This window comes from Vicia villosa, unplaced genomic scaffold (genome assembly GCF_029867415.1).
Source record: "Vicia villosa cultivar HV-30 ecotype Madison, WI unplaced genomic scaffold, Vvil1.0 ctg.000561F_1_1, whole genome shotgun sequence".
Classification (NCBI taxonomy): Eukaryota; Viridiplantae; Streptophyta; class Magnoliopsida; order Fabales; family Fabaceae; genus Vicia; species Vicia villosa.
In genome coordinates this window covers 303,951-365,775 of record NW_026705256.1, presented here as the reverse complement: position 1 = coordinate 365,775, position 61,825 = coordinate 303,951, and the positions used below count along the sequence as shown (strand labels likewise).

Below are 61,825 nucleotides of genomic sequence, written 5' to 3'. Positions count from 1 at the left end.
GGTATACAACTATGCTTTTCAATCCAAATATCTCACCAGCCACTATAAGATAATGGTAAGAAACATTCACAGATGAAAAATGAAGAAAAACAATTTAGACTAATTACATTTCAGAGACTTAACATTATATAAGCAGTTTCCTAACCACTCACAATAAGGTGCGAAAGGCACAAATAACTCATTCGATCTCGTCACCGACAAGATGTATAGAACTGGTTACAAGGACCTGATGCATCAACAACATAATTTTTGCAGTTAGATAGTTTAGACAGTACACATGAATGAAAGTGTAGAATATATGAATTTGTATCCTTGCTTTGTTCTACTGTAATCATAATCATTCAAAAATTAATATGCAAATAATAGAAACATTCATGAAAGAATAAAGTGGGTGAGCAAGATGGAAAATTTGAAATTCATTGATAGTAGCAGGTTCAAGCAAAAATAAATGAATAACATAATCTAACAAAAATGCAGGTTTGATTCAACTGATGGAAAAAATTCACCAATTCTCAAACTATGTATCTATCTATAACAATGAGTAATTATACAATGCAAAATAATAGTTTGAAACCAAATTTCATATTCAATTCACCAAGTAAAACTTATGTGAGACCCTCCTCGGCATCCGGTTTTGTCACATTTGTATTGATTTATAGGTCACTTCAGTATGCGGTATACAACTATGCTTTTCAATCCAAATATCTCACCAGCCACTATAAGATAATGGTAAGAAACATTCACAGATGAAAAATGAAGAAAAACAATTTAGACTAATTACATTTCAGAGACTTAACATTATATAAGCAGTTTCCTAACCACTCACAATAAGGTGCGAAAGGCACAAATAACTCATTCGATCTCGTCACCGACAAGATGTATGGAACTGGTTACAAGGACCTGATGCATCAACAACATAATTTTTGCAGTTAGATAGTTTAGACGGTACACATGAATGAAAGTGTATAATATAAGAAAGATAATCTTGATTGTCAAATATTCACAAATCTTCAACATAAATATGTACCAGTTAAATTTACCTGGAAGCAACTTGATTGGTTTTGTTGCACTCTGCCCACTCAAAATCATTTTTTGGATCCTCAGATCCGATTCCATTCGATACGATTCTTATCCAGTTTCTTTCTTCTGCGAGATTCATAGTTTTGCACATATTTATGACCAAAATAATACAGTGAAAACAAAAATTTAAACAAAAACTAAAAGGAATATGAGAGGAAGAGATATGCTTATGATGAAGAAAACCAAGTTCACAGTTCCATTTGCAGAAATATGTATATGTTTATGACGATGAAAACCATTATACAGATGAGAGGAAGAAATAAGCATCCATTGTATAGATCCATTTGGAAGATGTTGCTGCGGCGGCTTAGGGTTTGGAAAATGGAGGTAGTGATGGCTAGATATACCGTGACGAGATTTAGGGTTTTGGGTGAAAGAGGTATTGCAGAGAGAGAAATGAGTAGACAGAGATAAATTGGGAGAAAGAGGGAGAATGAGTCAATTTTGAAAAAGAAAAGAGTGAGGGAAACATTGAAAATGGGATATAGTTGCCACTTGGCATAATCTTTGATTTTCATTGGGTAACAAATATGTATTTAGTCAATTACATAAAATGACATCAATTAATGTAAATAAAAATTGAATTAAAGGGTAATATAGGGTGTTTGGTGATATCTCTTAATCTTAGTTAGGTAGTTGATGACTGCATCTCTAAAATAATTTATGCGTGTAACATAATTTAAAATGACTCAATAATTGAAATGAGCTTAACATGTGTTTGGTTATACGAAGGAAAAAAATAATTATTTAAAATTAATTATGACTTTGAAGTCAAAATAATTGATATTTAAATAAATTTTTATAATAATAAATTGAACAATGTAAAAGTTACATAATTATGAAACCAAACATACACTTAAAACTGTATTTAATTATGAACAATTTTGTAGCACAAATATAAACTATCATAAATAGTTTAGCAAATTATTTCATTGAACTAACTTATTTATTATTTTTGCTTCATAACATCATGTAATGCAAAAATCTAAGCGATAGCGATATGATAAAAATTAGGGGTGATCGTATCCGAACCAATCCAAAAGGAAAACCGCAAACCGAACCAATCCAAATCGAAAACCGCAAAAACCGCGTTTGATTTGGATGATTTTGGATGATTTTTTGGCTGAACCGCACGGTTCGGTTCGGTTTGCGGTTTTCATTTCACAAAACCAAACCAAACCAAACCAAACCGCATATTTAACTAAACTTTTGAATTTCTATAATTAATTTATTATATTTCCAATCCAATTGCAATATTGTACAATCACGTCACGTGACTCACAATTCCTTCATTCTTTCTTCCTATTCAACATTTCAACTTCATTTTCTGATTTCTCTCTCACTCATTCTAGAGAAGCATTTGGTGTATATGTAGTACTGATAATATTTAGTCCTGAAGTTGTAATGTTGTATTAATATTTAGAACTGAAGTTATCTGATACTTGTATATGTAGTATGTAGTTTATTAGTATGAAAAATTGTATATAGTATGTAGTATGAAAAATTGAAGTTATATTAGTAATTTAGTATGTACGTAGTATATGTAAAATACATGGTATGGTACTGTAAAATACATGATACACTTATATGGTAGTAATTTTGGTGTAAAATACATGTATGGAAGAATGAATTATTTTGGTGTAATTAGTATGAAAAACTTCTTTTTTATGGTACTGTAATATATGTAATATATGTACGAAAGAATGAATTATTTTTCTTTTTTTTTAATTTCAGTACATTTTTATTTTATGGTGTAAACCGCAGCCCACCGAACCGATCCTAACCGCATTGGTTTGGTTTGGTTTGGTTTGGATGACTTTTTAAAAATTAACCGAACCAAACCGAACCGCATGCATTTTTATCTCGCGGTTAGGATGACTTTTATGCTCAAAACCGAACCAAACCGCACCGCGAACACCCCTAATAAAAATCACAAAAATGGAGGGAGTAATCAATTTCAAAGAGTGACTTACAAAAACCAATAGAATTTCATCAAGTGTGTACAAGAAAGTAAAAAGAGGGAAAAAAAAGACAAAAGTTAAATCGTAGTAAAAGAAAACTCATTAAGCAACAAGAAGAAAACGTGCAGATTTGTCTCAGTCTCAAAGCTTATCCAATCAGCTACTGACACGCTTACACTTATTAAAAAACTAAAATGCTTAACACTTTCACATATTTATTAATTAGGCAAATTCTTAGGTACCCTGTTGTTTTAAATGGGTACTGGTACCCAATTGAGATGGACGAATCAGAAATGGCCATTTGTCTTCTTTAATTGATATTTTATTTAATGATTTTTTTTAAAAAATTATATAAAAGATTTATATAATTAAAGAGATAACCTTGGCCACGTCACCCAATATTAAGGTTTTACTCTATCCTGATTTCCATCAAATCAATTTTTGCATTTCAAGGAAAATCAAATAGAGATAACCTAAACACCCATCATCGGACTGCTCCCAGGCACCAGCCAGCGTTTCCGGCCGGGAGTCTGACGTGACCTCAGTCCATTCCGACGAAGCTGTCTGACGTGACCTCCATCCATTCCGACGAAGCTTTCGACGATGCTCCGACTCCATCCTGCAGCCACCGCAATCGCTTCCGATTCCGACGCAGGCAGCCTCAAACGCGGCCATGAGATTCTTCATAACATGTTTCTGTTGCACAAGTCGTAGCGGCTATGAGATTCTTCATAATCTCTTTATGTTTCAGCACCTAATTGGAAGCGTTTGAGGAGCAGTTTTGGTGATGACCCCGACGTTAAACAAGGCAAACCATCACCGGATGTGTTTCTTGTTGCGGCGAAGAGATTTGAGGTAAACCAATTAATGAATTTTGTATACATGATAACAAATTTGTCTATAAGAGTCGTTTTTTTTATAAGCGAATCACATATAATTAATCCTCACAAACATTGTCTCACCATCCTGGAAGTTGTCAGGCCATTTTTCAACTTCAAACATCATCAAAAATAAGTTTCAAATTCAGTGGTAAGAATTTTTTTAGTTTTAGAAAATGAAGACATGTATTTTTGTATTTAGAAACAGGGGACTAATATTGTGAATCAACAAAAATAAAGGAGCCAAAATAATATTTAATCTTATTATTAATGATTGTATTTCCAACTTTTTGTTTGTAATCATATATGCAATGCAGAGGAATAACAAAGTGTTTCGAAGCGAGGAAATACAAATGGAGAAACTGTTTGAAGAGTCGAAAATTATGGCGTGGAGATGGCTCAAACATAAATCAAATTATATTGCAGATGATATAGCCGCGTCGTGCAAAAATCCTAAGGCGTGTATTGGCATAATTGACGGATGAGTAATCTGGTGCGTACAGAGCTGGAGTGGTCCCCGTCATCGGGCGTCGAATTCTGATTTGCAGCCGTACGTCTTTCTTAAATAGACTAAATTCTGTCAAGATAGATTTTTTCAGCAGACTGAATTCTGTCAAGATAAATTTTTTCAGCAGACTGAATTCTGTCAAGACAGCTCTTGGCGCTGGTAGTGGTAACCGACATAACGCATTGCTTGGCTTCAGTTGGCGAGGTAGTTCCTGGTTATGTCTATTCGAGTGGTTGAGGTGTTCTTATGTTTTTGTTCTGTACATTTGGTGGTGAAGCTATTTCTATTGTCTGCTGTTTTTATGTTGTGGAGCGCAGTGGCTGTGCATAGGGTGCTGTTGTGTGTTATATGTCCAGGAGTTAATATGTTATTCGAGGTTATTGTTATCGTAGTATCGGTGTCGCGTAGTTATAGGTTAATTTTGTTTCATGTATCTCCTTCAATATTCAGTCTGTGGGTGGATATTGCTGTTAGCACCAGTTTTAGTTTCAGGTTGATGGGCATAGTCTTGTAAAATCTGGTATAGGAGAGTGGGATTCATACTGTCATGAACATTTGTGCTAGGGCCATTGCTTGTAATTGGCATCTCTTATGCCTCTGTCTTTTTAATATATTGCTTTTGCTCTTTCAAAAAAAAAATCATATATGCAATGGTTTTCAGTTAACTATACATTGATGATCAACAGGGTGGACCGGTAGATCCAAGTAACATACTTGTTTTTGAAGATGCACCATCTGGATTTCTTGCAGCTAAGAATGCTGGGATGTATGTGACTTGAAGCAGCTTGTTTTATTTTTTACGTGTTCACTAGGCTCTAACCGTTCTCTTTCCCTCTCGCGTATAATAGTATCTGTCACCTACAGTATGAGACATGAAGAATTCTGAAATATGAATATTAGAACATTTTTCTGCTTCTTTTAGAACAGTTGTTTTATGGTTGTGGAGCTAAGGACTGCACAAAAGCTTTTTCATGCTGCTGAATTTGTGTACAAACATCTGAAGCTGAAACACGCATCGCTTGCTGTTGAACAAACTTCAAAATTGCGCAACGATCTCTATACTCAAAATTACATGAAGTAAGTAATAACTAAAACATCCTATGCTTTGTGATCAATATTGCAAGTATTTGTGAAAATATCACTTATAGTGGCCTTACTACTGTTGTATAGATCCATATGCTTCTGGTGGAAAGCCTGTTATGCTGCAATCTCAAGTGAACTACTATACGCATTGCTTGCCGTAAGTATGAGAACAATTTGTTGTTAGAAACTCACCCATCTCATATGATAGAGTCGATGTTGGCCAGGGATAACATGAACTAACCAATGTTTACATTTCAGATGCAATTTTGTATTACATTTATCAAACATATGATTTGCAGGATGTGGTAGATGTTATATAAAATATATCCAAGGAAAATCATCGTAAAACGATTAGCATACTTTCTATGTCCGGTTGTGTATCAAACATTGTTGATCTTACTCCGAACAATCCCAAACACTGCAAGGTTAAATTTTGCATTTTAATATTTCGGTCATATCTTTTAATTTCATTGTGTGTGTACATGCATGTGCGGTATGTTTATTCCAACTTCTTATATGCGTGTAGGGCAAATTTGAGATGCATTTTATGTCTATAAAATGTCTCTCTGATGATGATGGTCGTCAATGTCGTGGAAAGGTAACGTGTATCGTTACATGCTGAGATGAAAAGGAAATTCTATTAGCAAATACTTCTGTCATAGTGGCTGGCTATGCTAAAGTAAGCAGATCATAAATTCTTATGTTTTATATGTTAGAACATACATAATTTTAATCAAAATGGCTACACTATTTTGTTCTATTTAAGTGAGTAACTTTGAATTAACAATCTTTATCTTTTGGTTAATTAGATTAACTGCAACTTTATTCAACACAGACACCGATATTAACAGGTGCAAGAATTTCAGCATTTGCTGCTGTTGCGACTCGAAATGATGACAAAAGTCCCATAGAAGCCATCCTTCTTAAAGTAAGCAAATCATATTTCTTCTATTATTTTCTTTACTATTGACAGAAATTCACGTGAGACTTATATTCAAAATGGTATAGAATCTCCATAACTTTGAATTAACAATCTTTATCTTTTGGTTCATTAAATGATTAAGGCCAATTTTTATCCAACTAAAGAATACTCTACAAAAGGTTATCAAAGAAGAACAAACATTTACATCTGGTTTTTTGCAACAGCTTAATCAGTGGGAGATGGGAACATAGTAAAATCCCACATCAGCAACTAGTCTAGTGCTTCAAATGCGCAGGACTTGAAGTCTCCTTCTGTAGTTGACAATTGTTTGGTCATGAAGTCTCCTTCTGCTGGGGACATTTGAAATTAAGTTTCTAATCTTCTATAAAACTGAAAAGTTCTTGTTTAATTCTGGCGCCGAGATTGTGTGTACACTCGGGAAATGATATTCCATAAACATTATTGTTTCCTCTTCTTTTCAGTTGAGTTTTTTAAGAATGGATGATTAGAAATTTAATTGTCATGCCATGATACTCTTTCCTGTCATTTGTAGATAAATTTATTGTCTTAAAAATCTCTCTCCTGTCATTTTTATAAGCATTTTAAGTTATAATGTCTTGCATCCATGGCTTTAAATGGATCAAATAAATAATACAATAAATTGAATAGTTATTTTCAGTTAATTAGAATTTAATGGAGATTTTATTGAATCACTACCTTAATCATCATACTAAATTAATATTAATAACTTTCTAATATTAATATTAATAACTTTCTAATATTAATATTAATAATAATTAAAATAAATAACATCTATTTGTAATATATTATAAGCTAATTCCATGTTCCACCAAATGACAATCTAATCATAAAATAACAAAAATAACCCCACTCTTCCATTTTCTTAATTATTTAATTAATTAAACAGTTCTTGCACATAAAATTAATTAAAAAAAATATTAAAATCTCTAAAATAACAATTAATTAATTAATTAATTAATTAAAAAATAATAACTTAAATTTGATAACTTTTACGATAACATTAAAATTTCTTTTAACCCCACTAAACTCATTTCTAATTAATTAAGTAAATACTAATTACAATTAAAATTAAAGAAATTCTAATTAATAAAATAATTCTAAAAAATTCTAAAAATATTTAAACTTCCCATAAACCCACTAAACTTGCAAATTTGATAACTTCCAAGTAATATTAAAATTTCTTTAACCCCACTAAACACATTTTTAATTAATAAAGTAAATCCTAATTAAAATTACAATTAAAATAATTCTAAAAATTAAAACTTCCTATAACCCCACTAAGCTCTAAGCTATACTTATATAATTTGACAATCATATCTACATCCACAAATCACATATAAACAATTACACCATAATTTTTCTTTTGTTATATTTTAATCAGATCATGATGTTACCAATTGAACTAAAAAGGTTAAAGTTCCAACACTCATAACAACATTTGTCTCAAAAATATAAAAATTGTCATTGATTTTTAAATAGAACATATCCTTGCAAAGTATAGTTGTAAATTTATTTTTTAAATTATAATTATTATTATTATTTAAATAAAACAAATTCATGTATGTCTACATTTCACAATTTTTTAATTATAATAATATCATTAATGTTTAAATAGAACATATCCGTGCATCACACGAGTGTACTCTTATATATAATTGTTAAGTTTTGGATATATATATATATATATATATATATATATATATATATATATATATATATATATATATATATATATAAACAAAAGTTGTTATGAATTGAGCCAAAATTTTGATAGTTGTCACTTTTTAAATTATTTTGCAAATAATCTCTATTGATATCTCTATGAACATAGTTGTAGGTAGCTGTAGTTTTGGAAATTAAACCGATGCCGCACAAAAATTGGCCTCTCTAAAAATGTGAGATATATTAAAATCAATAGTTAATGTGTAATCTCAGCAAGAGAGCCAACGAGACCGGAGTTTCCAAGGCACCATAGCATGATTGTTGCAAGCTTGAACAACAAACCTACAATCCGATTCTATCCAAAATTTATTAAAAAAAATAATCTTTTGCCAGCTCTAAGGCCTGAATAACAACAATAATTTCAGCCGATTTCGGAGTTTCATCATGTAAAAAGGAGCTAAAACTCATAATATAATTTACAAAAAAAGTATGAGATGGAACCAAACTATGCTTGTTAGCTTTTATAAGGTTCGGTTTATTAGTGTGCACAAGGTCAGTGATTCCTCTGCTAAGAACATCTTCAGCTATACAAAATAAGAGAGGAGACAAAGGGTCTCCTTGCCTTACACCATTGGAGCAAGGAAAATATCCAATTTGATTGTCATTAAAGCTAATAGACATAGTTGCAGATTTGGGAATAGCTAGAACTCAATGGCAGAACTTATCATTAAAGCCAAAACATTTAAGAGTGTGAATAAGGAAATTCAAGCTAAGAGTGTCAAAAGCTTTGGCTATGTCTATTTTTAAGGCCACATTGACACTGAAACATTTGTTATTCAGAATATTTATGGCTTCAGAAGTTAAACATATCCCATCCTTAACGTTCCTGCCAGAGACAAAGCTATTTTGCTTAGCAGAGATCAGATTGGGAAGGATTGTGGCAAGTCTATCAGCCAAGATTTTAGAGATAATTTTGAATTTAAAGTTGGCCAAGGCTATAGGCCTGTATTGGCCAAGACAGTTAGCTTCCTTAACTTTAGGAATCAGGACAAGGGTATTAGCATTGAAGTTTGGCATTATTCAACCTTGGGTGAAAAATTGTAAAACAACATTAGTTAAATCAACTTTGATTATGTTCTAGTGATTGTGGTAAAAGTCTTCCCCAAAACCATCAGGGCCAGGGGCAGAGTCAGCCTTAAGGTTTTTGACAGGATTTTGAGGATATTATTGTCACTTTAATTATTTATTTTTATTTTATTTAATTATTTTATAATTTTTATTTTAATAATGTAGTAATAAAAAAATAGCTAAACTTAGCTAACCACGTTCTCCATAATATTCTTTCACCTATTTCTTTATTATTTGTTTTACTTAGTTATTTAATAATTTTTTATTACAATTATTCATTAATATAATAAAAAACTACTCAGTATTTTTAGTTGTGTCTACGTGACAGTTTAATCTTTTGTATTTAAACAAGTCGGGTAAAGCGAAACTATAACTAAATTTTTTACCATTGAGAGTTTATTACGTTCTCTTCTCTGTCTTCTTCCATCTTCAACCTTGTGCACCAACAATTCTTGATCTTATCACTGATGATTGCATTCCGTTTGAAGCAGATGCGACGAAGGAACAGAGAAACGCGCAAATATATATGAGGAATAAAAATCAGAAGTTGTTGTTCTACATCTATCAGTGTGTGAATGCGAATGTATTTGAGAAAATCGCTAATTCAACGACAGCGAAGGCTGCGTGGGGCATACTGGCACGATGCTACAAAAATAATGCAATTATCATTCTAAAGATCGCAGGATCATGAGAGTTAAAGAGTTGCAAAGTAGACTATAGAGGTACAAGAGTTGAATTTGAATAAGAGAACCTCTGAAAGAGAGGTAGAACAATCTCTTAAGGCGTCTTCTGGTAAGAAGAGTCAGAAGAAGTCTTGGTCTGAAGCCAAGAAGAGACATGGTGGTGTTCCGAAGTCAGAAGCCTACAACTCTGATGAGAAGAAACATCTGAAGGGAAATGAGAAGCTTGACAAGAAAAATGTTCAGTGTTACAACTGTAATAGGTTTGGTCAATTTGCTAAGGACTGTTGGTAAAACAAAGAAAGGAAATTAAAAGAAGTAAACATAGCCAGAGAAGATTCTGATGTTGAACTTGTGCTAGTGATGACTTCTGAATCTGATGGTGAACCAAGCTTACTATTTCAGATCAATGAACATGTCATTGGTTGTTTGTCACCGGCAGTTGCCCGTGCAAGGTTGTTAGTCACTAACCAACATTCATCTAATCCTTTTTGGAATTGTTCGATTGAACCTCTCAGCTAGACCATTTTGCTGAGGAGTACCTACAGTAGTCTTGTGCGTTGCAAAATCGTACATAACACAATAATTATCAAAAACTTCATTGCAGAACTCAAGGCCATTGTTTTTAAGATCTAATTAACATTTTTTCTATCGGTAATAAAGTAAAACTATTTCGCTTTTATTGAAATATTGGAATCATAAATAAAATTTATTAACTTTAGATTTTTTTTTAATTGTTAGAATGAAATAATTATATTTATAAGCATTATTCTATTTTTAAAATGGTTAGAATGCAATAATTATATTATATGTTTGGTTGATCTCGAGCAAAATTGATTATACTTTTTATAATTGATTATACTTGAAGCTAGAATTTGTAGCTTTTAATCAAACGTGATTTTTACACTAAAAATTATTGTTCAACTCACTTTTGCAAAAATTTCTCCAAATATAAATCACTTTATCTTTAACTCACTTTTATCCAGGATCAATTTTACATAATTAATTCACTCAAAATATTTTTTTTTCACCATAGAACCAAACACGCGCTAAGTTTTGGAACTAAAATTTGGGGTGCTTTTGTCATTTTTAAAAATTATTTTGCAATTTTTTTATATCTTTATTTATTATTTGTTTTATTTAATTTAATTATTTTATAATTTTTATTTCAATAATTCATGAAAAACGTTCCCCGTAGATGTTTTTCACCTATTTCTTTATTATTTGTTTTATGATGAATTGTAGCATATGTTGAATAATTATTTTCAATTAAATTGAATTAATTGAGGATTTTATTGAACCACTATCATTTAGACCATTTCTTCCTATCCATTTAATAACACATCCAATAACACGTTCTCCTCATTTTCATATACTACTTAATATAACTTCTCATTAACAAGCATCATTGTAACTAGGGCCCACCCCACTCCTATTTTCCTCCTCCACTCACACCACTCTAGTATTTACAACCATTCACTCCAAAAGTAGGTATAAATAACTACTCCATATTTTAGCATTTCTTTTGCTTCTATTCACGTCACTTTTTGTTTCCACAGGTAATACTATTTTCACCCTTTTTTTTTTGTACTATAGAAACACAACAAAAAATAATGCATGTACTTTTTCTACTCAGACATGGTTGAAGATAAAAGTTCAAAGCGCCAACGAATAGATGGTGATGACGGATCAATTACGTCACGCTCAAACCGAAACAAAGAGTTGTTGTATCAAGGAAGTGCTTTGGTATTATTGGATAGGTACTCATCTTTTTCTTATTATATATACTAACAAAATTTATCATCTCTATTTCGATGGTATAATTGATCTCATATATGAAAATGGGAAATTGTAAAAAAAAACGAAAAATAGAAATACTTTATGATTATGTGTTTGAATGTGATTGTTTACCATATATTAATAAATGGTGATTGTAATGTATTTTATTGAATTTATTGAATAGTGATGAAGTTACAAATGACAAAATAATGACTGACAAGACAATGAATGACAAAGATGAAAAATTTGATGATTGGAACCCTGCTTTGTTATATGCTAAAATAGACGATGAGGAGGTAATTAATTTTTATCATTACTTCTTGTAATTCATTAGTATTCTAACATGTATTTCACAAGATACATTGATTTTGAAAAATTTGTCAATATGTGAGCAGGACACAAAAAAAAGGATTTCTAAGTTGGAAAATGGTTTCGGTAATTTTATCGAATCTTTTGACGAATTTAAAGAGACTATAACAAACTACATGCGACAATCCGTTGTGATGCCTAAATTCAATACAGTTATCCCTACAGCTATCCCTGACATGGAAAAACAAAGTAAAAAAGAAAAGATAGCAAAAGAGGATAAAAAAGATTGCGAAAGTATTGTTTCGGAAAGAGTTCAAAAATTTTCAGCACCAGGTAAACTCAAGGATGGTAACAAACTTCTTGTAGCAACCAAAAGTTCATCAGGGTTCTATATTAATTCCAAGTGTAAATTGGTTGGACCGTTTATTCCCAAAGTAAGTAGTTTTTTTGTGTTACTCATTTAATATGATCATTATTCTCCTTTTTCTTTTTAAAATTTATTTTCATTGTCATATTTTTATGCAGTGGTTGTCTTTATTATTTAAACCAATAAAGACAATGAATCTAAATTCTGACGAATGTGATATTGCATCCTATATTTTTGATTGCTCAAGAGATGGGTTAGTCATACTTCTCCCATCATATAGATATTTTGTAAAAAACAATCAACATTGTGAGTGGGATATAAATTGTATATTTTTTATTTGTAGTAAAACTGTCGTAATCATCTCGGATAGATCACACTATGAAGGAACAATAAAGGTTCTACAATGTCTAAAGCCTACACGAATGCTTGATCAAGATGTAATGATTATAAATTTTTAATATTAATATATTTATTATTTAACTATATTAATTTTTTAACATGATATCTTTATATTGTTTCAGATAATTAATCTAGTCGTATCTATGTTGACTTATAAAGCACATAATGAGATGATCAAAATAGGAATTTGGTTTATGCCGACTATTTTCACGGTATAATTTTTATACAATTTTTTATTTATACTTTAATATGTATTTATATGATTGTGATTGAAAATATTTTCTTTTGTAGCAATATGTGATGGCATGGAATGCACCTAAACATTCCATGATAAAAAAATTTCAATATAAATTTATGAGAAACTCTTCAGTGATTTCAAAGGTAATACACAAAACTATATTATTCTTAATACTTATTTCCAAGGGATATTTTCAAAAATGTTAAATGTGAATACCTACAGGTATTTCTACCAATACATGATTCAGAGTACATGCATTGGTTTTTGCTTGTGATTGACTTTGAGAAAAAAGAATTGGTTTATTTAGATTCCCTTCCAAGTATTTCAGCCTATCCTGGCAGGATGAGAAGTATCAAGATCGTGGTAAAAATTATTATATTTTTATATGTTTATTGTATTCTTTATATATCTTAAATACACATTTATATAAAATCACTAACAATCATTGTTGTCTTTAGGCGTTATATATGGAAGAGTTACTCATGGATCATTCTTTTTATGGATGTGGGATAACAAATAAGCCAAAAATATCTGAATATAATCTTGTTATTCCTAAGAATTTAAATATGCAAGCAAGTAACTCGTAAGTAATTTTAATTTAATTATAATTTTAATTTTTTAAATATGTTATCTAATCATGAAATTTTATGTTAGGAATGATTGCGGAATTTGGGTTATTACATGGATGATGCAAATGGGAGCAAATGAATATAAAATTAATGTATAACTTACTATGTTATTCAATTTTTTATACGTGTATATATATAAATATATATATATATATATATATATATATATATATATATATATATATATATATATATATATATATATATATATATATATATATATATATATATATATATAAAAAGTAATTTTACTGATAATTTAAATTTTTTGTTATAGGTGGATGAAGGGACAAGACTAAAAATAGCATTGGATTTGATATTACATCCTTCCAACAATTTGAATGAGGAAACTTTGAGTCTTGCAAGACAAACAAGAATAGTTGATGAATGCAATAGAAGCTGATTTGATTTTATATAACATATGCTTTGGTTCTTAATTAGTTTTTTTTAGTTTTGATCTATTTGATTTTTCTCTAGCATTAATTTAATTAATTTTTTTTGTTTAACTTCTGTTATAACGATGGAAGAGAGAATTTATTTGAGTTAATATTTAATGTTTTTTATCAATGTCATTTCATTACCCTTTCTAATTATATATAATATTTCGATTTGATATGTTATGCTATAATAAGTTTTTTAAATGGATTAAATTGAATTATTAATGGAGTAATTGGTATTAATTAGAGTTTTGTTGTCTCACTATTTAAAATTAATTTTATTATCCTTTTTTAAACCACATTGAAATGAACACTTTCTTTAAAACTTAAAATCTTATCTATAATATCATTGCTTTTTTATTTTAACCAGTAATATACTAATTTTACCTATAAAATTGTATACCTTATATAAAGATGTTGCACCTCACTAGCATATTAGACAATTAATATGTTCTGCATATAAAGTGGAGGATCCAGAATATTTATAAGGTGGGGGCAAACAAAATATTAATGAAAAAAATAAATGATAGTAAAAGTAATTAAATTTTAATAAATTATAGTTTTTATTTATGCAGTTGCTTTATCGTGGGAATGCATTATTTTATATTATCAATGCTTTATCTTCTGCATAGTATTCGTTCTTCTGTGACATCAAGTAATTTTTTTTAAATGATATTTTAATTATCTCTTAATTTTGCATGAATGATTTTTGTATGTATATAATATAATGGTGTCTACATGTCTAAGAGTCTACATGTTATTTACTAACTGGATGAATTCTTCTAGAATAGTTCTTAATATATATCTGGAACTTATTCAGGTTGCTCTTTCATCCCACATTAATTTTGGGAAAATATGCACAATCAATGCAATTCAAACACACCATTAATTTGACATTTTCAAGCCACATAAATATTTCAAAAAACAACAGCAGCAACATATGAGGACATTGAATGGTATCCATTATGGATAGGAAAAAGTATTGTTTCCTTAAGAAAACATAGTCTAACAATATAGATCACAGCTGCCAAGCCATATAATAACAATATAGATCACAGCTGCCAAGCCATATAATAACACTAAAACTCTAAACTTAGAAGAGAGTGTTGATAGACATAAAGTTGGTGCGAGTATAGAAAATCTTCACCGTGTCTGTTTGCAGGGACAACCCACATATTACAACTCAATGGGCAGAATATGTTATAATATGTTATTAGGAAGTAGCAGCAACAAAGATGCCACTCAAACAAAAATAACATCACTTTGGGTACCTGTCTCACCGGTTGTGCTTTTCATGTTTAGAATCTTCATTTTCATCTTTGTTTTTAGTCAATTTTGCAGAATGTTCCATCTCCTTCAACGTGCCCATAAACTAACATAAATAGAACATACAAATTAGATAGAAAATGTATTTGACAACAAAAAAAGACATAATTAATAACAAGGATTGTGTTTACTCACATGTGTATTGTGAGGAATATTATGTCCTCTGTTATATAAAGAAGAATTTGAATGTGTTGTGAAGTTGTCTACTGATGGAAATTGAGGGAAAATTGATGCCCTTTGATTTGGAACGAATTGGGGAAAAAACGACGCACTTTGACTCGGAACAAATTGGGGGCAAATCAATGCACCTTGATTAGGAACAAACTGGGGAAAAATTGATACATTTTGATTCGGAACCCCATTATAATGAGCACCATATCCCACGCCATTGTTCCATGTTGCATTAAAACTTCCCATTTTGACATTAGAGTTGCCAAAGACAGAGTCATGTCCCATAACATTCTGAAATAAATAAGAGCATGCACATAAAAGTAAATATATTATTATACCTTTGAAGACATCTATTCCCATAAAATTTCAAAAACTAACACCTTACACTTTCAGTATTAAATGCGTTACTCTGAGTGACAAAAGCACTTACAGTTGGACTGACTTTTTCATTTTTATCCGCCATGTTTACCTTTGGTCCAATAGATTTTTCTTTGTCAATCTAATAACATAATAAATTTTTCAGCAACATGTAATAGATATAACTTACTTATGTTCAATTAAAAGGTAAACAAATTAACAATGTCACTTCACTTGTTTTGAAGTTATTTTATTGATAGAGTCTTTTGTTGTAAAAGCAACATTGACACCTTTTCCTTTTTGTTTACTACCGCGAGTGCTATCTACAACCTGCACTGACAAATTAAATTGAAATGGAATACAATATAACATGAACATATAAAACTAGATGACAAAGGTGAGTGTAACCATGCCTTGTTTTTATTTGAGACTTTTAGGGAGTCTATGTCGTCATTGATATTATGACTTATGGACATCTGAGTATAAACCAAATATAGTAAAATTAATATAAATGCAAGAAATATAATATTAACTTATCTTTTAGTATATAAGTTAATTAAAATAAACCATAATAATCAACTTACATTAAAATTCATTGATTGGTCGGATGAAACCTTATCGTCAACCTGATGTAAATCATCACGTGCAGCTAGTACTGGACACTTCCGTTTTGTGTGATCAGGTAGTTTACAATGAGAACATTGTCTTGATTTCCATGAATTTTTTCCTTTACGGATAGCACCTTTTGTCTTCCACGATTTTCTTTTCTTATGAGGGGCACCTTTTGTCTTGGCCTCTACAGGATCACCAATAACCGACGGATTAGATTTACGTTTATCATTTACTTCCAAATGCTTCTTTATATTTTCACACAATTTGTAAATTCCTTCTAGAGCTTCTTTATAGGAACCAGAATCTTTACAAGAAACATCACACAAAGTGTTGAATGCAGCAAACATTGCGCCTCTACGAAACATGAACAACTTTTCAGATTCACTTTCTTCAGAAAACACCGACGAAATGTGATCATCCTTGGCTGATTTAGTCCATCTCTTACAAATCAAACTTTTTGGAAACACATTCATATGCTCATGCCTCATGGCACAAATAATGTGAGAGCACGGAATTCCTAAACGTTCAAACAGTCGACAATCACATAAAAATACACTCTCCGTCCTCTCGAGACAAACTGAAAATTCAGAATTTGGATTGCAAAATCTATTCATCTTCAATGTCACGTTATTACCGGTCTCAATTCTTTCAATGATATTCAATGCAGCTGCACCTTCTATCTCATTTTTAACATCCCTAAATTTTTTACATGTAAATATCTCTGATGCTCCAGTCTCAATTCCTTCTAAAGCACTTGTCAACACGGGTTCATAATAGAACGACTTAAAATCAGATAATAATTCGTTATGTCTGTATTCTTTCAAAGCTCTTTCAAAATTATGCATGAAATCCACAAGACTGTTTTTATTGTCCACATACCCCTGGATAAATGAATTGATACCTTCACACATTGATGTAGTTCTTATACCACAAAAAGGTGTGTCTCGCATGTACGCACTCGACCACATTTTCTTTATCTCATAAGTTTTCTTAACCCATTTGTTCTCTGATAGACCATTATCATCAATAATCCTCTTCCACTCATCTTCAAATGTCTCAGGGGTATAGTTAGCATATATCAATGACTTAAACTCTTCTAGGAACTTTGTATTCTTGACATTCTCAATAGCATTTTGATGTAAATGCCATAAACAGAGGCGATGTGACGCATTTGGAAATTCAACTCTAATAGCTTCCCGCATCGCACCATCTCCGTCAGTAACAAATACATTTGGACTTTTATGGAACATTGCTTCAGAAAAGGCATTTAAAACCCACTTATATGTCTCTGTCTTTTCGTCCGAAATTAAAGCACACCCAAAAATTGTAGTTTCACCATGATGATTGTACCCACAAAAAATAACAAAAGGTTTGTTGTACCTGTTCTTTTTATAGGTCGTGTCAAATGCAACCACATCACCAAAACATTCAAAGTCAAATCGGCTAGTTCCATCTGACCAAAATAAATTTTGTAGACGACCATCCTCTGTTGTGGTAAACTTCGAAAAAAACATCGGATCATTGTCGGCTTTAGCCTGTAAATAAGACAAAGCAGCAAAAGCATCTCCATTTTCTCTTTTAACCTTGGCTCCATTACTAAAATAATTATATAGGTCCTTCTTGATAAATCCCAAATCTTCATGACCACCTTTCTGACCCAACATAAAACCCAAAATATGACATGTTCTAACACCACATGTATGCAAGCCATCAACAAGCGCTTTATCAGCTTCACTCAGTCGACGATACTTAGGAATAAAATGGACAAACCGCTGTGGAGTTAACTTATGATTATGAGCGGATTCAAATGCAACAACTCTCCAACCTCTACTCACTACATCATATGCCACACGCAACCGAGCAAGACAACCTGTTCGAGTGATTGGCCTTGGCCCCCTATGTCGATCCACCCTTAACATATGTTTTTTATGTCTTTTCCCCTCTCTATTACAAACTAATTGGCGCATAACAATATTTTTTTTGAAATCACGGTCAATCTCATCTCTTCTTACAGCAAACCCATGATATTCTGCATATGTTTCATAAAACTCACAAGCTTTTTTCTCTGATTCAAATTTCATATCTCTTATATCATCATCTGAGATTTCACCTATATCTTTGTAATCATCCAAATCATCTTTTCCTTCTTCATTATCCACATAACTACCATTGTTCCTCTCATTAGCATCTTCACCATTATCCATGCTTACTACACAATTTATAATCTTTATGAATTGAATGTCTACTTTAGAATCGTTACTCCTACCGCATTTATTGTCTGCACCACATGAAAAAGTAATAACCTTAAGTGTTGGTACGCCAAAAGAAATCACAAAACCAAAACAAACAAAAAGCAAAGTGCATAGAATATAAAAACAAATAAGTAGCAGGTGTGAAGAAAAAAAATAAATGACTCATTTGTTTTCAAGTTCTGACCTTGATAATTCCTTGCTTTCTTACGGTGTTTTAATGCAAGATCACAAAGGGAATGAATATAAAGTAACACTACCAAACCTATCACCAAACCAACAACAATGCAATACATATAAGAGACAACCATGGATATTTGGAATTTCGTTTTTTAGATTTGATTCAGTTTAAGATTGATCACGTGACAATAATTAAGCATAATTTAGGACCATAAGATTAAAACAAAATCAATAGTTGTGAATTGGAGTAACACTTTTAATTTACTCTTGGAGTATATATATATATATATATATATATATATATATATATATATATATATATATATATATATATATATATATATATATAGTCAGAATGAGCAAATACTCTCTTATGGAGAAAACTACCCCCTGGATAGGTATGTTTCTCCTATCACATCATTCGTGATATTATTCACGCAAAAGAAAAACAAAATTCCAATCCTTTTCACTTCTTGTTTCCACCAACTATTCTCGTTGATTCTCTAGTATGGTCCTACCCTGGTTCAAATATTCCTTTTCATCTAAACTCAACAAACACAATTAAAACTCCAATTGTAGCAAAGCAACACCATGTTCTGATTATTGATTTTGGAGAAATAAACGACAAGGAGAAGGTGAAAGCATAATGAGTAAATTTTTATGAGTAATTATCAAAATCATAAGGTTGGAAGATGTGAAGTACTAAACTTAACAATAAACAAGCTAGTAGTTACAATGATAAAAATTATAAAATGCATATTTGACGTTGAATTATAAAAATATCAAACCAACATTCCATCGTCAAAGTAAAAGTAGTATTGTTACAAATAGATTCCATGAAGCATAACATAGAAGTTAAATAAATATATACAAAGAATGTAAGAAAATATTAACACATTTGAAACTTTAGTTATGCTGTTACTAACTTGCTATGCTAAAAGTGTTAATATTAGTATGAAGTATGAACACACATTTGAAAAACACTCAAACTATAGAATTATTCATGTCTTTTTTCTCTCTTCAAATTTTGATCAGTTTGCTCCAGTTTCTCTCATCAAGATATAGAATTGTTTATAATCAAATTTTCTTTTCTTTAGTTAGTTCATAATCAATTTGAGATTAACAAATAAAATTATCTTCGACTTTTAGAAGACTTTATGTAGGAATTTTAATTTAATCATGGTTCAAATGTGACAAAACTTACAAGATTCTATGTGTAGATAAATCTTATTTAACAACGACTTAACCATATCAAAACATTAGGCTATATGCAAATTACTCATCCTAAACTCAAAAGGATCATCTCTTGCTAACTAATCATACTTAAACCTAAACTCAAAAGGATATCAGTAAGAAAGAGACATAAATTTTGTTTTGGCTCCAAAGGGATATTGTTAGAAGTTTGTTAAGAAATTAATTAAGAACTAGTTTAATATAAACATCTTAAGATACTTAATTCTTGTAATTATACCGATGTACCAACAAAAAAAGGGTTAATTTTGTGTTCACACCACTATAACAAGAGGGTTTAGAATTTCAGCACATGAATTCAAGAGCCAAGTTATAAAAGACAATCACAACCTCCTTGACATGAAGTCACAACAAACAAGTGAAAACTTGGAATTTTTCCTTAAAATATTTTAAGTATTACTTCAAAGGGAATCACTTATTTACCTATATACTCAACCCCCCACAACCATTTTTCTCTCCATAGCCTTCCTCTTCATCATACATTTCCAACTCTCTTTCAATCAAATATCAATTGTCACAAAGAAGAAAAAAATGCATATAAGACAAGTATATATAACCACCTAAAAGCCAAGGTGGAAAGTAGGACTATAGTTCCTAAAAGCCAAGGTACCAATTTTCTCTTTTTAACCATAATTCAACTCCAGGGCAGTCAGTTAAGGAACCTACATTTTCCCTTATTCGAAAATCTTAAGATCCCCGACTTGCGAGAAATCGTACATTTGCGAGAAATCTCAAGAGCCGTCACTCCTTCTTCTTTCTATGTTTTGCTGTTACCGGAAAAATTAGTCATCCATTTTCTAATTGTTATGTCTTTTATTTTTCACAGCCCAGTCTCTTCAAATTAGTGTTTACTCCTATCTTCTCAATTATATGATAAAGAAATAACAAGATTCAGAGTTAAATCAAACATTATACCTTGGTCATAGTAACTCCACTTTCTAGAATCTCTTTCAGAATGAGATATTTTCTTTTTTCCTGTAAAGTAAATGATAAAACCATGAATTTCTAAACATAAACCTAAATTAAATTAAAATTATTCAATATGAGTGATTATCCCCAAAATTACATAATCAAATCTAATGCAATTGTGTCATTGCAGTGCTACTTAAAAAAACTCTAAAATTCAAAAATTGGAAAATAACCAAAACAACAATAGAAAAGTTAAAATTAAATAATCAAATTCAATAGTTATCGTAAATGATTTCATAGATTGAAAGAGTAATAAGTTACTCACCAAAATTGATTAAATTGAAAGATGGGTGTAGCCAAAAGATGAATATACGAAAATGAATCGAGGAAGATGAAGTTAGATCAATAACTGAAATTCTGTAAAAGTGGAGATAAAAGTGGAGATGAAGAAGAAAGCCAATTACATGAAGAAGAGGAATATTAGGTTTCTGTAAAAAAAAATAACGAGAAAGTGGAGTTGATTTTTTAATTTGTTTAATTGAATGATCTGTAATTATTAATATAATGACTTTTATAAATAAAATTAATATTAATAATTTAAATTAAAATTGTATAAGTGGACCTATCAAAATTGGACATGTCAAGAGGGTACTGGTACCCAATAAAATTGAATGGGTACAGGAGTGCTCACCTATTAATTATTATTTTCACCATTTTTTGTCGAATATATAAAAAACCGAACCAAATCTCGATCGCACTCTCCATACAATAATCACTCTTAGTTTTCTTTCAAATTTCAACTCGATTTTAATTCCGTCGATTTTCCCTCATTTTTTGTTCTTCCAATTCTTGGTTTTTCTCTCTACGATTCTTCCTCGATCCTCACTTCAGCTTGTAGTTAGGGTTTTTCTACTTTCCGCTTCAAGGTTATCCTCCTTCACACTCTCGTTTTGTTTTCCATCGATCTACCGATTCAGCGATTGCTAACTAATTGTTTCTGGTGAGTTTCTGATATTTCCGTGAGGTATCGTATTTCCCACGGTTTTGGAGCTATTTCGTGTTCGGTTTGGGTGTATTTGGAGAAGGTGAAATTAGGGTTTGTAAAGAGGGGTTTTAAGAAGTGGCTATGATTTGTGTGTTTTTAGGCGTGTTTGTGGACGGGGATTGAAAATTAAGGTGTGTTTGGTGTTGATTTTGGGAATAGGGAGTTTGTGAGGTGAAGTAATATGTTTTACTCTCAGTTTATTTTGGCGAAGAAAGGTCCTCTTGGGACTATATGGATAGCTGCACATTTGGAGAGGAAGCTCCGGAAAAATCAGGTGGCGGATACTGATATTGGCGTCTCTGTAGGTAAGTTTGAGTTTGTTTATCTATTGATTTTTGTATTCTGAATGAGGTAGTTTGTAGTTATGATCTTAGTTAGAATTTGAAAACCCTAGTTTCTTTTAAAATGAAGGATATTGCACCCTAACTCAATTGTAGTGTTAGATAGTGGATTCTCTTATTCTAGCTTTGGATTATTTTTATTATCCTTTAGGTAGAGAAATAAACCATAGAAGATAGAGTAAAATTGTTGAAAGGAATGACATGGAAAAAATGTTGTAAAATGAGAGCTCAAAAGTGAATGAATGAACAGAAGGACAAACCTTCTCAACGGTTGAGCTTTCCAATCTACTTGTGTGTCTTCTGTGGACACCCCTAAAAGAGATCATGAGCTGTGCACAAAGAGATGTAAGTAAAGAACATTGTATTGCACTACAGATTTATTGGCGGAAAGTTAAGTATACACAAATTTCCCTCAAGGAAAATGCCCCAATGAACAGTGTGATTACTGACGGCCACTGGGTCTCCGTCTCCTTCCGCAGTAGTATGAAACCCCTAAAGCTTATTGAAGAGGTTATTTTAGATTAAGAGAACTTACCCAGCTGATAGCAAACACTTAAACTAGTTTATTCCATATCTTTTTTATAAAGGTGGAAATGGAATGTAAAAGCAACGGCAATGCTAGATTGGTCTATTCCAGATTGATCTAGTTGTAGGATAGTGTAAAAAAATTGAGCAACTCTTTCTGAATTAAAGCCTACCGTTCAAATGAAAGACTCATCTTGGTTGGGATAATTATTCTCAGTGCATCTAATCCATGCAAAATGCTAGCAGACAATTATTTATGTTTCTGTATACAGTGAAGGATTAAGGACTAGCTGTTAGCTAATGCTTACTTTAAATATTTATTGATGCTGAAATTTTGTTATAAGCCCTCTGCAGTCTGGAGGAGATTAATTCCAATGTTGAGGGAAATTGATATTCCTTAGTACACCATACATGCATGTTCTGCACTCATTATCATCTAATTTTATGTTTAATTGTTTAAGATTATTCATTATTCATGTAGTCACTTTTATGAATGAACAGATTCCATTCTTTTTCCTGAAGTACCAATTGCACTCCGTTTATCCAGTCATCTTCTGCTTGGTGTGGTAAGGATATATTCCAGAAAGGTGAATTACCTTTTCGATGATTGCAGTGAAGCCTTGCTTAAGGTAAAGCAAGCTTTCCGCTCCACCGCAGTTGATTTGCCACCAGAAGAGTCCACTGCACCTTACCATTCCATCACTTTACCTGAGACTTTCGATCTTGATGATTTTGAACTGCCAGATAATGACATTTTTCAAGGGTTAGTTCCATAGTACTTGATTATATGACCACTTGTAGCTCCAGCAGTTGTCGGCTACTGGCTGATAATTATCGAAATTATTTTATTTCATTTGAAAGATTGTCGGTAATTGGATATGCTCTTAGCTACCAGCTTTTTTCCTGGGTCAAATAATTGACTTGACACAAACAGATTTTAGTTGCAGACCTTGTATTCTCTTGTGTTTTTCCGAATTCGTTATATGTAAGATGGTTCATGTGGAAGAGTTATTGGTTTATTAACAGGAGATTATATATGTTGTGTGAACTTGCAGCAACTATGTTGATCGTCATGTCAGTACTAGGGAGCAGATTACACTGCAAGATACTTTGGACGGCATGGCTTACAAAACTTCACAGTTTGGATTGGATGGTTGGTATTCTACTTTATCTATTTTTATTTTTGTACTGATCATTTGATAGTGAATTTTAGATGTACAATAACGAGATCTATGCTTATAAGTAATGATTGATGTCAATCACATCTTGCAGAGCGCTTTGGAGATGGTGATGCCTCTCAAATTGGTTTAGACCTTGATGAGGTAATTAGGATTTGTTTTTTCTCTTTGGCACTCTACATAATATGGACTGCTGAATTACAACTTTTGTTGTAAGGCCTCAATATATTGATTTGGTTGTTATGAGTTATGAATAGAAGCATAGATGTATCATGTTGGTGGTACTACACCAGGGTCATATATGCAAGGCTTTGCTAGGCCTGTGGCCTGATATAAATCTTGTTTTTCAATTGCTTATCTTGTCCTTTACCTTTTGTACATCTTTAATTGAGTTAATCATTGATAATAATTTAATTTCTATTGTATAGAACTAACGTAATTTGTATCCATAAAATATTATGAAGGAGGTTGTTCTTTCCCCTCCCCCCTATTAAATTCAATTATTTCATCGTCAATATTTCTTTTTTAGATCAGCACTGTGTATTATCTCTATCCTGAATACATTCTATGCTTTGTTGATTACTGCCTACTATTTTATATATCAGTACCGGTACATTAGTTGTTAGAGCACTGCCATTACATATTTTAATTGACACGGTTGTGAAATCCAACATCTTGATGTGTATATTAATGGAGAACAATGTACTATGTATTTCTGATTATAATTTTGGATATTTGTAATGTGATTCGGTAATTTCAGGTTATGTTAATAGACAAAGATTCCACTTTGGAGCACAATGATTTCAGTGCTAATCCTCAAGTGTCTCGTCAAGAAGATGAAAAGAAAGAGGAGGTGGTTTCAACTTCTGATAAAATGCTAGTAGAAAACAGTGGAAGCAAGGTTGATTTGCTATTTTAAATAAAATTGATGTGTATATCTACATAGAACTACATAGATACATTTTTCTGATATAACTTTTGGATATTTGCAACGTGATACGGTAAATTCAGGTTATGTTAATAAACCAAGATGCCAATTTGGAACATGATGACTTTGGTGCTAATACTCAAGTTTCTCATCAAGAAGATGAAAAGAAAGAGGATGTGATTGAAACTTCAAATAGAATGCAAGTAGAAGAAAGTGGAAGCAAAATTGATTTGGTATTTTAAAATATTTGCATGCCAGTCAATATTTTATTTTATTCCTTGATTTGCTTTTCTTTTTGGAGAGTGGATTCAGTGAAAGCAATTCCGTTGGCTAGAGATTGAAATTAGTACTAGTTTTAATCAATGAATTTGCCTGTTTGAACAGAGTGACGGTTTTCCCACTTCTCCTGAATTTCATGACTATGCTCAAGATCCATCTACTTCTCCTGAATTTCATGACTATGCTCAAGATCCATCTACTTCTCCTGAATTTCATGACTATGCTCAAGATCCATCTACTTCTCCTGAATTTCATGAATATGCTCAAGGTCCATCTACTCCAGGACTACAAGAACCAAACTTGTTTGGTACTCAGTCGGATCAGGTCATTAATGAAGCTGATTTTCATAATTCAGCAGATTTATTATCAATGTATTCAACACAAAATGAATCACGTGCTCATCAAACTGAGAGCAATGCAATTGATTGCTCCTTGCAAAATAGTGGGAAGCATGTTGGTATGGATTTGCATCATGAGGCTAGTGACTGTGTTCTGGCTGATGTGGATAACAAAAGAGAGGAACAAGAACGTTTCACACCTACAGTTGTGATGAAGGATCAAGAAAATTTGATATCTAATAATCATTGCTTGGCATCAGTACCCTTGATGGACTCCTCCCATGAAGACCATGCGACCACCATGTTACCAGAATGTGCAGGTGGGTATGTTGATGCTTCTGGTATAACTGAAAAGGTGGAAAGCTTGCATGATGGAGTTCTGATGAACACTGAATCAGTTATGGCCAATTTGAACGAAACTGTTAATGTTGTTTCTGAAGGTGTTAACATCAATGATTCTGTTGTGTCTCCTAGTTGTTCTCATGTTACATCTGATCAAGAATGCCTCTCATGTAAACTGTTGTCTAACATGGATAGATCTCATGGTTCTGAATTTGGTGGTCATTTGGCAGATGTTACCACATCGTTAAAGCACGGATTTTCAAATAACAGTGAAGTTTCCAAGAACGAGCAGCAACCCTGTGTGGTTTATGAGACTCAAGTATCCAATATTGCAAGTCTTCTAGAGTCATCTGGCAGACTTGAAGTTGTTGATGTGGAAGCTCATGCATCTCAGGAACTGAGGGAAGCGGGTATTTTAAACCTTGAGCAGCCCACCCAGTCACACCTTCGGCCATGCACTTCCCATGTAAACGATCCCTCTCTGTTATCCATTGAAGGTATTACTTAACAATTCATTTAGTATAATTTGATATTAATGTAGTTATTCATTTTCTGTGGTATCCTTCTCTTTTATGTACGGACAGTTAACTAATTTATAATAACAGTACCTTAATTTCTTTTAACTAGTCCCTTTTATCTAAATAATTTGCTTATCTGCTTGATAGACATTTGAACATGTGAATTCTATTTTATTGCTAATAAGTTGATTGTTTTATTTTTGTAGGTGAAAAATGTCATGAAACTGAGGTTTCAGATCCTGCTTTGGGTTATCATGGTACTGTAGAGCCATCTGTTTGTGAAGGAAAGTTGGACTTGGGGCAATCAGGCATGCAATTTGGGAGTCAGATAATAAGTAATAAAGTGGGAAGTGTAAACACATTTACTGCTTCTGGCATACCTGAGCCTGAAAAAATGCTTTCCTTGGGGCAATCAGGCATGCAATTTGGGAGTCAGATGATAAGTAATAAAATGGGAAGTGTAAACACATTTACTGCTTCTGACATACATGCACCTGAAAAAATGCTCTCCTTGGGGCAATCAGGCATGCAATTTGGGAGTCAGATGACAAGTAATAAAATGGGAAGTGCAAACACATTTACTGCTTCTGACATACCTGCGCCTGAAAAAGTGCTCTCCTTGGGGCAATCAGGCATGCAATTTGGGAGTCAGATGACAGGTAATAAAATGGGAAGTGTAAACACATTTACTGCTTCTGACATACATGCGCCTGAAAAAATGCTCTCCTTGGGGCAATCAGGCATGCAGTTTGGGAGTCCGATAATAAGTAATACAATGGGAAGTGTAAATACATTTACTGCTTCGGACATATCTGCGCCTGAAAAAATGCTCTCAGCATATCCACATTTTGGTGAGATGAATCATTTGCTGCTGGATTCGACTCCTGGTAATCAGGGTATATCTGAAGGTCATACAGATACTGCAGCAGTAACATCAATATCTGGTAAAAAGCGCAGCTATGCAGAAAGTACTCTTACAGTACAGAGCATGAATTTAGTTGAATCATATGGTGGGGCTCAATCCAGAAGAACTTCCGGGTCCATTCCGGATGATGATGATCTATTGTCTTCAATATTAGGTATATATTGGTTCATTATGCATTGTGCTTTATATTTATAGTTACAGTTTTTCCTGAGAACATTGTGACTGAAAATAATTTGTTGCTGGTCCAGCTGGCAGAAAACCCTCTGCTTTAAAAGTTAAACCAAGTCCAGCAACCGCTGAAGTACCTACAGCAACACGATTTCGTTCTACAGCAACCGCTGAAGTACCTACAGCAAAGCGGTTTCGTTCTACACCGCGCACTAGTACCTTAAAGAGGAAGGTGCTTGTGGATGATACGATGGTCTTGCATGGCGAGTAAGTTTTTATAATGATCAGTTTATTGATTTGTACATAGCTCTCCTTTTATTTTACGTTGACTTGATTTTGCTAGAGTGAAAAACATGGTATTATTCGTGTCCTGATTTATAGTCTTTCTCAGATCTATTCTTCACCCCTCTTTTTTCCGTTTTGCTAATTAATTATGTATGGATTCTCTGGTGATAGTTGTAATATACCCATTATTTTTTCGTATATTAGTATGCTTGCATTTATTATCAAACTTATCAGTTTTTCCTTTGTATCGCATATCAATTCCTATTTTTCGTGCACTAAAATATTAATGTTGTTTTTTCCTTTTTTTGTTTGAAGTACAATACGCCAACAATTGATAAGTACTGAAGACATACGGCGTGTACGGAAAAAAGCTCCTTGCACTAGCGATGAGATTTTAATGATCCAGAGACAGTTTTTGGAGGATAAAATTTTCCTTAAACCAATATTTACAGGTGATTTTTGTGCCAACATATTGTAGCCTTATCATTTGGAGCCTGTCATCCCTTCCTAAACTAGTTATAACTCCTGATATGCCCACCAGCCACCTGATTTAATGTGATTTTGTGCTGATGTCACGATTGTTAATATTTTTATTCTCTCAAAAACATAAAACAGATATAAAATCGTGTTTGGTTGAGTTTTGATGAAAAAACTTGTATTTGGGTTCAATTGTGAATTTTACCTTCAATATACCTGAGTTCATTTTCTCATTTCTTCCAGATTTGTCTGCTGATTTGACTATTCTGCTAAATGGGACATTTGATCTGAGTGGAATCAAGGTTTATGATTATGGTTTAGATAGTTTTTCCGTGGAAAAAGTAAACGATCAACAGTCCTATTCTAAATCAAATACTGAAATTCATGTGGGGCAAGCACATAATGAACCTATGGCAGTCCAACCCCAAGAAGATGCTGAAGTGTCTTATTCTAAAACAAATGTTGAGATTCATGAGGTGGAATCGCATAATGAGCCTATGGAAGTCCAACCCCAAAATAATGCTGAAGCCCAACCTTCTGAGTTACCTGTTCCGTCCGAGAGGGAATCACATAATGAAACTAAGGAAGTCCAACCCCAAAAAAATGCTGAAGCCCAACCTTCTGAAGTACCTGTTCCGTCGGAGAGTCATCTGTCTGGAGTTGACGTTGGATCTCATGAGATTGACGCTCATGGGCGTGCAAATATTATTTCAGACATGGAGGAGCTTAGCAGTTCTCAAAATGCTGAAATGAACAATGCTGGGCGGACTTTCAAGATTTCCGAAGCAGAGAATTACTCTGTTGGGCATACAAATATTATATCAGATCTAAATGAACTTGGCAGTTCTCAGAATGCTGAAACGAACAATGTTGAGCGAAATTTCGAGACTTCTGAAGCAGAGAATTACTCTGTTGGGCATACAAATATTATATCAGATGTAAATGAACTTGGCAGTTCTCAAAATGCTGAAATGAACAATGCTGGGGGGACTCTCAAGATTTCTGAAGCAGAGAATTACTCTGTTGGGCATACAAATATTATATCAGATGTAAATGAACTTGGCAGTTCTCAAAATGCTGAAATGAACAATGCTGGGGGGACTTTCAAGATTTCTGAAGCCGAGAATTACTCTGTTGGGCATACAAATATTATATCAGATGTAAATGAACTTGGCAGTTCTCAAACTGCTGAAACGAACAATGCTGGGGGAACTTTCAAGATTTCTGAAGCAGAGAATTACTCTGTTGGGCATACAAATGTTATATCAGATGTGAATGAACTTGGCAGTTCTCAAAATGCTGAAATGAACAATGCTGGGGGGACTTTCAAGATTTCTGAAGCAGAGAATTACTCTGTTGGGCATACAAATATTATATCTGATGTAAATGAACTTGGCAGTTCTCAGAATGCTGAAATGAACAATGCTGAGCGAAATTTCGAGACTTCCGAAGCAGAGAATTACTCGATTGAGCATACAAATATTATATCAGACATAAGTGAGCTTGGTAGGTCTCAAAATGCTGGAGGAAATTTTGAGACTTCTGAAGCAGAGAATTACTCTGTTGTCCCTGGGCATGAAACTTTATCTCTAACTGAAGTATTTGAAAACGAGCTATGTAGGCCAAATGATTTTGGTGCATCACTGCCTGTCATGGATAAAACGGATGATGGTTCTATCCATACAAATGTGCTGGACATTCCAACTTCCGAGAAAATGAATACATTTACTATTCTAGAAAATGTGTTTGTAGATGATCAACGTGATAGAAACAATGCAGATGCTATTGAAATTGCAGAGCATGCCATGGAAATTGGAACACGAGTTGAAACAGATGGTTTGGAAGCTGATAATTTATCTGCATCCTTGGCCCTTGGCTCTAAGGAAGCTAATGATTATACTGACAACCAGGTTTCCTTTAATAGAGACCTTCCTGTGGAGGAAAATGGAAACAACATGCTAGAAGGCTTAAATGAGGATCAAATTGTTTCTTCTGGCTTGGGATGTGATGACAAGGATGCAAAGGCTGGCAGCTTATTTAGTGAAAATATTGAAGTAGATTGTTCACATTCTGTAGCACTTGAGGATGTGAAAGAAAGGTCTCTGAATGATGAGGAAAACCCAGTCTTTCAAGAAGCTGCATTACAAAATACAACGTATCCCGATGTCTCAGCTATTAGGAGTCCTTTTATTGATCAGAATGATGTAAGTTCTAAAGTTAGCCTTAAAATGCTAAATGCATTATTTAGTATCATTCATTTTTTAGATTCATCTCTATTCGGTTGAGACGCATTTTACATATCTGATATACCTAATAAAATAGTAAAAGTTCCGTTTGTTCATACAACATGAGAAGTTATTGGTAGAAATCTGTTTACACGTGAGTTTATATACTCCCTCCGTACCAATTTATAAGCAAAAGTCCATTTTTTCACACTTATTAAGAAAATTTAATCCGTGTCTTTTTTGAAATATGTTTTATGGAAGGTGTAAAAGCAATTTCAATTGGTTGTTGTTAACGGAAAAAATGAGAGAAAATAAATTAAAAGCAATATACATTTAATTTTACATTGGGAAAGATGCATTTTGAGAATAAAATGTTTAAAAGAAATTAAGTTAATGTTTTTTTGCTTATAATTTGTAACAAGAAAAATGTGTGTTTTTTCCTTATAAACTGTTACGAGGGAAGTATATATTTTTGGTTAAAGTTACTGTTGTTTGTGATGGAAATTATATTGGTTATCTTCCCCTTTCAGCTCCAAGCTATATGTATTGCTCCTTCACTGTTTTATACATACCTAATTGTGTTTCCTTGGTTACATGGTGCAGGAAGACGATATGATTGGCAATGACACAGGTTTTCTTCTTAATTTGTTTCCTTGTTCATTTATACAAATGCTTAAGTCAACATATTTACAACTTTATGGAATGGATCTATTGGTAGTTTTCTTGTTTGATTTGATAAGTGGTGTGTTTTGGACTTGGGATCCTAACCTAGATTCATTATGATTTGGTCAATTGGACCATACTTGACGGGAGTGGTTGATTCCAAGGAACTTCTAACCTAATTTATGCAATGAAAAGAAAACAAGAGAAAATAGGAAAATGGGAAGTGACGATCCTTCGTCTACTACTAGATTGTCATTAGAGTTTTAAAATATTTTCTAGTCCTTTCTGAGTGAAGCTAGAGCTAGAGTGATAGGTAAAACTAAGCTATGGTCTATGGATAAGTCTCTCACACACACACACAAACATACACACATTTTCTCAACTTTCATCTAGCAGAGGACACTGACACTACTCTTTCCCCTGCTGCCACATGTTTAGGTGACGGCATATGCATATTTTCATCTACCTTTTCCCTCTTTATGACGCGTGGGTCATTGTTAGACTTTACATTTGTTAGCTGTTATATTTTTAATTTGAAATATTATATTAATAGGAGTTTAGGGTTTAGTGGGAATTATTGGGAGCAGGTAAGTTTTATTAATACTGTGTTTATGTTTAGAATAAATAGGGGAAGTAATACTGTGTTTATGCTTAGAATAAATAGGGGAAGATAGGGAAGAGTCGTTTACTGTGGAATTTGACAGGAAAGGGGCCAATTTGGCATTAGGGGAGGTGTAGACCTTTAAAGTTCTGCAACATTATTCTGTCTTCGAAAGGGATTCTCTCTATTTCATATTCTATATCAGTTGGCATCTATCAGTCATCAAACCCATTTTCATTTTATTTATCCTTCTATTATCAGGATTTTTGAATGTTGGTGATGATGAGATAATGGATGATGACGATGACGATGCTGATGGTTTTGCACCGGGTGCTGAAGGAGCACAGTTAGAAAATAGTGGATGGTCTTCTCGAACCAGGTCAGTTTACGTAAAGCTTGACAAAAAATCTGAATCTGTTCTATCTGAATTATTTATGCTCTTGTAGATAAATTTCCTTTTGTGAATACCTAACTAATGCATTTATCCACAGGGCTGTTGCCAAGTATCTTCAGACCTTGTTTGATAAGGAGGATCTACATGGAAGGCAGAACCTGCATCTTGATAAAATATTGACTGGTAAAACACGGAAAGAAGCATCAAGGATGTTTTTTGAAACACTGGTATGCTCTCAAGGATTATTTTGGCTAGCAGCATATGTACTGTTTAATGAACTTTGGCATTGATTTGACATATTTTCAACCTTTGGGACAGTAATAACTGAAATATCAATTCCTCTCTTTCTCTATTTAATGAATTCTATTGGGGAAAAGAGAGAAACTAATAACAATGAGCCAAGACTAAAAGCACCCAAAAAACTAACAGTGCAGCAGGCTACACACTCCCTTTGTAAATCAGCAATTGAAATAACATTAAAATAACTGTGCTGAACTCCAAGAGAATTTTCTGCTAAACCTATAGTAGTGTGCTACTTTGCTTTGTTTGAATTCTTCAAAGTATCCAGTCTTCTGGGATGCCAAATGCCTACTTGGCAACTCCTGCTTTTATTCAAATCTAATTTTGACCATGATGGCAGGTTCTCAAGACAAGGGATTATATTGATGTAGAACAGACAAAACCCTTTGCTGATATTAACTTACAACCTCGAGGGAAGCTTATGAAGACAGATTTCTGAAACCTCACCAAGGAGTGGCTGATATAGAGGTAAAGATCCATTGGTTTGAATCTGCAGGGTTGGGATAATCTTTTCAATATCACTCCCCTTTTTAGTTATGGCTTTTCATTAAAAATATTTTTTGGGGATAGAATTTAGCTGATTAATTTTACCTCTTGAATGGTTGGGGGTTGAAATGGCTCATGTATCATTTCATCCTATTGATTATTCTAGGTTTTAATGTATATTTTTGTAAAAATATATCACCATTTGTAGCTTACCGGTGCTAATATGTAATGTGTTTAAACACATCCCTCCATGCAAGAATTCAGTTTTATCTAGGCATCGAAAGTGCGTTGTAATTTATATAGCGGTTGGTGGATAAGGATCATCATTTCTTACCACCTATTGTATTTGTATAGCATCTAACTGCTACTGTGTAGTTTGTTATACTCTAAACTTTATAAAGGCAATTAATGTAGTAGTATTGCCGTTTATTTAGGCATTTTGATATTGTTTGTGAATTTCCTTTATCCCAACAGGTAGAAAAAATGAAAATATTTCAAAGTTTGATGATACATTTGTTTGTGGATATACTAATATAGTTTGTTCTATCGTACACGAGATTTTCTTTTTGGGTATATTTTTACTCAGTTGTCTTTTTGTGAGTGAATTTTTCTTGTGCCAAACTCAATTGAAATAAGATATAATGTTATGGAACTGAAAAGCTTGTGTGTGTTGAAATTCAGTGCTAATGTAGTATTGTTCACAAATTTTTGACAACATAATCACTTAATTACAAATCAACAAACCAATTTTTCATTTTGATGGCATAAACTGATTCTTCTAAAACCAAATAAAAAGTGCTCAACAAATATTTGTTTTTAACGATATTGATTAACTTATAAAAGCAATTCAGTTAAATTCATTACTTAAAGAGAAACATACTCTCATTTAATTTTTTTCCCTTCTTTTTATTATAACGAAAATGCCAAGACAGTAGAAAGAAAACATGAATCAAGAATGAGCTGTGTTGCATCTCAATGGTCACTTCTCAATATTTGATTATGTGTTGCATCTCAACAGTAACTCTTCAATATTTGATTATGAGAGTTTTATTAAATTCAATTATGATTAGAAATAAAATTATGAATTTTTTACGGAAGTCCTCTTTATTCGAAATTTATTGGGGAAAGATTGATTGAATTTTGCTTCTTCTTTAAAAAGTTGAGTTAATTTTAATTAAAAAATTCAAACTAATTGTTTATAATAATTATTAATGACTATATTAATATAATTTTTATGATATCATCATAAATAATAATAAAAATTAATTATCTATTATTTAACTTGAATTTTGTTACATTTTTTTTTTTAAATTTCTTGTCTATTATTTGATTTTAGTGAATGAGTGATCGATTGATATTCCATAAAATTTATGAATAAAAGAAAACTGTCTTAAAGAAAATGTATATTATGCCAGACTTAATTTGATTTTTATTTGTCTTAAATATTTGATTATGAGAGTTTTATTAAATTGAATTATGACTAGAAATATACATAATATTTTATTTAAATTGGTTTAATTAGGTACATTTTTAGAAATTATGATTTTTTTTACAAAAGTACTGTTACCTTATTTGAAATTTATTGACAAAAGATTGAATTTTGCTTCTCTTTGAAAAATAAAGTTAATTTTAATAAAAAAAATTGAACAAATTTTTTATAATAATTATTAAAATATAATATATTATCTAAAATTATAAATACTATAATATATTAAGATAAAATAAATGATTAATTTTATTTATGATGAACGAAAATGTAAAAAAAAAATTCATTTAATTGTATTTATGTTATAATATATATAGGAAGTTATTAATTGAAATTTATATAACAAAATCAATAATTATGAAAAAAAATTGTACAAAATGATAATATAATATAAATGAATTAAATAAATCTTAATAAAAAATAATAGAATGAGGTATAAAATAATACGGGTGAAATGCATTAAAAATTAAAGATTATAATGTATTATAAATAAAAATTGGTAAGATTATAAAGTATAGGATTGTGATCTAGAATAAATACATAAGAAATGTATGAATTAGATGTATGAATCAATCTTAATTATTTTATGATCACAAAAATAAAACTAATATATAATTATGATTTAAACATGAAAATTATATTTATTTTAAAATTTTAATAAATTTTATCCTCTCCTAATACAAAAAATTTATGCAACGGTAAAAATGAAGTTATTGGTAAAAAAAATTAAATAATAACGGAAACAAGTTTACTATTGATTCACTTACTTTTTGTAAATAATGCAAAAAATATATTTATATAAGAAAAAAATAATATTATTGATTCAAAAATAATATTTATATAGATGAAATATTCTTAATTATTGATCGTACCTGATCAGAAGAATCGTCGTAGGCTGCTCGGACTGGATCTTCTAGGAAGGAGGAGGAGGGGGGGGTGTACCTGCAAGGTACTCCAATGCCAAAGTAAGTTGACGAGCAAAGGAGCGCAAGTACTAGCTAAGAGTGAGTAAGAATTGAATACCTGACCCTCTAGTCAAAGAGGGTATATATAGCCCCCAGCGCTGGGCCATGATCTCGCTATTGGGTTGGATTCCCAAGCCCAACTAGGAGACTGCCAGGTTTCCTGAGCGGAAATATCGGAGGTGCGTGTACGCCCTCTGTCCTGGTTAACCGCTCCGAAGTCCAAGGGAAGACGCGGTCTTTTAGGAGCCACGTGGGATCCTAATTACTCGGAGGATTGGATATGAAAGAGCCCTGCGCGGAGCAGGGTCCTCGGCAAGGGTGATGTCCGGGGGAGAATTAACGCCGAGCGCGGTGTTGGTGCCGAGCAAGGCGTGTCGGAAGGCCATGAACTATACATGGGCCTCTGAGGCTTATTGGGCCGAAAGCGGTGTTGGGCCTAGCCTTGGCCCAGTCCAGAACAGGAGCCCCCCAAGTCGGAGTTTCCTGGTTGAGAAACTGTGACTTTGCTTCTACGCTCGGACCTCCATTTCTCGTGGTTGCTCGGTGGATCGGTCCTCGTTGCGTATACGCGCTCGGAGGAAAATCCAGCGGTGGGCGAAACGTCGCGCGTGGGAACCACGCGCTGACGTGGCATAGGCATTGATGGCCTAGGGTCTAGGAGGCGGCGCCTGTCAGGAGAGGTGACGCTTCGCCTTCCGAGCCTTTTTCCTATAAAAGGGGGCGAATTCTCTCATAAGGGAGCTTTCCCTTCTCTATTTATCTGCTCGGCTTCGATCAAGGGTTCCTCGGAGAATAATTTCCCAGCTCGTTCGTCATATCAAGATCGTTGCTTAGCGAAGGATTCTCCCCGGCCATCTACATCATGTCTGCAAGTAAGTTCGTTTAGCCTGTCGTTGCTTTACTATTTTTCATAGGATTTGTGTTTCGCTTTCGAGGTCTTCGCCATCGTCATCCTCCCCGGGTTATCTAAGCGATGCCCGGGGGTCAGCGTGGGTTGGCAGGCCGGAGTACGTCGGCGTAAAACTGCTTAAGATAAGCTTTACCGTTGTCGTGTCATCTGTGAGTCCTCGGCTGACGAGCGTTGTTCCTCGATGGGGGTTTGGCCGGGGGCTCTGCTGCTCCTGCTCTACCCTTTCGCTTGCCTTGCGGTGGAAGGGTGGATTTGATGGACTATCGAATTCACTTCTCCCTTCTGCGTGCAGGTGAATCAGATTCGAGTGCCACTTCGAGATCCGGCTCGGACACCGACTCGACGACTAGTGACTCCGACAGCTCGACGGCAACTAGTTCCGACGTCGAAATTATTGAGGGAGACGGCACTCCCTCGACCGAAGGTGCTCATACGGGATCCCCTGGTTCGGATGCTGAGGGAGGGGTTCCCCCTATGCCGTTATTCAGTTATGAACACATCGTTGCGCCTGATTGGATAGCCGAGGAGGCTCTATCCGTTGTTTCCCGGTACACCGCGTCTCTGGATGGGGCGTTTACAGAAATTGAGGTTCTGGGGGAAGGAGATCCGCCCAATTATCAAATAGGTTGCCCGTCTCCGGACGAACGCATATGCTCTCGGTTTGCCGGGGACGGATTTGCGATGTACGATTACGTGTTTAGGGAGCTCGGCTTCCGGTTACCTTTTTCTGATTTTCAGGTTTCAGTTATGGCGTTTCTATCCCTGGCGCCGTCCCAAATTCATCCGAATGCTTTTGCTTTTATGCGGGCATTCGAGATTGTTTGTGATTATTTGGGTATAGGTGCAACGTCCGCGTTGTTCGGAAGATGTTTTCGTGTTCAACGGCAGGCGTCAAACGGGCGGTACAGCTGGGTTTCGTTCAGGAACGCCGAGCGCAAACTCTTCGGAATGTATACTGATTCCGTGAAGGGTTTTAAGGATCGATACTTCGTTATCCGCCCCCTAAGTCCAACGGCCTACTCTTCGGTGTCGGATATGGTGGTCGAGCGGGATGCCGAGGGGGAGATAGTGAGGGATGAACATGGGCAGGAAGTAAGGGAGTTCTGCACGACGTTTCCGTTTTTCTGGTGGAAGGGTCATTTTGCGTCTCCTCCGAAATACTACGCTTGGGAGGACGATGATTTGGATGATCAAGACCGGGAGTCATACTCGGTCCTCTGCAAATACGTAGATAGCTTTACCCTGTCTCGTTGGGTTACGAGGAATGGAGATCCCATACTGAACGAGGACGGGGTGCCGATCACGGAGCAGCGGCCTATTAATACCAAGGCTTTGCTAGCTTGTCGGACTCCCGAGGAGACCTGGGCGTTGTTAGGTTGTGTCCATTCCCCTTGCTTTGTGATCTCAGTCCGGTATTTTGCTAACTCGTTTATTTTTTCTTTGCAGAGGCTATGCCGGAGAAGGAGGATAATATCCTGAAACAGGCATTGGATGCGAGGAAGAATCAGAAGAAGAAGAACCAGGGTACCGGAGCTGGAGAGAATTCAGGCTCGGCAGGCTCTCCTCACAAGATTCATGTCGACGAGAGGCAACCCAAGAGATCTCGTCCTTCCGAGGGGGGACGTCCAGATCAGTCGAACCTAGGTCCCGGGCGCGCCTTCGTGTTGCCTTCTTGCTACAAGGATGGAGGCTATTTCGAGAAGTTCCCCTTGGCTACCTCACCGGATGAAGCTCGTCGGATCACTGATATGGACCCCCCGTCCCTTCAGAAACAGTTGGCGTGCGACAGTGCCGCCGTGGTGAGGGTCTTGGAGATGGCCCAAGTGTTGGCCAGTGGAGGTTCGGGCTCGACCGAGGCCCTGAAGGAGGCCGAGGCGGCCAAGAAGGTGGCCGAGGACAAGGTGAAAGCCATGGAGGCCGAGCGCAAGGAGTTGAGGAAGAAGGTCGACGCGGCCCTGAAGCAGAAAGACGCGGAGGTTGCGGCTGAGAAGAAGAAGCTGGCTGACCTTCAACTTGAATGGGCTCCCTCGGCTGATGAGTCGCCGGACGTGGCAGCTCTAAAGTCTAGGGCTGAGTTTGCGGAGAAGATAGAAAGCCTGAAGATAAGCCTGGCCGACATGGCCGACGTCGGTTTCGAGCGTGCTCTTAACCAGCTGAGGCTTCTGAACCCTGGTTTGAAGGAGGATAATGTCGGGCTCTCTTCGAGGATCGTGGATGGCGTGTTGGTGCCTGAGTCCCCGGGGAGCGAAGAGTAGAAGGTGTAGTTCCGGGCCTGCGTGTCCGTCTTTCTCGGCCTGCGTGCCATTCTTTTTGTTGGGCTATGCCCGGATAATTTTTGGGGCCTGCGTGCCCGGCAATGATTGTAACTTTTGACATCGCCGGCCAAGTTGGTCGGCAATTTTAATGTTTTACAATTCTGCTTGCTTATATCTGTTTGTTTTCACTTTCGGCGTTATCATTGTGTGCTTGTTCTTTTTGATAACTTTCCCGATGTGCTCGTATGATGAGGTATTTCCTCTATACTTAGAGTATTTTGCGATTGTTCTAGGTAACTGATGACTTATGCTCGGACATGCCGGAGAGTCACCTGTACACTTGTGATATTATTGGTTTTGTGGACTATGCTCGGCCTAGATTGATTGCCCGGGCGTGTTGAGTACGGGCCGGGTGCGCAGAGCAGGTATGCGCTTTTAGCGAGCGCGAGACCGCGGTTGCGGCCAAGCGCTCGCGGCGTGAACGATCCCATCGCGAGCTGGGGTTCTGCCATGCAGGTACTTCCACGGGGGGTCTAGGTGTAGAATCCGCCGAGGGGTCGGTCCATCTATCCGACGAGAGGGATCGACCGTTGCTGTCGTGGAATACTCACGTCCGTACCGACGACGTGGGTCCGTGCCCGTCCGCCACCTGAGTTTGGGCCAGGCGTTTTAGCTTATGTTTAACTGTAATAACGTCTGAGTTTTTCAGCATTCCAGGGTCGAGCAAGTTTTTCACCGAGAAGATTCTCGAGGTAGTAGGCGCCGTTCTCGGTTTTGTCATAAACTCGGTACGGGCCTTCCCAGTTTGGGGCTAGCTTGCCCTCGCGCGAGTCTTTCATGTTTCTGCGAAGTACTAGGGCGCCGATTTCAAATTCGCGCTTTATAACTTTGGCGTTATGGCGAAGAGCTATTTGCTGTTTTAGTTTAGCTTCTCGGAGGGCTGACCCTGCTCGGATCTCTTCTACCATATCGAGTTCTTCCCTCATGGCCTCGTCGTTAAGTTCTTCCTCGAGGGGGAATTCGGTGCGCCGAGAGGGCTCTCGGATTTCTACGGGAATTACGGCTTCGGTGCCGTAGGTTAGTCGGAACGGAGTCTCGCCCGTGCTCGAATGGGGCGTCGTCCTATACGCCCAGAGTACGCTATGTAGTTCTTCGACCCAAGCTTTTTTGGCTTCGCCGAGTCTTCTCTTTAATCCTCGGAGGATGACTCGGTTGGCTGCCTCGGCCTGCCCGTTCGTCTGAGGGTGCTCGACTGAGGTGAAGTGTTGCTTCGTGCCAAGCTTGGCCACAAACTCTTGGAATTTTTTGTCAGTGAACTGGGTGCCATTGTCGGTGATTATGGCCTGAGGGACCCCGAACCGGGCAAGTATGTTTCGTTTGTAGAAACGGAGCACGTTTTGAGATGTGATCTTGGCAAGCGCCTCGGCTTCTATCCATTTCGTGAAGTAATCGACGGCGACCACGAGATATTTATTTTGGTACGAGCCGACCGGGAACGGTCCGAGGAGGTCCATTCCCCAGGTGGAAAAAGGCCAAGGGGAGGAGAGGGATTTTAGCTCGTTGGGGGGAGCTAGGTGCATGTCGGCATGCCGCTGACATCTGTCGCATTTCTGAACATGCTCCTTGGCGTCCTGCTGCATAGTCGGCCAATAATAACCGGCTCTGAGGGCTTTCCTCGCCAGAGATCGGCCGTCGAGATGCTGGCCGTTAATCCCTTCGTGAAGCTCTTGCAGTACTTCCATTGCCTGCGAGCCGTCGATGCATTTGAGAAGGGGAATGGAGAAGCCACGCCGATAGAGTTTATTTTCGATGACTGTGTACGAGCAGGCTCTCCTCTTAATGGCTGAAGCTTCCTTCGGATCGTCGGGGAGCTCGTCGTTCATGAGGTATTTGTATACCGGAGTCATCCAGCAATGGGCGTCTCCGATGGCAAATACTTGTATGGTCTGCGCGTTTTTGCCTACGCTTGGATCGGATAAGATTTCTTGTATCACCGACTTGTTCCCTCCCTTCTTTCTTGTGCTTGCGAGCTTGGATAAGAGGTCGGCCCTCGAGTTGTGTTCCCGAGGGATGTGTGCGACGTCTGCCTTTGTGAATCCTTTCATCTTTTCTTTGACGAGCGATAGATATTCGGCTAGCGTGTCGTTTTTGGCTTGGTAATCGCCGCTAACTTGGGACGCGACCAGTTGAGAGTCGGTATAAATCATGACTTCCCGAGCGCCCACGTCCTCGGCGAGGCGTAGGCCCGCTAGGAGGGCTTCGTACTCGGCCTGGTTGTTCGACGTGGTGAAGGATAGGACTAAGGATACTTCGATGACTAGTCCATCGTCGTTTTCCAAGATGATACCGGCCCCGCTGCCCGCGTGGCTTGAGGCGCCATCAACGTAGATGGTCCACTTCTTCTCGGTGGGTGTTGGGGAGTCGGAGATCGTCGTCATTTCGGCCACGAAGTCGGCGAGCGCTTGGGCTTTTAACGCTTTCCTGCCCTCGTATTGTATGTCAAATTCGGACAGTTCGAGAGACCATTTCAGCATTCTCCCGGCCATGTCTGGCCGGCTGAGGAGTTGCTTGATCGGTTGGTCTGTCCGGACGATGATAGTGTGGGCGAGGAAGTAGTACCTCAGTCTTCTGGCGGCCGTTATTAGAGCCAGTGCGATTTTTTCTATCTGTTGATATCGGACCTCGGGCCCTTGTAGGGCTTTGCTAGTGAAATACACTGGCTTCTGCCCGTCTTCCGTTTCTCGGATCAGGGCTGCGCTGGCTGCCTCGCTTGAAACGGCCAAGTAGAGATAGAGAACCTCGTTGCTGTCTGGTCGGGATAGCACTGGGGGTTTGGAGAGCACTTGTTTGAGGTGGGATAACGCTCGTTCGCATTCCTCGGACCACTCGAAAGCTGCTTCTTTCCGAAGAAGCTTAAAGAATGGAAGTGCATGCTGGGCGGATTTCGCGACGAAGCGGGACAATGCCGTGAGCATTCCGTTTAGTACTTGGATGGATTTTTTATTGGTGGGGGTAGGGAGGTCTGAGAATGCTCGGCACTTATCGGGGTTGGCTTCTATTCCTCGTTCTGTTAAGTAGAAACCGAGGAATTTGCCTGCTCGTACTCCGAAGGTACACTTCTCCGGATTGAAGCGCATCCTGCAGGACCTGGCCTGCTTGAAGACCCGCTCGAGATGTAGTGTGTAGTCGGAGTCTTCCCGAGATTTGACGATCATGTCGTCCATATACACTTCGAGTGTGTCGCCGATTTCTCCTCGGAAGACCTTGTTCATCATCCGCTGGTAGGTTGCCCCGGCGTTTTTGAGTCCGAAGGGCATTACGTTGTAGTAATAATTGCCCGATTCGGTCATGAAAGCCGTGCATTGCTTGTCGCATTTCGCCATGGGAATCTGGTTGTAACCAGAATAAGCGTCCATGAAGGACAACAGTTTATAGCCGGCCGAGTTGTCGACCAGTCTATCAATATTAGGTAAAGGGTAGGCGTCCTTTGGACATGCCCGGTTAACATCAGTATAATCAACACACATTCTCCATTTTCCATTAGATTTTTTAACAAGTACAACATTTGAGAGCCAAGTTGAATACTTGGCTTCGGAAATAAAATTTGCCTCTAGGAGGTCTTTTACAGCTTTCTCGGCAGCCTCCGCTTTCTCGGGAGACTGCCGACGCCTACGTTGTACTACGGCTTTGGCGGTTGGATTGATGGAGAGGTGGTGACAGGCGACCTCAGGGTCGAGTCCGGGCATCTCTGCGGCGCTCCAGGCGAACAGGTCGGCATTGGCCCGAAGGCAGGCTATGAGTTGCTTCCTCGGCAGGTCAGGGATGCCTTTGCCGATCTTTACTGCTCTGTTGGGGTTGTCCCCCAGGGGGATCAGCTCGAAGTCTCCGTCGGGGACAGGCCGGACGGGATGAGGGGCCTTCGATTGTGTCTCTTCCCCGGTCTTCAGTTCTTCCTGCGTAAACCTCGCATCGAGGTCGACTGAGCTGACGTTGGGCGTTGGAACCTGATCTTCCCGAGGATGTTTGTCTTCGGCTCTTGGTTTTTTGTTGGAGCTGGTCGGAGGAGCGATCAGCTCTAGTCCTTTGACGGACGCATCGAAGATCCTTCTCGCAGCTTCAATGTCGGCGTTGATGGTGGCTACTTTCCCTGTCCTCGTGTAGAACTTCATCTTCAGATGGACCGTGGAGGGTACGGCGGTTAGCTCGGCCAGTGTGGGACGCCCGATGATGCAGTTGTACAATGTCTTGCAGTCGATTACCAAAAACCTGGTTTTGACTTGCCTGGACGCCTCCCCTTCCCCGAAGGTGACAATCAGCTCGACGTATCCCCATGGTTTGGTGGTGGCTCCGTTAAAACCTTGGAGGTCGGAACCGACATAGGGGGTAAGGTGCGAGTCGTCTAGCTGAAGTGTTTGGAAGAGGTGGGAGTACATAATGTCGACTGAACTGCCTTCATCTACCAGGACCCGTCGAACATCGAAGTTTGCCATTCTGGCTCGGACGAGGAGGGGAATGGTGGCGTTTGGAGCCCCGCCGGGCAGTTCCTCGAGGTAGAAAGTGATTGGCTCTGACTTCCCTCGGAATTTCCGAAGAGTAGGGCCGAGGTCGGCATTGGCGCTGAGTAGCTCGTCGAACTTTCTCTTGACTGAACTGACGGTGAGAGAGCCGGGGTCCCCGCCGTTGGAGATGACCATAGCGGTGGGGAAATGTTCCCAGGTGCTGAGGGCGGTCGTCACGCCGAGCGAAGGGATGAAGTCTTCCGGTCGGGTTACGGACAGTGCGACTTGAAGTGGTCTGCTGTCTGGTGAGTTCCCCTCGTCAGAGTTTCGAGGGGTGCCTCTTCTGGGGTGTTCTCCCTTCTTGGTGTATCTCGCCAGGTGGCCCTCTTTGATCAGGGTCTCTATGGCATCTTTGAGATTTATGCATTCGTCAGTCATATGCCCGTGGCTTTTGTGGTACTTGCAGTACTTGGACTTGTCTGTCCCCGGTCTTGTAGGATTTGACTTCGGGGGCCTGATGTTGGATTTCTTGAACTCGGCGTTCTGGCAGTCGGCCAGGATTTTCTCCCGGGAGGTGTTCAAAGGAGTGTAATCGTTGAAACGCCCTGCTGGTCCTCGGCGTTCTTTGACATCTCGGGATCGGTCGTCCCTTCTTTTGTCTTGTCCTCGGCGCGACCCCGGGTCTTCGAGGTTTGAGTTGCGAGAGGCACCACTGCCCCTCGGGGCTCTGATTGCGGCTGCCTCGCCTTCCTCAAAATCGATGAATGCCTTTGCTTTGTTGAGGAGGTCATTCATTGAGTGCACCTTCTCAATCTTAATAGCTTTTTTGAAGTCACTGCCGGGGAGAAGTCCTCGCTCCAAGATGTACCTCTTCATGTAGTCTTCTGTCTGTACTTGGACGGCCTCCTTGTTGAATCTTTCAAGGTAATCTCGAAGAGGTTCGTTGGGTCCTTGTACTACGGCCTCGAGATTGGCTTCCGATTTCGGTTGCCGTCGGGAGGCTGTGAAGTGGCTCAAGAAGAGTTCTTTGAGCTCGGTCCAAGAATGGATGGAATTCGAAGGGAGGTTCCTGTACCAATTCATCGCTCCCTTCCTGAGGGTGGTCGGGAAAATGCGGCACTTGATCGAGCCTCTGACGACGTGATAGTCCATGACCGCTTCGATGCTCCGGATATGGTCGTCGGGGTCAGTGGTTCCGTCGTATTGGTCCAACACTGGCGGCTTTTCCATCCCCCGAGGGAGGCGGGCTCTCCGGATACTGGCGGACAAGGGGCTGCGGAAGTCCTCCTCGTCGCTCGGTCCTGGTGAATTGTAGTGCCTGTTTCGTCGGGGATCCTCTTGGTTGTTACCCGTCGCAGCTTTGGAAGGGCCCCGACGGCCCTGTTCGGGGGAGGGGCTTCTTTGTTCAGCGGTTTCAGGTTTTTGGTTCTTCCTGTTCTTTCTGTGTGGAGAACGGGAACGAGTCCTCCGGCGGCGATGTCTTCTCGGGGGAGACCTTGAAGAGGACGGGGAACGCCGACGGTATCTTCTCGGCGGTGAGCGAGAGGAGGAATAGGAGCGTGACCTGTAGCGCCTCCGTGGAGAAGGGCGACGTCGCCGCTGTCTTTCCAGTTCGTGAATTCGGTCATCCTGAATTCTGAGGAGGCTGTTCGTCAATTGTATTTCTTTGAGTAAGCGGACGGTGAGGGGGTCAGCATCCTCGGGAATGTTGAGCGGTTCCTCTTCTTCCCCATGACGAGCTCTCCGCCTCTCGGAGGTGTGGGTGAACGAGGAAGCATGTTGCCCGTCTCGGGGGTCGGTCTCATTCACATTCTGGGCATGTTCTGGCACGTTGGTCGTTCTGATCTGCTCGCCGTTCTGAACGTGCCCTTCCGGGGGAACATGGTCAACATTCTGGACCTGTTGTAGGACCCGCAACAGCTGGGTGTCCTGGGTTTCATGCCCGGACCTTTGTCGCCGACGATCCCCCCGACGATGATTAGCTAGCTCGCGGGAGGATTCCTCGATCAGCTCGTGAAGGAGGAAAGGGTTAGCGCTTGGGATGTTGTTGTTGTCAGCCATGACGATTGGGGATGATTAGCTTTGATCTTTGTTCTTTAAAGATGGGGAAGCAAGGTTCCCACAGACGGCGCCACTGATCGTACCTGATCAGAAGAATCGTCGTAGGCTGCTCGGACTGGATCTTCTAGGAAGGAGGAGGAGGGGGGGTGTACCTGCAAGGTACTCCAATGCCAAAGTAAGTTGACGAGCAAAGGAGCGCAAGTACTAGCTAAGAGTGAGTAAGAATTGAATACCTGACCCTCTAGTCAAAGAGGGTATATATAGCCCCCAGCGCTGGGCCATGATCTCGCTATTGGGTTGGATTCCCAAGCCCAACTAGGAGACTGCCAGGTTTCCTGAGCGGAAATATCGGAGGTGCGTGTACGCCCTCTGTCCTGGTTAACCGCTCCGAAGTCCAAGGGAAGACGCGGTCTTTTAGGAGCCACGTGGGATCCTAATTACTCGGAGGATTGGATATGAAAGAGCCCTGCGCGGAGCAGGGTCCTCGGCAAGGGTGATGTCCGGGGGAGAATTAACGCCGAGCGCGGTGTTGGTGCCGAGCAAGGCGTGTCGGAAGGCCATGAACTATACATGGGCCTCTGAGGCTTATTGGGCCGAAAGCGGTGTTGGGCCTAGCCTTGGCCCAGTCCAGAACAATTATTTTATGCACACAAAAATAAAACTAATATATAATTATTGAATCAAACATGAAAATTATATTTGTTTAAAATTTTAATAAATTTTATTTTCTCCTGATTTGAAAATTTTATGCAACTGAAAAAATATAGTTATTGATAAAAAAATTGATAAAAAATGGGAACAAATTTACTATTTATTTAATTATTTTTGTAAATAATGGCAAATAAAAAATATTTTTTATATTGAAAAAAATATTATTTAATCAAATTATTATTATTTTTGAAAAAATGTAGTGCACTAGTACCCGTACGAACGCACGGGTATCCTTACTTAGGGTTGCAAAACGGGCAGGTCGCCCCCGCCTTGTGCCCGTAAAAAAATAGCACGGCGGACAAGCCCGCTAAGTGGAAATGAGCATGGAAATCTAGGTCGTCACTCCAAGGTGGAGGACGGCGGACTTGCCCGCCTATTTTTTTCTTCATTTCTTTAATAGATTAATTGACTTTTTTTACATTTCAATTAGATTTTTCACTTATTTTTAGATCAATTTTCTATAAAGCATCTTTTTAATAAATTTTACTTAAAAAATAGTGCATATATTCACAAATAAATTTATAAAATAAAATCTTCAAGAGTTATTATTACTAAATTAATTAAAAAAGGGCGGACTTAAGGAGGGACGGACCGAATAGATAGGCTAGGCGGATTTTGAAAGGCGGAGGCTTTGGCTGGGCGGGCATTAGCGAGCGGGCTTTGGTGGGCGGCGCGGTGGGCCCAAAATCCCAATCCAATGCCCCACTTTTTGACAGATATGCGAGTCGGCCCGATTTTGCCACCCATATCCATACTAAAATATGTGTGAGCTCACGGGTTATTATATTTTAATACAATTAAAGAAATTTAAAGTAAATATATTTTAGATAATGTATAAATCCGAACACATCCAAAACTTAATTACTTATGTTACTAATATTTTCAAATACTATGTTATTACTTGATATTTATAAAATGAAATGGTTGTATAAATATTACTATAAATAATGTCAAAATAAATTTATTAAATACATAATAATAAACTTTTTTGCCTAAATAATTTTGTCTTTCTGTTTTTCACTATTATTATATTTTAGAAGCATATGCGCGTACAGTACCCGTACGAATGTACGGTGCCTATATCAGAATTTATGCGAATCCACGAATTATTATATTTTTTGTACAATTAAAAAATAAAAAATAAAAAATATTTAAAATAATGTATGAATCCAAACACGAGAAAAATATGTTGTTTTTTAATTATTTATGTTACTAATATTTTTGTTTTAAAATTTGTTACAGTTTAAGATACGATACTTTTTAAATAATATTTAAAAAATTGAACTATATATTATTGTTGTAAAATAATTTTATTTTTATTTAAAAAATATGTCTTTTTTTAAAAATAAGACTCTTTTTGTAAAATAATTTTTTTTCTCATTTATATTTAAAAACAAAATCGTGTGTATCTCACCAATACCCATGCAAGCGCACGGGTATGCCACTAGTATTTATAAAAGTGAATTCAAATAATTTTTTTAGGCAAAATATTATTTTTGGTCCCGTATGTTAACATCGGGGTTTATTTTGATCCCTTAACTTTAAAAAGTTCTATATTGGTCCCCCAACTCTTTAAAAGGTGTCATTTTAGTCTTTTTGTCATATTAGCGACGGAAAAACTCAAAAATTGGTCGCTAAATCAGTCGCTAATATGACAAAAGAACTAAAATGCCACTATTTGAATAGTTAAGGGACCAAAATACCCACAGTTATCATATGGGACAAAAAAAACTATTTTGCTTTTTTTAATGTATATTAACCTTCAAAAAACGAAAATGCCAACTCAGAATTTTTAAAAATAATACTCTTTTCGTAAAATAAATTTGTTTTTCTCATTTATATTTTGAAAACAAAATCGTGCCTATCACACCGATACCCATACAAATGCACGGATATCCCACTAGTATTTATAAAAGCGAACATATGGAAATATGGAATAGTAAAAACCTACTCGACAAGTGATAATTTTAGAAGGGTTTTTCAATTATTTCCTTTTATATTAAAATTTATTAAAATATTTTATCCAAAAAAATTTTTTACAACTGCTTATTCGATTATGTAAAGCTTAAGCTCTGGTTTTTGGTTTTTCCCGTGACATGAATTTCAATCTTCTATTAGAAAAACAGTTTTTAATGAAAAATATCATCTCTAAAAAAATGCATGTTTCAAACAATTTTTTAGGAGCGACAAAAAAATTCAAAAAATGTCACTAAATCAGTCGCTAATTTGACAAAAGGACTAAAATGACACCATTTGAATAGTTAAGGGACCAATATAAATTTTTTTAAAGTTAAAGGAACAAAATGAACCCTTTAATTAACCAAAAATAAAAAAATAAAAAAAAAAAGGTCTATTAATTTCAAAACAAAGAAAAAAGATGTTAGAAACTAACCGTTACGTGAAGCAAGAATGACCTGGTATTGTATTTCAACGGTCACATTTGACCCAAACATTGAAACAAAATATGACCGTTTGGCCACTCAACTCAAAAAACCACTATAATACCACACCATCTTCATCTTCAAAATCCAACAACACACTTCACTTTCTATCTTAATCTCAAATCTTCTTCATCACACTCCTCTCTCATTCATCAAGGTTTCAGTCTTTCTGTTCCAAACCCAAATGGGTCTCTCAATGAACAATCATCCAGCCACAATAACACCACGACACTACAACATCCACAAGCTCTTCCTTTTCTGCAACTACGTCCTATTGGGTGCAGCTTCAAGCTGCATCTTCCTCACACTCTCACTCCGCTTAATCCCTTCTGTTTGCGGCTTCTTCTTGATCCTTCTCCATATCTTCACCATTGCTGGTGCTGTTTCTGGCTGTGCGGCTGTTGGTGCTAACCGTTGGTACTCTGCTCACATGGTGGCAACTGTTTTAACTGCTATTTTTCAGGGTTCGGTTTCGGTTCTTGTTTTTACAAGGACCGGTGATTTTCTTGGGGAGCTGAAGTCTTATGTTAGAGAGGAAGATGGTTCTGTGATCTTGAAGTTGGCTGGTGGACTTGCTATTTTGATCTTTTTCTTGGAGTGGGTTGTTTTGACTCTGGCTTTTTTCTTGAAGTATTATGCTTCTATTGAAGGAGGGAATAATTCTAGGGCTATTGTTTTGGGAAGTGCTAAGGTTCAAGATGAGGATTTGAAGGATTGGCCATGGCCTTTCCAGGTTTAAGTTTCAAGAGTGGTTTGAAAGAGTGGTTTACAAAAGAAGAAACAACACTACTGTGTGATGTTGTAATATGCCTCTTTTTTGTGTTACAGAAATTCTCTGTTTACTAGTAGTATATTTTTTTATTCATTGGGGAATTACTTTCTTTTTTCTTTTCAGATGGATGTTGCATTACAAAATGGGTACCCTTTTTGTATTGTAATTACTATTTCTATGTTACCTATATTGTACTTGGTTTGTTGCTATTGGTAATGAGAAATCAGTACTAAATTGTCAATTTTGTTTTATTTCTATTATTTATATCATTTTTACATACTCAAGTGTCTTTGTATTATTGGTTGATAAAAAGTAAGGTTGCAATAATTGTTGCGCCTCTATATCTTGTCACCCTTCTCGACTGGTAATGGCTGGTGGCCAGAGCAGCTAAAGATAGCACATAATCAATGTTTTAACCATTTTAATTTGACTACAACATGATTCTACTTAAGATCTAAATCATTGGGGTTGAGTGAGATTGCAAAATCATAAGATGTTAAGATTTAGATTTTGATACCCATGCTTAAAAGTGTACCAAAAGAAAAGAAAAAAAGAGAAGAATATTTGTTGTTCGGCTGTATCAGGATGATTTCTTCTCTACCAGAGATCTGATCAGATGAAGGATATTTCCTATTCTGTTGTGTATCAGGATGATTTCTTCTCTACTAGAGACTGATCGGATATTTCCTGTTCTTGTGTATCATGATGATTTCTTCTCTACTAGAGATCTGATCTGATAAGAACCAACCGTTCCGGACTTAACTGAAATAGTTTATTTGCATTCAGTTTCTTTTCTTGCAAAATGAAAGGTCTGCTTGGATAGTGATACATAAAGAAATCATCAAGAACTCAAAAATAATATGATGATGAATTCTGATAGAATGGCCAATGCTTGTGTAAGTTCTAAATGCTTTCAACAGCAAACCTTGAATTGTCAATCATTCAACCATTTACACTATTTATTTTACGATTAATTCGGGGACAGAATGAATGATGAAACCTCGTAAAACAGAAGTTTGTTCACCATTTTTAATAAATTCTAATAAAATATCTTGTGTCCAAGTAATTAACAGATTACTCCATTGTTATAGTAGTCATCATACAGCTGCAGCTTTTAGGGAAAGAAAATCTGAAATTTTGTTGGTATAGAAGTCTGGTTGTATGGTGTTGTTTGGACTCTGAAGCATAGCCGTTGTGGTGACTCCTGAGAGGACAAGAAGAGTTTTGCAGCCACCATTTTGACCAAATAATATGTCAGTGTCTAATCTGTCCCCAACCATGCATATTTGTGACTTTGAAATGCCAAACCTGTTCAATAAAATTACAACACAATCAAAGGAAAATTATGATACTTCCATAGTAGATGGGAAAATTGTTTAGTTCTATGTTTCCTAGTTTAAGAACAATTAGTAGTTTAGTACAGCTCAACTGATGTAGAAAAAAAGATAAACTATATATGTCACGATTAGCATCCATTTACGTTAAATAATAACATTGATAGTTATCAGTATCATGCATGAAGTATATAAAACAAGGTATAAGAAGTATACTTGTTTGCTAAGTAGTCCATCATGAAAGTTGAGGGTTTTCCAACAACAAGTGGTTCACGTTGAGTGGATCCAACGAGAGCACCAACCATAGAGCCTCCACCTGAAATTTAAACACATTGTAGCAGATTCAACTACCTACACAAAACTTATAGGAATATCATACTGCCCCGTGTAATGGATTGTATTGATTAAACTGGTTTAGGTTGGTAATATAGCCTGCTATAAACCAGCTAACTTGCTCCTTTATTTATGTAACCAAACTGTAATTGTAGAACGGTCATACGAATTTTGAAAACTCGCTTGATTATTATTATTATTATTATTATTATGCATATATTGTCATAAAATAGAACAAATGATAGCGAGAAGGAGGGAGTAAGGACAAACCTGCCCATTCTTGAGCATCTGTGAGATGAGTAACAGCATCTCTATTTGTAGCAATAAAAAGACATCCAGGGTTTTCACGTATACAGAGAGTTCCATACCTGTCATTTCAAAGGAAAAAGTCATATTAACGAGTTTGTCTCTAAATTGAGCGCACCAAGCATATGTAATTGTAATGTTTTAGTGTTGGTGTTTGAAATCTTACTGGACTTTATAGTAGTTGAAATAGCGATCAAACCCCACAACAACTGCTCCAACCTAATAAAAAACAGACTCTTATAATAGGAACTAGAAATATTATTAAATGTTGCTAATTATCAAAAAAGGCGAGAAGTACATACATCTTCATCGTGCTCCATCAAGAACCCTGGCTTAAGCTCGATCTTTTTCCCGCCATCTTCCTGAAAGAATATCATGCGGAAATTGGAGTATATGCTTATTAGTAAAACTGATTAAAATATTGATAAAATGGTATTGCACATTAGCAAGAGATCAAATTTCAAAGCATGCAAAAGAACAGGCAGTAAAGGTTTTACATATTCAAGCTCAATACTTACCGGCCCACCAACATACTTATATCCAGCAAGCTCAAGCTCTTTCAAGATGCCTTCTTCTCCAATGACATAAACCTAAATCGTGCCGATGGATCAGTACTATACTAACTTCAAACAGTGATTTGAACTTTGAAGAATAGTTCGTACAAGATATTGCACTCAACCATACCATAACAGAAATGAAATGATAGGGTTCAATATTATTTCTCAAGCAGTATATGCTTAACATAAACAACGTAAGCATCATGTTTGGCATCACCATCATTATAAGAGAATTTACAAATAAACATTTATCCGTTGGTTGGCTTTAAAACGTTTAATTTCTCAGTGTCCAAACATGTCATACAATTCATGTTGGACCCTATAGTGTGTTCTAATTTTGCCGAGTTTCTTTGACATGGATCTCTTGAGCGCACTAGTATACTCTACTTGTTCACGTCTGTTGGTTTGGGGTACGGTCAGTTCACCAGGAAGATTGTTCTCCCAATTACCCCAAATTTTAACCTCTGATTCACCTTAGGTTAAAAGAGCTCCTAACTTGGTGACCAAATACTAAATATTTATTTCAATCATACTATATAAACGAAAAGATAATATATGTTACCTTTTTATCTTTTGGGAAATCAATGGATTTCAAATACGCAGGAACTGCAAAAGACGATGCAAAAATCTCCTCCTGACATAACATAACTCAGTAGTTAAATATTTAGAAGTTATGAGTATTGATTAAACAACTTCTGAGCAAGCAGAAGAAGGAAAAAAAAGTGAACTAACCTCATTGACATTCAAGCCAAGTGTTTCAAACTTCTTTCCATATTGTTTCCTAGACTTAGTTGAGTTATTGGTAACAAAAACCAATCTTTTTCCCTAAACAAGTTCATTAAAAGACACAAATCTCAGTTTTTTGCTAAAAACATAATAATGATAGATTGAATAATACCCAACATTCACACTTGCAGATAAGAACCTAGTTCCTACATTAATACACAAACCTTTGCCCGAAGCATGTCCAAAGTTTCAGGCACTCCTTCTATCAAACTATCACCTTTCCATATAACTCCTGCAAATCAAAATCCAAAGGAGAAGGAAAGGTAGCATCACATCAATATAAAAAGCATCAAACATTAACATCTCAAAAGTGCAACATCACAGAGAGACCAAAATGAAAGCTAACATAACATACCATCACAGTCGAAAATAAAAGTCTCAACGGAATCAATGAGCTCGTCAGCATTCTGAAGCGGTTGAGCCAATGCTTTTGTTGCTGCCATTCTGAATCGATTGTTATTGGAACTAGCAATGTTTCTTTTCCATTTGAGGAACGCAGAAGGGTTACGAGGAGAGAAAGATGATCTATAATTTATGGGAAGTGAATGTGAGCATAATCTTTGAGTGTGGGAAACAGCAACACTAGTGGTAACTGCTATAGTGCTGCTCCTAATCATCCTTGTTTGTAATTTCACAAGTTTATGTTTTTTGTTTTTGTTTTTGTTTTATTTTAGGTTGTTTATTTTTGTGGTGTGTGCATGGGTAGGTGCACTTACTCGTTAGAACCAATTTCATGTACAAATTGATTGAGTGGATGATATAGTTTGCCTTTTTGGATCATAATCTCTTTCCCAACATTTATTTTCTATGGATGTTATTTTATGTCTTTTTAATATTACTTGACAAATCAATCTACATGTAAGGGTGCAATACTATATAATACGATTTTTATTCAGTTTATGACTCCTACGATATAGCTTAAATACGTTAACAAAATTTAATATTTGGTATTTTTAATAAAATTTAATATAGCGTCAAGCTAATTGTGTTGCTCATAATCTTATTGGAACGGTTAATTTTTTGTCTCGACGCATGGTTCTCTATTTGATTCTTCCGTGTGTTGAACAATATTTATTTAATGAAATGAATTGATGTTGCTTTTGTCAACAAAAAAAAAACTGTACATTTTAAGAGGATCGTTTCGTTACGAAATCATTATTAATTGGGGAATCGGTTGTTATGGTGAATTATGTTGGATTTGAGTTTTCGATGTGGTGGAGGATGAGCTAGTTTACAAGGTAAGTATTCTAGCGATCAAGTCAGTATGTGAATGAGAAAAGTGAATGAAATTTGAATTTAGAGTCGTGTACTTGAATTCTCCGCGCGTATTCTTTATATAATATGGTTGTTGTAACAACCTGTTATTTGCTAGTGAGATGCACACTGTCGTTAGACGTATCTTGCTTTTGGATCGCCTCTACTATTGTATATGGCAGCTCTCATGTGATGCGTGCAATCCAAATGAATTGTAACTCCCTCTGTGTGGTCGACTGAGGGTCATTTTGCTCAGTCTAAAACAATTGTCTCTCAAGCCCTTGCTATTGTATGATAGTGCAAGGGTTTGTCGCATTTGCCGCATATGTTGATCGTCCTATTAGTTGTCTTAGAAAATCAAGAGAAGATGTAACACCCCATTTCTACTCGGCAATTATCCAAGAATCAAAGTCTCAAAATTCCTCGACAAACAAATGAGGTATCACATATTCATTTCGCAATAAATCACTTAATCGCATTTAGCGGATACATAGCACTTTCTTTGATCAATTAAACAAATACTCAGCATATAATACTTTTCAAAACAAGTAACTTCTTTTATTAGAACATGGCGGAATCATAGTTCTCAATCTTTGAGTCAATATCATATTATTCAGCTAAGATAAAATAATAAACAACAACATCATAAACATCATAAATCATCCCCCCTCGAGTGCTACGTATTAGAGCGACAACCGACTCGATTAACGGCAACTAAAACTTCATACTCGAACACCTGCACGTTACCAATATAAAGGCAACGGCGAACAAGAGAAAATGGTGAGATATCAAATCATATAAGGGAGCGTATAATAAATTGTATATTAGGATTTAGACATATATGGTTATCACATCACAAGTATTAATATTGCCATACACTTCATACTTTCACCAACTGACAAATCTCACATACTTTTCATCGCACAACAAGTCACAACACTTCATATTCTCATCAATTATATATATATATATATATATATATATATATAATTCATTTACTTTGCAAGTCAATTCACGATACATCACAAGTATAAATCATAATTCTAGTCCCAAACATCACCGCATATAAGTCATACATCTGGTCACAAAACATCGCATATAAGTCACACATCTAGTCGCAAAACATCACATATAAGTCACACCAGATATATTCAGTTAATCGCATTCACAAGTATTGATATCATCATACTATTCGTAAAATCATCAATTCACATCTTCACATACTTCCATCATTTAACAAGTCACGAAATATAATCACGATATAATCCCAAAACGTCACAACTACGAATCACATAAGACACATAGGACATGACTCATGTATATGCATGTGGTACCAATCGGAGCTTCAGCCCCTGTCACCAATTGCCCAATTCAGAGGCACAAGGCATAAGCCTTCGTCACTAATTTGCCAATCCAGACTGTCACGGACTCACAGTATATATATATATGCGACTCGCTGAACCGAACATCACAAAACATCATCATCATCATTTACTTCACAAAAAATTCGTCACAAGGCATACGCCTATATCACAATTATTACCGATTATTAAAGGTAATATCACTTCACACATTTTACAACAACCTCATATAAACAACTGGACGATTCCGATAATTCACATAATCAACGGTCGATGCCATTAACAAATAATCACAAAGGTATCCACAATAATTCATAAGATACAATCACAATTCGACACCGATAAATCGGGCACAATTCAATTCTTTATCGGTTATCTGATTTATCCGATTAATTCACTATCTACTGTCCTAGAATAATCCCCTTTTATCTACAAACAAATAAATGCCAACTTTATCAATTACATCAATACTCCATTGCCTACACATAGAGGTGGGAATAGTCTAGGCCAGCCTACAGGGGCCTACGGCCCAGCCTACATAGGCCTAGGCCAGGCCAGGTCTATTTAATAAAGAGGCTAGGCTTAGGCTTTTTTAAAAGCCTATTTTATTAAATAGGCCAGACTTAGGCTATTACAATAGCCTATGAAGCCTTATAGGTCGGCCTATATTTTCATATATACTAGAGATATGTTAAATAAGTTGGTTCATGTATGCATATATATTAGGGGGGGAAAAGCTAAATAGACTACCCTATATATATATATATATATATATATATATATATATATATATATACACATAAACAAATGCTAAATACGTTCACTTATATATGTATATATAGGCCGACCTACAAGACTTCTTAAGTTATATAGATTTATTGAAAACTTTAATAAGATACAGGCTTTTTAAATAGGCTTTTAGGCCAGGCCAGACTTTTAAAAAGGTCAGGCCAGGCCAAAAAACTGAGCCTATGATAGGCCTTAGGCCAGGCTTAGGCCTTTTAAGTTTATCATAGGCCAGGTTCAGGCCTTCTAAAGCCTAGCCTAGCCTAGCCTATTTCCACCCCTACCTACACATTACTTCTGTTTACCTTCATTACTATTATGCTATTATACTTATACTAATATTTAAAAGTGATCTTCTAGCTTGCTTCCGAAGATCCTACACTAATCCCTGCTATACATTATTCTGTTAATCCAAACTTCCATAATTATATCATTCTGATTGTATTGTTGTTATTACTACATTAGTTATTACTAACTTAATAGTGACATGCTAATTATAACCTGCATGGATGCTTATTTAAGGAAAGCTGAGAATGAAGCAAGGATACATGGAAAGACGGCCATCTCCACTTAATGGTGAAGCATGGGGCGTCCATCCCCACATGCTAGCACCAACATCTCCAAAGAAGGAAAATAAGGCCTAAGGCCACTGGGAGGTCGTCTCCCACACGGAGACCCGCGTCTCCAGCCATGAAGAAAAATAAGGGATTTCAGCTACAGTATCAATTGCATACAAAAATGGAGAATGAACAAAGAAAAATAATAGAGGCTTTGAGGTGGCCCCCCTCCCATCCAAGGGCGTGCGTCTCCAAACATGGAGACTAGCGTCTCTAAATCTCTCACTCCCTCGTCTCATTCCCATTTCACAAATTCCGTTGACACCCATAACAACATATTATTACGGTTCTATAATATTTCTGGTTCCTTATAATGTTCTTAAATCGAACTACGACAACAGAAATTAACAGAAAGCAACATTTCATAGATTTCCAATTTCCAACAACAATTTAACACAGCAAACGCAACAACATAAATCCCTAATCCCCAACATACAAGGTTTCATAAGCCCCATTATAGGAAGAGAATCTCACCCTTACCTTATTCAATTTGAAGCAACTTAATGGGTCTTCGATTGCACTTTCAATTTGGCACCATGGATGGAAATCTCTAAACTTGTTCATCTTCTCCAAGACTTGACTCCTCCTCTTCAAATCTTGTTTTCTCCAAAATGATAACACTGCTCTTCTCATTCTCTAAAACCCTAATTTTATCATTCCAATTAGGCTTAGTCTTTAACACTTCCTTTTATTATTCTTCACAAACCAATTTAGGCCCAATAAGTTAAATAACCTAAAATAACCAATACATCACTTTTAATAATATTCCATCGATATAATAATCCATTTGCCGTCATAACCACGTATTCACTAAAATATACTTCTCAACCGATAATTTCCGAAAATAAAATAATAATATTTAATTAAATAAATAATTAAATAATCGGGGCGTTACAACTCTCTTTCACTTATAATATTTTTGTCCTCGAAAATCTACTTGACCTCACCTTCCTGTTGCACCACAAAATTTGCCCACTTATTTATACCCAATTAGCTTTCATATCACATCCATGTGCATACCTCGTGTAGGTCATTCATTTGATACATTCATTCATATCATTGTTACTGGTCAAGGAAATTGACAAAAAAAAAAGGGAAGCTAAGGCTGAGGAAATTCCTGATAAAGAAAAATTAGATCCGAGGTCTCAGACATCATCTCCAATGGCATTCTTCTGAGGTTAGGGCTTTATCATCTCCAAGTCAGATCCTTGATTGAAAGATGCAAGCTTCAGGTTCATTAGGATTTCCAAGCTACGGTTTTGACCAAAGTCAACCCTGTTGACTTTTTGGTCAAAATTTAATCAGAGGGTGATTTTGAGTGTGAAATATGGTTTGCCTGGAAGAAATATTGTTCACTAGAGCTTCTTTGGTTGAAAACTGATTGAGAATTAGATCGGAAGCTGATTAATCGGGAAATTCATCTGAAACTGGAAAGGTCAGCAAAAGTTGACTTTTTTGTCAAAATCAGGGTCAACTGTCAAATATTGACTTTTGGTGGAAAATTGGTCAAAGAAAGTCAACAAAATAAATAAAATCAAGAAATCATTGAAATTGCCATTTTTGGAAAGTAGTTGAAACTTGAAATTACCAAAAATAGAAATCTCTACACTTAGAGAAATTTTTGGGTTTTTCTGGAATGGATGAACAGTCAACTTCACAGCCATCTTACACGTATTTCAAGGCTTCATTTCAAAAAAGTCACAACATAAAAATTTTTGGCAAAATACCCTTTTTCGTCCCTTAACTTTACCTCGGGGTCCATTTTGGTCCCTTAAATTTTAAAAAGTTCAAATAGATCCCTTATCTATTAAAAAGGTGGCACGTTAGTCCTTTCCGTCAATTTGATGGAAACGGACGTTTGATTGTGCATGTGTGGCGTATGACGTGGCATTGTTTTGTACGCATGGCAGATTGCGTGGCATATGTTATCACCAAAGTTCATAAAATTCTAAAAATTATTCTAAACCTTGTCCTCACCAAGGTTTGAACTCAAGACACCTTAATTATGGTACAAATGGGTGTACCACTAGGCTACATTCATTTTGCTTACTTTTTTTCTTTCAAGTGCTAGTTATTAACTATTGCTTGATTTCTTTTGCTTCTACATTAATAATAATAATAATAATAATAATAATAATAATAATAATAATAATAATAATAATAATAATAATAATAATAATAATAATAGTAATAATAGTATGAATAATAATAATAATAAAATAATAGTACTACCAATAATAGTACTGATACTAATAGTACTAATATTAATAATAATAATAGAGATAATAATAATAATACTAATAATAATAATACTAATAATAATAATAGTAATAATAATAATATTAATAATATTAATAGTAATATTAATAATAATAATAATAATAATAATAATAAAATAATAGTACTAACAATAAAAGTACTGATACTAATAATAATAATAATAATAATAATAATAATAATAATAATAATAATAATAATAATAATAATAATAGTAATAGTAATATCTTAAAATAAATTGTCCAATGTGATATTATTGTATAAATAAATAACTCAATAATTTCTTTAAAATAACTAGATGCATAAATATCAAAATATTAGAATTCAATTAAAATAAAAAGAAAATGAAATTGTGGCTGATGAAATAATTTCCATTCAGGCAATGTATTATTAACTGTGAACTAACTAAATTAGATTTAGAATTAGTGGTAAAAAGCAATTGATAACTCTAGTATAAAACCACTAATAAAATCATTAGTAAATGGCTCAACAGCTATGTCAATTTTTTTTTAATAAAATTACTTAGCTATGAGAGAAGATAAGGTAAGGGATTGTGTAAAAAAAATGCACGTGTTCTCAATTTATTTTTAATTCATCTCAACTTTTAAAAAAATCGGATGGTTAAAAAAAGTGGTCCATAAATGTACACTTAATTGATGGTTCATTCTAGATTTAACCATACTAATAATAATAATACTAATAATAATAGTATTGATACTAAAAATACTAATAATACTAGTAGTAGTAGTAATAATAATAATACTAATAGTAATATTAATAATACTAATAGTAATACTAATAATCATAATAATAATAATAATAATAATAATAATAATAATAATAATAATAATAATAATAATAATAATAATAATAATAATGATAGTAATAGTAGTAATAATAATAATCATAAAATGGCTGTAGTTAATAAGTAACTTCAGAAGGAAAAGAAATTAACAAAAATTAGCATAGCCTAGTGGTACACCTATTATTATATTAAGTAAGGTGTCTTGAGTTCAAACCTTGGGGAGTGCAAAAATTTTGAGTAATTTTTAGAATTTTATGAACTTTGGTGATAACATATGCCACGCAACCTGCCATGCGTACAAAACAATGCCACGTCAGACGCCACACTTGCACAGTCAAACGTCCGTTTCCATCAAATTGACGGAAAGGACTAACGTGCCACCTTTTTAATAGATAAGGGATATATTTGAACTTTTTAAAAATTAAGGGACCAAAATGGACCCCGAGGTAAAGTTAAGGGACGAAAAAGAGTATTTTGCCAAAAAAATTCTATTCATGGCATACAACAACTCTGTAGTTGTGAGTTTGTTCAATTGAAGTTTGATTGAAAAGATACAAAGAGATGAAGTTGGGAGATTCAAGTTAAGTTGTTGGGCCAAATTGTTGGGCAGGCGCAAGCATTTTAACAAGCACATGGTGTGCCATTTTCTGAGACCATTATAGAGCATTACAAGAGCCTTATAAATTCAAGCTTGGTACCCAAATTCTCTTTGCCATGTACCCTTTCCAATGAGCTATGGAGTGTGTTGATTAAATATGTATTAATCAAGATATAAAGGCTCAAAGTCATCTCTTCATTAAGTCATGTGTTGCCAAAGATAAGGGCCAGAATCCAAGTCATACGCAGGCATTTCTTCAAATAGGTGGCATGCCATATGTAAGGTCAATTTTAGAGAGTTGTGGATAACTCCTTGAGTTGGTACAAATGCCTGTCTATTCTACTCCATAACCTCTTTTCAATGGCCCAAGGTTCATGGAAAGTGATGACATATTGTGATACATGTGAAGGTCCAAAGTCACTTGTCTAGAAAGGGAATGTTGACATAGGCACGAGCTAAGATTCTGGGCACGCGCGCGCGGGAAGGACCATTGTGTGTCATCACATTTGAAATCTTTTTTATCACTCTCCCAGGTATTGTTGCAAAAGATTCTCAACATGAATTGTCATCTACTCCATGCCCTCTTCATGTTAAGCATAGGTTGGAATTATATGGTGACCTGTGGCCAGAGAAATATGTATGCAAAATGGACATCGTGGGTGATCGTTGACGCAAGGCATGTGTTAGCAGTTAATATCTCAGCAGGCGTGAAACATAAATGGCATTGGCATTTTACTACAAGCTACCATGCATTGCACTGCAACAAGAAAGGCAATAGAAAATTACTACAAATGTACAAACTTGTTAATTAAGTGTTAAAGAAATACAATGCAACACACACCACCACAAGCTACATACACACTCACCACATATTAAAACCAAGTTCCTTCAAAAACCTTACACACACATTCATTTTCTTTTTTTCCAGATTCATAAACTTCTGTTGGTGATTTTAGTATCATCAATGTATTTTGGTAGTAATGTGATTTACTATAGGCCAATGCAATTATGTGTTAAGTTTGAAACGAGTTATGGTAATGCAGAGTGCACGCTCGTCGAGCCAAACGTGTAACTGAATACGAATAATAGAAATGAGGTTCCAAGGGGCGTAGCCCCTGGCGGGGTGCGGGGCAGCGCCCCGTCAGGGTCCAAGGGGCAGAGCCCATGGCGGGGTGCGGGGCAGCGCCCTGCCGGGGTCCAAGGGGCAGCGCCCCTGGCTGGGGTCGCCCCATTCGAAAAATTCGTTTGAATAGTTGTACCCTTTCCCAACAGACATGGCCTTTTTTTTTCGAAAAGGTGTGTCTGTTCATTTTCTGTTATTGGTTTCCTATATAAGGAGTCATTTGGCCTCGATTTTGGGACACGAAATATACTTCCTCTCTATATTCTAATCTGTTCTCTATTGTCAGAAAACAGATTGCTCTTCGAGAATTATCCCCGCAAAGATTTCGTGAACCCAGACAAGAATAGGGTCGAAATACTTTATTCGGAAAGTGAACGAACATGATTCTTCGAAGATATCCAGGATTATCATAC

At 36.0% G+C, this 61,825-nt stretch overlaps 4 protein-coding genes and 1 long non-coding RNA gene across 23 annotated transcripts; 3 read left to right on the top strand and 2 right to left on the bottom strand.

The window, feature by feature from the left end:
- The first annotated feature begins 3,452 nt into the window (after positions 1-3,452).
- On the top strand, positions 3,453-6,958 carry LOC131629360 (uncharacterized). 19 transcript variants are annotated; one of them, XR_009292026.1, is made up of 7 exons: positions 3,453-3,896; positions 4,237-4,631; positions 5,114-5,504; positions 5,598-5,935; positions 6,037-6,189; positions 6,362-6,438; positions 6,657-6,958. It is a non-coding gene; the product is annotated as an uncharacterized LOC131629360 (long non-coding RNA). The 19 variants fall into 19 exon arrangements; XR_009292022.1 differs by having other exon boundaries at positions 6,346-6,438; XR_009292027.1 differs by having other exon boundaries at positions 6,346-6,438; positions 6,575-6,958.
- An 8,085-nt stretch (positions 6,959-15,043) lies between these two features.
- On the bottom strand, positions 15,044-21,678 carry LOC131629359 (protein FAR1-RELATED SEQUENCE 5-like). Its single transcript, XM_058900147.1, has 9 exons — positions 21,483-21,678; positions 21,164-21,223; positions 19,005-19,082; positions 16,541-18,846; positions 16,370-16,432; positions 16,191-16,286; positions 15,985-16,098; positions 15,564-15,890; positions 15,044-15,474 (listed from the first exon to the last, which is right to left on the bottom strand). The coding sequence occupies exons 4-9, from the start codon at positions 18,770-18,772 to the stop codon at positions 15,379-15,381; spliced, it is 2,928 nt and encodes a 975-aa protein (XP_058756130.1). The 5' UTR covers positions 18,773-18,846; positions 19,005-19,082; positions 21,164-21,223; positions 21,483-21,678; the 3' UTR covers positions 15,044-15,378.
- A 194-nt stretch (positions 21,679-21,872) lies between these two features.
- LOC131629358 (uncharacterized) lies at positions 21,873-33,618 on the top strand. The gene is made up of 15 exons (XM_058900146.1): positions 21,873-22,507; positions 23,570-23,831; positions 24,124-24,221; positions 24,341-24,390; positions 25,007-25,147; positions 25,258-25,407; positions 25,559-26,630; positions 26,858-27,730; positions 27,825-28,011; positions 28,345-28,481; positions 28,750-30,710; positions 31,335-31,362; positions 32,257-32,374; positions 32,487-32,616; positions 33,030-33,618. The coding sequence occupies exons 1-15, from the start codon at positions 22,384-22,386 to the stop codon at positions 33,126-33,128; spliced, it is 5,430 nt and encodes a 1,809-aa protein (XP_058756129.1). The 5' UTR covers positions 21,873-22,383; the 3' UTR covers positions 33,129-33,618.
- Positions 33,619-48,581: 14,963 nt separating this feature from the next.
- Positions 48,582-49,526, top strand: LOC131629357 (uncharacterized). Its single transcript, XM_058900145.1, has one exon. The coding sequence runs from the start codon at positions 48,688-48,690 to the stop codon at positions 49,240-49,242; it is 555 nt and encodes a 184-aa protein (XP_058756128.1). The 5' UTR covers positions 48,582-48,687; the 3' UTR covers positions 49,243-49,526.
- Positions 49,527-50,124: 598 nt separating this feature from the next.
- Positions 50,125-53,309, bottom strand: LOC131629356 (phosphoglycolate phosphatase 1A, chloroplastic-like). Its single transcript, XM_058900144.1, has 10 exons — positions 52,947-53,309; positions 52,756-52,823; positions 52,538-52,630; positions 52,368-52,439; positions 51,767-51,838; positions 51,551-51,610; positions 51,415-51,467; positions 51,213-51,310; positions 50,826-50,925; positions 50,125-50,583 (listed from the first exon to the last, which is right to left on the bottom strand). Exons 1-10 carry the CDS (start codon positions 53,206-53,208, stop codon positions 50,373-50,375), a joined length of 1,089 nt encoding a protein of 362 aa, XP_058756127.1. The 5' UTR covers positions 53,209-53,309; the 3' UTR covers positions 50,125-50,372.
- Between the last annotated feature and the right edge of the window lie 8,516 nt (positions 53,310-61,825).

Coding starts and splice junctions, on each gene's coding strand:
- LOC131629359 (XM_058900147.1), bottom strand. CDS start 18,772: ATGGATAATGGTGAAGATGCTAATGAGAGGAACAATGGTAGTTATGTG. Junction 16,433..16,540: donor ACCAATCAATGAATTTTAAT/GTAAGTTGATTA, acceptor GTTTATACTCAG/ATGTCCATAAGTCATAATAT. Junction 16,287..16,369: donor AAGTCTCAAATAAAAACAAG/GCATGGTTACAC, acceptor TTGTCAGTGCAG/GTTGTAGATAGCACTCGCGG.
- LOC131629358 (XM_058900146.1), top strand. CDS start 22,384: ATGTTTTACTCTCAGTTTATTTTGGCGAAGAAAGGTCCTCTTGGGACT. Junction 28,482..28,749: donor CCTTAAACCAATATTTACAG/GTGATTTTTGTG, acceptor CATTTCTTCCAG/ATTTGTCTGCTGATTTGACT. Junction 32,617..33,029: donor GGATGTTTTTTGAAACACTG/GTATGCTCTCAA, acceptor CCATGATGGCAG/GTTCTCAAGACAAGGGATTA.
- LOC131629357 (XM_058900145.1), top strand. CDS start 48,688: ATGGGTCTCTCAATGAACAATCATCCAGCCACAATAACACCACGACAC.
- LOC131629356 (XM_058900144.1), bottom strand. CDS start 53,208: ATGATTAGGAGCAGCACTATAGCAGTTACCACTAGTGTTGCTGTTTCC. Junction 51,839..52,367: donor ATTTCCCAAAAGATAAAAAG/GTAACATATATT, acceptor GGCACGATTTAG/GTTTATGTCATTGGAGAAGA. Junction 51,311..51,414: donor TTCAACTACTATAAAGTCCA/GTAAGATTTCAA, acceptor TTGAAATGACAG/GTATGGAACTCTCTGTATAC.